This window comes from Rattus norvegicus, chromosome 3, assembly GCF_021556685.1.
Source record: "Rattus norvegicus strain SHRSP/BbbUtx chromosome 3, alternate assembly SHRSP_T2T, whole genome shotgun sequence".
NCBI classification, from domain to species: domain Eukaryota; kingdom Metazoa; phylum Chordata; class Mammalia; order Rodentia; family Muridae; genus Rattus; species Rattus norvegicus.
Window position 1 is genome coordinate 164033754 of NC_141536.1, and position 72089 is coordinate 164105842.

At 39.3% G+C, this 72089-nt stretch overlaps 1 long non-coding RNA gene across 2 annotated transcripts; it reads right to left on the reverse strand.

The window, feature by feature from the left end:
* Positions 1–17010: 17010 nt before the first annotated feature.
* On the reverse strand, positions 17011–37757 carry Zfp931l2 (zinc finger protein 931 like 2). 2 transcript variants are annotated; one of them, XR_015684074.1, is made up of 8 exons: positions 37710–37757; positions 30706–30832; positions 26698–26824; positions 26306–26366; positions 25143–25252; positions 18910–19024; positions 18247–18389; positions 17011–18020 (listed from the first exon to the last, which is right to left on the reverse strand). It is a non-coding gene; the product is annotated as a zinc finger protein 931 like 2 (long non-coding RNA). The 2 variants fall into 2 exon arrangements; XR_015684073.1 differs by lacking the exon at positions 30706–30832.
* Between the last annotated feature and the right edge of the window lie 34332 nt (positions 37758–72089).

Genomic DNA, 72089 nt, shown 5'->3' on the forward strand with positions numbered 1-72089 from the left:
TTGGAGAATAAAAACAAGTACAGGAATATAGCATCTGTGCATAAATAGTGAAATTTATAAAGTAATAATCAAAATTGACTTTATGCAAAGATAAATACAAGTGACTCTGAAAAACAGCAGGTCTTCTTCATAGAAGGAATGGCATTAATAAGATAGTTATTATCCTTGTCCCTGTGTGAAATGTTAACTACTGAGATCTATATCATGACACACCAAGGTGCAGATGGTGGCACGAGCTATACAATTTGGGGATGATTTAAGTTTGTAAACAAAGATTCCACATATCTCTATATTACGGGTCCTGAAATAGGAATTTATCATCCACTGTCTCAAGCTCATCTTCCAAAATTAAATACCCACAAATATACTTTTTTATTACATGTATTATTTGATATGTGATGTGAAATTACAAATTTTTCACCCTGCCTGAATCAGATACTTCTCCAGATTGGTGACTTCTACAATAGACTCCCTTCAACTTTGGTCGTTGATCTAGCTATTTCCCGCCCTTTTTCATCTGACAGTTAAGAGAGTACAGAATTCCTCTGGTTCTCATGTGAAGGTAGAAGAAATGGACAGTTCATTAAATGACTCAAATGAACAGGTATAAAACATCATTTAGCTTCATTCCTTTATCTCAAAAATTTAGGCATTTCCAGCAAAAGAATGCAAGGTCATTGCCCTGGGGAGCAACTGACCAAGATCAAGGCTACCTGAGTCTTAGGCTAGTCTGAGACTACATTGTCTGAGAATCATTTCTACAAAGAGCAGAAGATACAGCTCTCTCACAGTTAATATATCCCAGAAAGAAATCACTTCCCATACAATTAAAATCAACAAACAAAAGTCTTTTTAATGATACCATGGGCTCCATTCTGCGCAATGCTAAAAAAGGAGCTAGCCAAAACATTGTTTTGGATTCCACATATGCTGGAATGGATAATTTTCTATCCAGAAAAGTCCTCAGGTTGTTGAAATACAGTTTAAATAAGGACTGCAAGTGCTACCTAGGCAGCTAGCAGATTTATACAGCAAAGATCCCCAGAATCATTTCTTAAGTGCATGAGAGTCCTGAAATAGTAGTTTCTTTCCTGTTTTTGGGTCCTGATTTGGAGGTCCAGAGGATGAGAATGCTAGGAAAGGTAGAAGGTAGAATCTGCAGCAGCTGTGGTGGGTACATCATACACAAGCTGTGTCTTATACCAAGTAAGCTTCTAAAGAGTAGCGTCTTTTATACTATTTACAGGGGATAAGTAGAACCAAGTGGAAATTTCTATGAAGCAATCAGTAACGCTCATACAATGGTACAAACTCAGGAGCAGTCTAATAAAACAGTGCTGTATAAAGGGAACCCTAAGTATCCAAAACACGTCCCTAGCCAAGTCCATTGTTGACTTGGAACTGATAATCATATCCATATGGCAGACCAGGCCTCAATGTTGTTCGTGACCCTATAATCTCATCTTGAGAATTTTGTTAGGGTCCTGTTCTTTGAGACCATCATGGGTCTTATCGCTGATTGTGAACAAGATTTGTCCCCTTTTTTATGGTTTGGAGACAAATATCTGAACTATCCTGCTAAACAAACATATATACTACTATCCTAATCTTAAACGGGACTGCTTAGCATACTCTATACCTGTGAGGTGTTTATAAGCAGTCCTACCTCAGCTACATTCTACTTAGTGTCACTTATTATATCCTAAGCGTTGGTAAATCATTACATTCTCAGTTCTACTCATTTACTACACAGCTTATAATTAGAGTACTACACAACACACGAGATATTTCACAGCCTCCAAAAATCAACTCAAATGGACCTTATAACTAACTGTTAACTACGAAGGTCAGTCCTTTTAGAAGATAGTTTAAATCCCGAGGTTTCAGGATTGATATCCTGCCAAGAATATTTCTCAACACAAGCAGCCGCCATGAGGATTTCGGACAAATGCAAGTTCCATAATAAAGTAATTTAGTATCCACCCTGTGGTACAAGGAAAGACTGCCAGGGACCTCACAAGTGGCTGCATTAGTTCTGGCTGCCACTTTCCCTCCAGCCACTGGGAGGAACCATTACACATGAATCCTTTGCTAAGCAACTTGATCCTCCTGTTTGTGGACTTGATCTTGCACTTACCATGTCAGGCATTCTGAGCTCCTCTCACAGCACCCTGAAGAGTGACTCAGAAAGTACCACCCAGAAGCACTCAGAGGGGCTGAGTTCCCAAAGGAAGTTGCTGACCTTGTACCTGGAAGAGCCACCTCCTCCCCTGACTGCTAACTCCCTCTCGAGGTGCTGAGTGGCTAATGAATTTTGATTGACATTAGCCTTATCCTTAGGGTTCATGGAATTTAAAGAGACACAGCATAGTGGTTCCAGCCTAGGCCAATGTTTTGCAATACCTGCAGATCAGAATTTCAGCAGCACAACAGCTTTTCTTCCAATAGCTTACCTGTCTGTACTCCAGTCAATCTCCCTTGTTCCCTGTTCCTGGTTTTGTTCCCAGCAGTTAATCCATGCAAGCAGGAAGGAATGATTTGACCTCTATCTACACTTAGAAGAGTGAGACCCCAGACAGATATCTCAGACTGCAAATTGATTTAGGTCCACATGTACCCAGATAAACTACTGTTTGAGTAATAGAAGCTGTTGTGAGTTAGAAGCTGTGAGAAATTTTTATTCTGCTTGCCTATCAATGCCACTGGAGAATTCAATAATGCATGCAGTGTTGCAATGTCCTGATTGCTGTGACCCTACCAAGGGACATAAACACATTAGATGATGACAGAAGTGAGAAGGCAGGGGCATCTCCAGAAGGAATGAGAGGCTGTGGAAGGGCTTCTCTAGGATGTGCCAGAGACCTGGAATGGGGGATGCTCCATGGAATGAGTGAGTGTGATGGTAGCTGAGGCTCACTCCAAGGAGTGTGTGATATGGAGCCTGAAGTGACCACCTCCTCTAACCTGACAGGACTCCCAATGAAGGAATGATCATACTAACCCATCTACAAACCTTCCTGCCTACAGGAGGTGCAGGGACAAAGAAGGAGTGGGGTCTCAGAGAGTGGCCAACCAATGACTGGTCAAACTTCAGATGAATCCCATGGACAAGAACCAATCCCTGACTGTATTAATGATACTCTGCATCCTGACAGACAGGGGCCTAGCCTATCTGTCCTTTTAGAGTCTCCAGGCTGCAGCTGTACAAAATGGCTAAACACTGGAGGGAGCTCCAGAAGTTTGTGATATATTTTTAGCAGAAATTGAGGAATCTGGGGGTAATAAGAACTTCATACATAGACCAACAGAGTTAATTGACCTCTATTTTTAAGTGTTGTCAGAGAATTATCCATAATCCAAAAAGGATTCATGGACTTGACCTGTGCTACCCCCTGAAAACATGCATAGCATATGTGCAGCTTGGAGCTTTTTATTCAGGTAGGTTCCCCAACACCTGGAGCAGAGAGAGTCCCTGATTCTGTTGGCTCCCTGTGGGGTCTCTTCTAACTTCACTGCTTAGTTTCATGGACATGGTATTAATGAAAAATCATTTGCTATTTTACAAAATGTAAGAAAACAATATTTTACTAGTGTAATGTTTTAGCTAAATTTATTGGCAAATCTGTGCAATACGAAACGGCTATAATATACAAGGTAGTCAACCAGACTTTGAACACTATATAAAGAGGGCCCAGAAGGATCTACAATTGTGTCAGTCAGTCCCCACATATGATCCATGCCATGAAAACCCATATAACATTAAAAACACACACATGCATGTGCACACCCAAACACACAGACACACCAAACTGGAATACGCATACAATAAAGTATACTAAAATAAAGCTCACTTCTTTTATATAATCTAGAATCTCTAGATAATCTCCTTTGATGACATACTTGAAGATGAAGTACCAAGTCCTGTGTAATGGGAATCTGAAGTAGCATAGAACATCAAAAAAATATGTACCCATCCATAACAATCATGATAAACTGTAAGGTACACAGTTAGTTCCTGATTACTATATTTATAGACTTCTAAGGTATATATGAAAATGCTGTTTGGATACATATGAATTATTTAATCATTGTTACATTCTTTTAAAACATTTTAACTTTAACATTGTTAAAATATTTTGACAAAACAGGACAGATTGAAGTGTTTCTTCTATGTTATAACTTGTATTCTGTAGGCTGACACATAAAAATCAAGAGGCAAAAGGTTGCCTTGACTAATGACTGACATCCATTTTTAATTTTTATTACTTCTGTTGTCACATAACATGGGAACCTACACCCCTCTAAAGCCATGGGTAAATTAAATTGTTCTTTAAGTTGTTTTAGACACTGCTTTTTTTTTTACCATATCAACAGGAAATGCGGTAATACACGTCCAAAAGGTTTTATACCTGATTGAGAAATTTTATGTAATTGAAGAGAAATAATATTATAATTTTAAGAAAGTAGGAGGACGATCATATCTTACAGCTTCAAAAGATTATGAACACATCGTTTCTCTTGAGAACTAATCTTCTGTAACAGAATATCATAGACTCCCTTCAGTGTGCTTTTAGACTAATGAGATTAATTATACAGTGAACATTTTATTCTTGTATAAAGAATTCATAAAGTGCAAAATGCTACCACACTGACTATAACTATGGATTTATCTACAGGATGAATTTTCTGATGATTTTTGAGAATAATGCTGCATACAATGATTTACCAATTGCTTATTGATAGGAATCCAGTCCAGTAAGTGTCATGTATTTGTGGATAACTGTGTTGTAAAAAGTATTTTACTCATTAATTACATTGGCAGGGTTGCTCTCCAATGTGGTTATTTTCTTATTTATTGAAAAATTCCTGATAAACAAATATTGGGTGTAATGGTATTTGGTTAATACCTGCTTCTCCCTGGCAACAGCTGCCCAAGTTTACCAATCGGAACCAACTGAGGATAGACATTCTCAGTGTCTCAAATGCACGAATCTTGTGCAATTTGGGGACTGAATTAACACAAAGAGCATTAGAACCAATGCACATTTCTCTCATTTTGTCCATTTAAAAAGCCTTCTATTTCAGACATACATTGAACATTGTTGTAGTAGTTATATCTATAAGGTATGATATACACTAACCACATCCAGTTCATCAGTTTTGTCAATAGAGTTGGGACACTATTCTGGCACCTATCTTAGCTTAAAGAGTTTACAATTTTATGCCTGAATTTTGTTTTTGTATTAATTTGGATTTCCACGTGAAAACCATGCTTGCAAATCTACATAATCATACTTCAGTGTCTGTTCTACACTTTTCCAACTTATCCACTCATATGGATATTTTTGTTCCCTTTTTAAAGAAGTAGTGTAGCATCTCAACTTGGGTCATCCTTCTTCTTGAGTTTCATGTGGTTCATGGATTGCATCTTGGGTTATTTGAGCTTTGAGCCGAATATCCATTTATCATTGAGTGCATACGATATGTTTCTTTTTCTGTGATTGAGCTACCTCTTTCAGGATGCTGTATTTTAGTTCATTCCATTTGCCTATGAATTTCATGAAATCATTGTTTTAATAGCTGAGTAGTACTCCACTGTGTAGATGTACCTTATTTTCTGTTTACATTCCTCTGTTCAAGTGCATCTGGTTTCTTTCCAGCTTCTGGCTCTTATAAATAAGGCTGCTGTGAACATAGTGCAGCATGTGTTTTTGTTGTACGTTAGAGCACTGTTCAATATATGCCCAGGAGAGGTATAGCTCAGTCCTCAGGTAGTGCAATGTTCAATTTTCTGAGGAACCTACAGACTGATTTCCCGACAGGTTGTACCAGTTTGCAATCCTACGAACAATGGAGGAGTGTTTCTCTTTCTCCATTCCTTGCTAGTATCTGCTGTCATCTTGATTTTTATTTTATATTAGATATGCTGACTATTGTGTGGTGGAATCTCAGGGTTGTTTTGATTTGCATTTCCATCATGATTAAAGTTGATGACCATTTCTTTACGTTCTTCTCTGACATTCGATATTCCTAAGCTGTGAATTCATATCGAGCTCTGTACCGCTTTTTTAATAGGGTTAATTGGCTCTCTGGAGTCTAACTCCTTGAGTTCCTTGTATATTTTGGATATTAGCCCTCAATCTGCTATGTAGGATTGTAAAAGACCTTTTCCCAATCTGTTGCTTGATGATTTTGCTAATGATAGTGACTTTTAACTTACAGAACCATCGCAGATTTATGAGGTGCCATTTGTAAGTTCTTGATCTTTGAGCATAAGCCATTGGTTTTCTGTACAGGAAATCTCCCCAGTGCCAATGTGTACAAAAATCTTATCCACTTTTCTTCTATTAGTTTGAGTGTATCTGGTTTGATGTGAAAGTCCTTGATCTTTTTGGATTTAAGCTTTTTACAGGGTGATAAGTATAGATGGACTTGTATTCTTCTACATGGTGACCTCCAGATGAACCACCATCATTGTTTGAAAATGCTATCTTTTCTCCATAGGATGGTTTTAGCTCCTTTGGCAGAGATAAAGAGACCATAGGTGTGTTTCTTCATTCTGGGTCTTCGATTCTATTCCGCCAATTTATCTCCTTGTCTCTGGACCAATACCATACGGGTTCTATCACTATTGCTGTGTAATACTTCCTGAGGTCAGGAATGGTGATTTCCCAAGAAATTCTTTTATTGTTGAGAATAATTGCACCTATCCTGTTTTTTTTTTTTTGTTAATCCAAATGTATTTGCAAATTTCTCCATCTATCTCTATCTAGAATTGTTGGGAATTTTGTTCGGGATTGCATTTAATCTGTAGATTGCTTTTTGCAAAATGCCCTTTTTTAGTATGTTAATCCTGCCAATCGTCGGCATGAGAGGTCTTTCCATCTTGTGAGATCTTCTTCCATTTCTTTCTTCAGAGACTGAAGTTCTTGTCATACAGATCTTTCACTTGCTTGTTAAAAGTCACAACGAGGTGTTATTATTTGAGACTATTATGAAGGGGCTCATTTCTTAATTTCTTTCTCAGTATGTTTATCCTTTTAGTTGAGGAAGGCTACTGATCTGTTTGAGTTAATTTAATACCCAGCCACTTTGCTGAATTTTCTTATCTGGCTTAGTAGTTCTCTGGTGGAACTTTTGGGGTCACTTAAGTATACTATCATATGTGCAAATAGTGATATTTTAACACCTTCCTTTCCAATTTGTATTCATTTGAACTCCTTTTGTTTTCTGACTGCACTGGCTATGACTTTGAGAATTATACTGAATAAGTAGGGAGAGATTGGACAGCTTTGTATAGTCCCTGGGTTTAGTGTGATCATGTGGTTTTTATCTTTGAGTTTGTTTCTATAGTGGATTATGTTCACAGATTTCCATATTTTGAACCATTGCTGCATACCTGGGATGAAACCTACTTGATCATGGTGGATGATGGTTTTGATGTGTTCTTGGATTCGGGTTACAAGAATTGTATTGAGTAATTTTGCGTCATATTCATAAGGGAAATTGGTCTGAAGTTCTCTTTCTTTGTTGGGTCTTTGTGTGGTTTAAGTACAAGAGTAATAGTGGCCCATAGAAGTAATTTGGATGTGCTCGTCTGTTTCCATTTTGTGAAATAGTTTGGACAGTATTGTCCATTTCTACCAGATTTTCAAGTTTTTTTGAATGTAGGTTTTTGTAATAGGATGTGATGAATTTTTTGAATTTTCACATATTCTGTTTGTATGACTCCCTTTTCATTTCTTATTTTCAGAATTTGCACATGCTCTCTGTACCCTCTGGTTATTCTGGCTAAGGGTTTATCTATCCTGTTGGGGGGATTGCCAGACCCACAGAACTGAGGACACTCCTGAGAAATTGGTGGAGACTACTCTATGTCCATATCGCCAAACCAAGAGGAAAATGCCTAGTGCCACCAGTTCCCCCTTCACACAGGGACCTCGGAGCAATCACGGGTAAGACCCTTGAGGTTATTGCCCTTGTTGAGACCTGAAAGCCAGATGCCAGGACTGCCTACACCTCAATGTAGAGGTAAGACAAACTTTTCTACAACAAGTAATATGCCTGGTTGACTCAGGACACAGAAAGGCAGAACTCCTCTGGAACAGGGCACTTTTGGTTTCTGGCTGTGTCCGGAAATGATGTGATCCAATTCAACTGCTCCCTGCTCTCAAATGCTTTGGGGATAGAACTGACCACCCAGAAGTGCAGATAATCTTGAGATTGTAGGACACATTGCCACTTCTGACCACCTCTATCATATTTCTGGCCCACAAGGAAACTGCATAATGCCTCTGGACATAGGAATATAGAAGCAGTCAAGTGTGTGAACGCACAGGTCTGCATCTGGAACTGAACTGAACTGGTCAAAAAGCTCCACAAACACAAAACCCATGAGGTGTGGATACGGAGCTGGACCCTCAGAATTGTGGACACTCCTAAGAAATTAGAGGAGACTACTCTCTGCTGAAATCTCCGACATCACAGGAAAATGCCTAGTGCAATCTGTGTTCCTACACACAGGGACTAGGAAAATCAGCATCCAGACATATTCAGTTCCTGTCCTCTCAGGGCGTTGATAGCCAACCACTACAGATGCATTTAAGGAGACCCCTATAAAGAACCTTCAAACTACCTGTCAGTATTGTTCATGGTTGAAAGGCATAGCCAGAGTTACTAATAAGCTTGTACAACTCATTTGGGTCCCAGGACAGTAGTAGCTCCTCTACTGGGGGAATCACAGAGCGAATGACTCAAACATCTGAGTCCTCCAAGCTCTGCAGTTCCATCATAAGTACAGACAGAGCCCCAGTCCATGACGTTGGCATTTAATAGAATGTTCCAGTCTCCCAGAGCACTTGTGACCCTTTTCACTGGCACAGTGTGCATTCTTTGCATATTCAATTATACATGCACTGTATAAAATAAAAGACATCATTGCTCCTAGGCATGTTGGATTAGAGAGTTTATTATACACAAAAGAGAGAACACAGATAGATCATTGGGTTTCTGGGAGAACCAAGAAAATACATGACCTTGAAACTTGTGGAGAGTGGAAGGAGGGGATAACAAGTGCCAGACAAAGAGGTCAGAATAATAATTATGAATGAAAAAGACCAGTTATCAAATGGTTGGAAATGTAAGTGAGAGAATGGCATCCCTACTCTTGGACTAGAGGATGAGGTATGTTAGCAATATGCTGTGACAGTTAGGGACTGAGTTCTGACGAGAAAACCAGAAGGCCAGATTTGCTTTGTTTTGATCAATAGCTCCCTCCCCGCTACCCACTATTCCCAGGCTTTCAGACTTAACAACAGGAAGAAAGGAAAAGAAAGAAATGATTTAATTTTACTCTCAAACGTTACTTTTAAAATTTAAAACACACTGTATGGTCCAATATTTTTCAGGGAGTAAACTATGTACTAGAGCACACCAAGTATTGTATCTTTTCTCTTATATTCTTTATTTTCAAAAAGGAATAATACTTTTTCTGTTAGGTACACCCACACCAGTTTGTCTAGATCAATTTTTGAACTAGGGAAAACACAGAAATTTGGTTTCTATATTTCAGTTCAGTTCCTCATTCAGGTTCATCATTGGCCTGCTCTGTAGAATGCCCCAAGCTGGCCATTATGGAAATTTACTGATTTTCTAAAATGAATTTCTTGCCTACTCATGGTTAATGCCAACAACTACCAAAGCAGAAAGGCTTCACCTTCCTTCTTCCTCCTCTTTTTCTGGGCTGTGATTATACCTGCTTGAAAGTTGGTCAGTGAATTCAATTCTTACACAGCTTCCTCTTAATGCATACTCCCATCAATCCTAATATAGGGACATAGAACAACACTCATTCACATGATCTTTTTCTCTTACTGTTCAGACAGAGCCCAGCTTGAAAGGAATTGCATGACAGTCCTCTGACCACTGGTCAGCAGAGGCAGGATTATGGGTTCAAATAAATCGTGATTTTGATCTTAGGAAAGCCTGAGCTGATATTTTAAATCCTATTTAAATTGGAAAGACACATTGTAATGATTATACAAAGAATCTCCTCTTTCAAGTTTGTAAGTTGTGTACACAATTCTTATCACATATTCTCTGTCTTGTAAATCTGATCAAGGAATCCTGAATAAGTGAATGGGCAGAAACAGAGATCAGGGTGGGAATTCCACTAGGAAGGGTGAGGATAGGTGGGGAGCAGGTGTGCTGTGTGGAAAAATGAAATTGACGCATGAAAAGATGGTCAGAAGAGTCAAGTCAATAAATATAAATAAGTACCACAGGATAGAGTTTGGAAGTAGCCAGGTCAGCATCGAAGGTCAGCATAGGTCCTTTGATTGCTTAGCAGTCGAGGAGCACATTTATGTAAATCTAAGTTTTGTTGTGCAGGAACTGGGAACAAACTAAAGGTAAAGAAATAACTCTGCCAGATTACATTTATGTTACATTACATTTACATTTATGTTACAATTAATTCATGATCACATATATGTATGTATGTCTCTAGGGAAAACCTGTGCTTGTGAACATGACTGAGTGGATTTTCATGTGTTTGCACGTGTCTGCTCCCACAGAGGACATACAATCACAGGAGAAGCATGGGACTGGAATTACAGCAAAACCAATTTATAGGGATGGAACATTAATGTTTGGCAACAACATAAATTATTCTTAGCTCTAACTTTGCCCACTAGCCATTTTGTAATTCAAAATTATTTTTATGTTTCTTAATGAATGTGTGCTACATCAGTTGTCCCATTTATTCCTAGGACCATCATGTCCCAAAACTTTTCCCATCAATTTCTGATTACTTTTAACTATGTGTGAAAAAGTATGTTGACATACATGAATAAAGCATGATGAATCCATTTCAGTTGATGTGTGCATATGGTTTCAGGACTGACCAAACTGCATTGATTGCACTGAATGGCTACAGAGGGAAGTCAGGTTTTTCTGAGTCTAATTGTCCCAACTGCAGGAGAGTTCTACTCTTTACTAAGCAACAATTCATTTATTTATTGAGTGGTTCAAAAAAAATTCTCTGTGTAGCTCATGCCATGCAGATAACAAACCCAGCCTTTTATGGTACATATCAAGCCAGTCATTTACTCAAAGTTTCCTTGTGATTATCTTAAGAATGAGCATCCCATGACCACAGCCCCTTAATTTTTTAGTACACAACAAGGACATATTTTCTGTGAACATTGCAAAAGTACTTAACAGAGATCTGTCTCTGTTAAGCAGAGATGTTAAGAGAGATTTGTGGGAATGTCCTGAAATTACCATTTCAAAAACTCCTGGGTCCTGGGCTTAAATTGCTGTGTCCTACAAGGGAACCTGAAAATATTCTTTGTTAATTAGTGTCTTCTGAGAGTAACGTCTATCTTTTGAATTAATAATGCAAGGTATATTCTAACTCTCTCTCTCTTTCTCTTTCTCTTTCTCTCTCCATATATATATATATATATATATATATATAACATATCATTTATATATATTATATCTCTATATCTAGCTATTATCTATTTATCTATCTTTCTGTAATTAAGGTCTAACTTTATTCAGTTGGTAGGATGATTGCAAACTTAGGTTGTGGCCAGGCAAAGGGGGTTTTTCGTTGGGAATTTAAAAGAGATATTTCAAACAACCAGGAAGGTAAATTACTTTGTAAACTTATCTTTCACCATTTTTTATTGTCCAGTCCTTATCTCCCTCCTTTCTGCCCTCCAACAGTTCCTCATCTCATTCCTCCTACCCCGTCTCCAAGAGGATGTCTCCAAACAGACACATACACAATATCCCACAAGCTTGTCTCACTCCCATGGATATCAAGGCTCTCAAGGGTTTGGTGTGTCTTCTTTCACTGAGTCCAGACCATACAGTCTTTGTTGTACTTATGTTGGGAGTCCCAGGCCAGCCAGTAATCACAACTAAGGAATGCCAAAAGGCTGAGAAACACCTAAAGAAATGATCAACATCTTTAGTCATAAGGGAAATGCACATCAAAAGAACCCTGAGATTCCACCCCACACCAGTCAGAATGGCTAAGATATAAAACTCAGGTGACAGCAGAAGGTGGTGAAGATGTGGGGAAAGAGAAACATCCCTCCCTTGTTGGTGGGATTACAGACTGGTACAACCATTCATGAAATGAGTCTGCAGGTGACTCATAAAATTGGACATTGTACTACCTGAGGATCCAGCTATACCTCTCTTGGGCATACACACAAAAGATGCTCCAACATATAACAAAGACACATGCTCCACTATGTTCATAGCACCCTTATTTATAATAGCCAGAAACTGGAAAGAACCCAGATGCCCTTCAACAGAGGAATGGATACAGGAAATGTGGTACATTTACACAATGGAATGCTACGCTGCTATCAAAAACAATGACTCTATGGAATTCATAGGCAAATGGATGGCACTGAAAAATATCATCCTGAGTGAGGTAATTCAATCACAGAAAAACACAAATGTGTGCATTCATTGATAAGTGTATATTAGCTCAAATGCTCTAATTACCCTAGATGCACAGAACACATGAAACTCAAGAAGTATGACCAAAATATGAATGCTTCAGTCCTTCTTTTAAAGGGGAACAAGAATACGCTTGGGAGGGAATAGGAAGTCAAAGTTTAGAACAGAGGCTGAAGGATCGCCCATTCAGATCTTGACCCACATGTATCCCATATGTCCACAGCCACCAAACTTTTCAGATGGATGAAGCAAAGAAGTGCAGGCTGACAGGTACCGGATGTAGATGTCCTGAGAGACACAGCCAGAATATGGCAAATACATAGGTGAATGCCAGCTTCAAACCACTGAACTGAAAACGGGACCTGTCCCGCGCGACTTTTCGCCGGCAAGGAGCACGCGGACATTAGAAATCCTTACTGTAACCACTTTATTAATCTTAGAAGAGGAAAAGCCATGCCTTGCCAACTTGGGGGCGCTTATAAAACCCTCGTGCAGCGCACCCACACCTGATTGGTTGTTACCCATGATCTCATAAGGCACGCCCCGGAGTGGGCAAAGACCTGGCATGAAGGCACTCTTGCACATGTGCACAGTTAACTACCTGAAAAGGGGGGGCCGGCTGGCGCGGCGAAGGTTGGCGCCATCTTGTAATGGCGGAGTCTATCCTGACCTACCACGTGGGGCGCAGTGGAAGACAGCGCCATCTAGTGGTGGCGAACGTATTGTGGCCCTCTACATCTCACCCTTATAATTTATATAATTTTATAGCAGAAATGATCACCCTATCCCGTGCAATGAGGAAACCTCAGCGATGTGCAAGGGCTGATCAAAGGAACACTGAGTCTCTCTCAATCCCAGTGCAATGGATCCACAGATCCGTGGGGTGCAGGAGCAGAGAACTCAGATACAGAGAGTATCCCTCTCCTCCCAGTGCAATGGACCCACAGATCCATGGGGTGCAGGAGCAGGGAACTCAGATACAGAGTAAATCCTGAACAAGATAACCAAATTCCAGGTGAGGCCCTTTGTACAATGGCCACAAGTGCTTGAGTGATAACGGCCTTGTCACGTTACTGTTGAGATCTGAGTTTGTAAACCAACCATGGTATGAATACTGATCCACAGCATAGGGCTGCATCAAACAGAGCCACTCCCGATAAGTAGTGGGCACCTCATGTGGTCCTCCTCAGCTGTTACCACCAAGGATCGTAGTCAAGCTGCTCTTATAATAAAATTTAGAATTCCCAATTGTTAGTAACTACTCCAGAAAGTTCACCCACTGTACTTGTCTAACAATAGTTTGGGGGAGGATAACTCCAGACACTGCAGACACAATGTCTGCAGCAGTAATGGCTGCTACAATAGCAGCGAAAGTGTCCAGGTCTTTTCCAGGACAGTTCAGGATCAGTCATTCTTCTCTGGAACAACCAGCAGACAATGGAACCATTTCTGAGATCTGTATAACCAGGACAGAGTTCTCCAGTCACTGTAGCTTTATACAGGTGGCTTTCTGTGAAGCTACAGTCTGTAAAATGACAACACCAGTTACCAGTTAAGGCAGCAAGAGTCACCAGGGAAATGAAGGGACAGGGGTAACAGCTGGAGTCCAGTCTTCTCCAGGAAGCAGCAGTGTACAGAGTCTGAGCGTAGGCCACAGTGGGACGGGAACACACGCAGCGGTAACACTGACTGCAGCAACGGCAAAGTCTCTGTGATGACAAAGGATGAAGGGGAATCTTCTATCTTCCTCTCAGGGCAGAGGAATGACTCCAGGGACCCGAACCACGAGAGCTGAATCTTCATGCTCCCAGGATCAGCATGTCTCACCAGACACTCAGGCAGCTGGCACACTCCTGTAGCATCCTGTAGAAAAAACACAAACATTCCCTCTTCCCCATATAAAATATCTGGACAGGAACATGTCAATAAGTGGATCTCTCTATTTCACCTAGGCAGAAGTATGCCTAGTTGTAGGGTGCCATAAACTTTGGCATCCAAATTTTTAAAATTGAAATAAAAGTAGCATTATTTAGCATACAGGGATAACTCCCCCTTTTTATTTATTAAGATATAGTAAAGATATTATTTATTAAGGTAAGTCCTCAAGGATTAAGTTGAGGACACTGAACACTTGTATTTATAAATTGACTTGTATACCAAATTATTGTCTCCAGCATAATTGTATTGGATATATAAAGAATGAGATTTTTTCACTAATTGTTCTTATGTAAGGCCTATAATCTGTCTGGTAGATAGTTCTCCCTTGTTAAGGAGCCCAGGCAATCCAGTTTGAATTTTTAAATGTCCTATAAAGGAACAGTATTTAGTGCTCTTAACCACTAAGCCATTTTTCTAGCACCTCACAAACTTTATTTACCTAAACATAAGCATTAATTAGAAATGTCAAATCTTGTAAATATTGTCCAGATTCAGTCGTCCTAGAAATCTCTGAGCTGGCAGGGTGAGACTGGGAGTTGAAAGTAAACAAATGGAGTCTTCCTCTTTTCGTGAGGGTGTGTTATCAACTCTATTACCATTTTTAAAGAGCTGGGTCTATGGTTTTGTTTAGTTGTCTGAGCCAGAGCACTGAAGGGACAGTGAGTTGTCAGACATTTACACTGAAATCACTCACTGATTTCATGTAGAAAACTTGCCTCTAATAAAGCATTAAGTAATTGAAATCAATTGTAAACCACAAGCCACACATTGGCTATCAGTATATGAATAGAAAGCATGATTTTTTAACATATTAAAAACAGCGGATAAAGCATGGAATTTAATAATCTGTGTTGAAGAAATAGAAACTCAAGAGAATAAACAAGTGATCTAATCATATATGTAGCCTTTTCATTAGATGAACCACCTTTAAATGTACTAAGCGCATTTCCTATGGGTTGTACGCACAAATATGTAGGAAGTACAAAAGCATGTAAAGAGTAAAATTATCAATTTTGTCCGAAAAATTTGTATATGTAATAGGCCAAATATCAGTATTTAGTAGTAACCAATTAACTGTTGTTTGGAATAAGATATGTTTTACCAGGTTTCTATTTAAAATACTTCCATGACTCCAGTCCAGAACTCTGTACTAACACAGCTGAAGCTTTATCTCCAATGTGCATAACAAAGACCTAAGTCCTCTGGTAAGGTGAGGTACTTAGCCAATTAACATATCTTTAGAAGCTTAAAATTAGCTTTAAATATTCTTATCTGGAGTAGTGTAACAGCTACTCCCCAAATATTAAAGCTCATTTTGAGAGCAAAGGTTTGTAATAAAAATTTCCATGTACATTGAAAGATTTAAGTTCTAACTTCTTACACTGAAGAAGCAACAAAATTACCTAATATGAGTCTGTTAGCCATTCTTAATGATATCACTTTATGGGCTCTCTAAAACTATAAGCAAGCTCACGAAATGAAAACTCACAATTGTTATGACGAAAACAAATTGTATAAAATCAATCCTCTAAATCTGTCTTGAAATGGCAGTTGGAGTAAGGAAACTGGCTGTAATGCTCTCACAAGTTCTAAAACCTCATCAATCCTTATAAATCCTGTAACAATCTCTACCTGTTTGATTTTTCCTTAATTAAAAATAAGTTTGAGTTAGTCAATGTAACACTGGCAATCCTAAATCACAATCTTTAAGTTCTCCTTGTAACACCAGAACACAGCCATGAGGTCACCTGAATTCTGAGTATGTGACTAGGCAGCTGTTCTCTGGGCAGTGGAAATTAGCATTAGAATACAGATAACTTCAGGGCAAGCCACAACTTTGGAAAGCAAAACTCAACCTCCAACAAACAATCTAGTCTCCAAGGCACCCCAGGTCTATCTATTATGTTACAAAGTTTGACTGTCAATTCTTACATTTGGACTCACAATGGTGTGGTCTCCAATACCTCAACAAGGGACAATGTCCTAAATTCTTTTAGAAGCCTGGTTTCTAGGATAAGAGTTCCATAAAAATATTACCTAAATTTAGACCTGTCTGCCTAGGTTGGCCCATGTCACACGGTATCTAGAATGACTCCATCCAGATTACCAGCTTTATGTCAACTTTCTGTTACCAATATTATACCTTTTTAACCATATCCAATAACTTGAAAGCCAATAGTCCATAACCAAGGCAAGTAGAGCATATTTATACATATAAAACCAATGAGAAACAAAATTGAAGTGGCTACACCTATCTTTAATATATAGACCAAACATCATTTTTACCCTTTTACCTATGATTTTAAGAGAAGCACCTTGTCACCTGTTGAGTCAAGTAATAAGTCAAGGATTTTTTTAAGAGAAACAGCTATCAACTCTTGTATGAAGAAGCTGTTGGCGCTTTTAAGATCAGCTCGTGTAGACGCTTAGCTTCTGGTCAGCTTCTCCAGCTAATCTAGACACCTGGCTCCAGGCACAGGGCTTTAAAAACCTGATTGAAACTTTTTTATTCATTTGTTCCTTTTTGAAACGAGTTAAAACCAAGTCAAGGTGTGCACGACCGGCAGATAAAGTTTTTACCATTTTTTCTTTTGAACATGAAACATAAAACTTTTAGACAACGAGAAACAAAAACCACAGACATACACTGACAGACATGGGGACATCCTGGTGCACCAGAGACAAACAATAGACAAAGAGGGGAAAAAGCCAGATGGTGTTCACGGCGACTATCCACTCGAGTGGAGTTGATATGGGCGATGGATTGTCTCAATTCCTGGACTAGTCCACCAACGTGTTGAAACCCAATTTCTGTAAGATACTGAGAGATATTATCTGAACAGAACGACCGACATTCGCCAATGGTATGGAAGTGAAACACAGCCCTGAGTTTTTTACTCACAACCCAATTACATTAACTCTATCAGGCTGTGTACGGGCACTGAGATGTCCTTTTGTTTGATTCTCCTGAATAAATTTTCAGGCAGTCTGCCTCTATCAAATCTGATCAGTATGACTCTGTAAAGCTGTCGCGTCAGCGCCCGGACGCCGCGGCGTCCCCAGAGCCGGCGCGGGAGCTTAATTACACCTTACATAAGCACTAAGACAAAGTTTTTCTCCCAAAATACTATGTTCCTTTTACCTCCTCCCTTCTCACCCGGGGCATTCGTTCCCCAATTTTTCACCCCTGGCGGTGGTAAGACCGCAGGGGGGCCTGGTGCTTGAGATCGATCAGTTCATTGCAACTTTTCACTATCCTCTGTTTCTGACGATTTTCGCCCTTCCCCCAACACTCTCCGCTTTGCTGTTACAGCTGGGCAGTTCCCACGCGACCTCTGACGCCTTTTGGCGGTAGCTAGAAACTCAAAGGTCAATAGAAACAACTCGAGGGTTGCCAGAGCAACCATAGCGGCACCTGCCATGTCCGGCAGGGGACTGAGCTGGAGCAGATCAGGGCTAAACATTGTCTCTCAGAGTTCTTTTTACCTGCATTCCACAGCTTCTGGATTTCTTCCGTGAAACGGAGGCTTCCTCTTGGCACCGGCGATGATGTAGCTTTCTGTGTCCCGGATTCTCGGCACCAAATGTCCCGCGCGCGACTTTTCGCCGGCAAGGAGCACGGGGACATTAGAAATCCTTACTGTGACCACTTTATTCATCTTAGAAGAGGAAAAGCCACGCCGCACCAACATGGGGGCGCTTAAAAAACCCTCGTGCAGCGCACCCACACCTGATTGGTTGTTACCCATGATCTCATAAGGCACGCCCCGGAGTGGGCAAAGACCTGGCACGAAGGCACTCTTGCACATGCGCACAGTTAACTACCTGAAAAGGGGGGGCCGGCTGGCGCAGCGAAGGTTGGCGCCATCTTGTAATGGCGGAGTCTATCCTGACCTACCACGTGGGGCGCAGTGGAAGACAGCGCCATCTAGTGGTGGCGAACGTATTGCGGCCCTCTACAGGGACCCCTGTTGAAGGAATCAGAGAAAGGACTGAAAGAGCTTGAAGGGGCTTGAGACCCCATAGGAACAACAATGCCACCAACCAGAGCTTCCAGGGACTAAGCAACTACCCATAGACTATACATGGACTGATCCTGGGCTCCAACTGTATAGGTAGCAATGAATAGCCTATTAAGAGCACCAGAGGAACGGGAAGCCCTTGGTCCTGCCAAGACTGAATCCCCAGTGAACGGGATTGTTGAAAGGAGGGCGGTTATGTGAGGAGGATGGTGAGGGGAACACTCATATAGAAGGGGAGTTGAAGGGGTAGGTGGATGTTTGCCTGGAAACAAGGAAAAGTACTAACAATTGAAATGTAAATAAGAAATACCCAATTGTAAGTAAGAAAGACCCAAATGCTGGATCTAGAGGGAGTAAAAGACAACCATTTTATATTTTATAATATTACAACAACATAATTAGTTAAGGAAGAAAGAAAAAAATTAAAGACTTTTAAGAGTTTAATGCAAATGAAGGCACAACATACCTAAACTTATGGGACACAATGAAAGCAGAGTAAAGAGGAGAACTCAAAGTTCTTAGTTCCTCCAAAATCAAACTGGAGAGAGTACAGCAGCAGCTTGACAACACGCTTGCAATCTCTAGAACAAAAAGGAAAAAATACACCCAAGAGGATTAGACAGCACGGCATACTGAACTCAGTGCTCTAATCAACCAATAGAAACAAACAAACAAACAAACAAAAAAGAAAAACAAAATGAAAAATCAAACAAAACAAATACAAAGCAACAACAACAACAACAAAAACAAACTCTATGTAGAATGAACAAAACCAGAAGCTAGTTCTTTGAGAAAATATCCTAGGTAGAAAATCCCTTAGCCAGAGTCAGCGGAGGGAAGAGTGACAGTTTCGAAATTAATGAAATCAGAAATGAAAGGGAGACAAAACAACAGAAACAGAAAATATTAAATAATTATGAGATCCAATTCCATACACCTACACTAAACAAAACTTGAACATCAGGAGAAAGTGGACAATTTTCTATATAGATACTATTGGACCCAAAGGAATACCACCAAAGATCCATTCATACCCAAAGAGCACCAGAGCCGAGATTCGATGCAATCAGCAAGAGGTTTATTAATTCTGGGACATCGGGGTTCCTCAGCCTTCAAGCAGGAGAAGATGGCTAAGAACTCTGTTCTACAGATACATGCTACGTTTAAGCACAAGAACCAAAAAAAAAAAAAAAAAAAAAAAAAAAAAAAAAAAAAGGCACAGGAATGGGGATGGGTACATCGAGGCACACAAGGATTTTTTTTGGAGCCATAGTCAGATTGTCCATGCTTCCTGGACCAGTGCTCTGGATTTGGGTGGTGGAAAGTCTCTGCCAGTCCTGCTGGTCATGTGACTACCAAGAGGAGAGGATGTTACTAGGTAATAAAACCACAAATGGGTGGGGGAGGTATAACTGGTTGATTTCCCCGCAGGGTTGCACAAAAACACCTATCAAAGAGAACTCAAGATCAATTTTCCATAAGAATACCTATTACAAAATACTCAATAAATTTCTAGCAATCTAAATCGCAGAACACATCAAAATATTCACCCATCCCAATCAAGTAGGTTTCATCCAAGGAATGCAGGGATGGTAAAGTATATGTAATGCCATAAATGTAATTCACTGTATAAACAAACTCAAAGAAAAAAAAACCATGTTCAACTCGTTATATACTGTGATGGTTTGCATATTCTTGGCCCAGGGATTTGCACTATTAGAAGGGATGGCCTTGTTTAAGGTTGTGTGTCACTGTGTGATGGCCTTTGAGACCCTCCTCCTACCTACTTCTCAGATGATTAGTCTGTTCCTGGCTTCTGTTGGGTGAAGATGTAGAACTCAGATCATTCTGCACCGTGCCCCCCTGGATGCTGCCATGCTCCCTTCTTGATGATAATGGATTAAACCTCTATACTTGTAAGCCAGCCCCAATTAAATGTTGTGCTGCAAATCTTGCATTTACCATTGTGTGTGTTCACGGAAATAAAACCCTAAGTGAGTCAGAAACTGGTACCAGGGCCTGGGGTATTACTGTGATAGGTCTGTTCATCCTTTTCTTTGAAAGAATGTGTACTTTGAGACTTTTGATTTGGATAGCAATGTAATGCTTTAAATGGGACTTAATATGTTATCTTATTAGGAATGGGAAAATTGTAACTTAGAGTGATTTGAATTGTGCAGGATTGGCCCAAGAAGGTTGAAAGGGGAAGGATTTCAGTATGTGCTGTATAGACTGCTTATGTGGTATTTTGTTGTAGAATGTCACTACTTTATGCCTTGTCTGAAGAGTCTGCCTGAGGCTAAGGGGAAAACACTCAGATTAATTGTCTTGACAAAGGAAGTCTCAGAAATATCCATAATAGACTTTGTTTTTTGGTTAAGTCTCATGTAGAGCACTTTAATGAGAAAAGGGAAGTTGAGAGATGAAAAGTACAACATATGTGATTAGAATATTAAAGTTATCCAGTGAAATGGAGCTGAATCCTGGGTTCAAGGTTATTAAATTTAATAAAGGAAGTAATGATCTTGTGCCAAGATTCCACCAAACTAAATTAGCTCCAGCCATTTAGAAAAAACTTTTAATCCCAGGAGACAGGAATACATGTCTCTAAAAACATAAACTTGGTATTCTGTGGACTACCCGATCCAAGCGACATTCTCTTTAAGTTTCATTTTTAAAAAATCCTTGAAGTAGAAACAAATTGTTTAAATTTGTTTCTAAGGCTCATTGTTATTGTTAAAATAAAATATAGTAACAATAGCAACTTAGAAAAGAAAATATAATTTAAGATCACAGTTCCTGGCTATATCCAATTATTGGATGATGTCACAGGTTCAGGAGCTTGATACAAGAGTACACAGCTATCCAAAGACAAGAGAGAGATTGCTTAAATTATGTGGGCTAATGAACAGTTCTCTTTCTGAAATCTTTCACAACCAGGGCGCGTCCCTAGGAAATGGAAGCACTCACCTTAGTGAGTGTATTCACCTCAAGAAATACAATTATGACAATATCCCAAAGATATAGTCACATGCTAACCTGATTCAAATGATCCCTGCTTGAGACTTTCCTTCCTGTGATGCCAGATTGTGCCAAGTTGACAATTATAAGGATCCATCACATCCTCTTCATTTCTATGGTAGTTGAGACAAACTAACAAGTCTTCTGGGCTTTGAACAAACCAAAGCACTTGTGCATGATTGGGGGAATGTGAGAAGATCACACCCTATACAAAATGGGATGGTAGGGGTTGGGGATTTAGCTCAGTGTTAGAGCACTGGCCTAGCAAGCACAAGGCCCTGGGTTCAGTCCCCAGTTCTGAAAAAAATGAAAAAAGAAAAAACAAAAAAACAAAATGGTATGGTGACAGCCTTAGGGTAACCAATAAAAGAATTAACAAGGAAGCCCATAATTCCACTTACAGAAGAACTGAACACCAGGTTCACCAAACCCATATTTTCAAGACATGTGAGGTGAAACAGCCAGATTTCATTAGAGAATTGAAGAAGTAAGGAATGCAAGATTTATACAGAGAACATAGTATCAGTAAGCACATCTGCCATAATATGGATGAACATTCAAATCCCTCAGTTGTTTTTCTATTATTTGCAATAGGAAATGTCTACAGTGTGTAATACTCACAACGTAAGTTCGAACACTGTATAAAGAGGATGTAAAATTTTGTCTCTCAGTCTCAACATCTTACATGCCTTAATAACCCACATCACAGTAAAAACACACACACACACACACACACACACACAAACACACACAAAATATTTTATTAAAAATTCATCTTATTTCTTTTACATTATCTAGCATCTTTAGATAATCTCCTTGGATGACATTCTTGAAGTATTTGGTACCTGAAGAACCACAGAACATTAAAAAATATGTACATATCCACAACAATCAATGGTATGGATTTTCAAATGAAGGATACACACACACACACACACACACACACACACACACACACACACACACACACACACACACATACACACGCACATACAAACCAAGCCCACAAGGACACATGCACACACAGATCTGTATTTAATATGCATAAATCATCTCATTGCCTGGGCCACTCCCAAACTTGCACATTGCTAACATACCCCTCTGTGACAGTTCTGATTGATTGCTTAGTAAAATCTTTATCACATCTTTGCTACTCAAAACCGACTTGGGGCAACACCGCTGAGGCTCCTCCTCCCTGGCACTTACATGGAGGGTACTCTGTCTTTCTCAGCTCTCAAGCCTGCATCCAATTCGTTTCCTGGTTTGGTGATCCTCCTTGCTCTTGAATTCAAAAGTGATCCCTCTGTCGTTGCCTAGACATTGGCACCTTATAATTCCACCAATAAGAACATGCTGGGGATAGGGAGTCTCAGGTCTCAAATGCAGGATTCTCATGTAATTTGGGAACCAATTTAGCACTAGAGGACATTACAACCAATCCACACCAATTGGGAAGAAGCAACAAAGAAACAAGCCCGAGCCCCAAGAATACCCCACTTTTTTAGTCAACCTCCTTTAATCATCTGGTGAAACTAAGTTCACGTTCCGAAGCAGACAGGAGTTGTGGACTTCCCTTTGGTGGCCACCTTCCTTTACTCATCTTTTGTTTTTGAAAACATAATGACGGTCTCTAATAATGCCTCGGCTATTTATCTTGTGCTCCTCAAAACACAACACGAGTACTCTAATATCAAATAACAAACGAATATCATTGACTAAACTGTAACACCCACATCCTAAAACAGTTGACATTTAATCTACATAAGCATCTACCCCTTTGAGTTCATTTTCTGTCCATGATCCAGGAGCAGCATTATTACAATAAATCCCTGCCATTTTCATCACCTGTGTTTGAGTTGTGTTGTATTTGAGAGAACCCTATTGCACAAAGGCTTTTCCACATTGTTTACACTCATATCTTTACAGCATGATTATTTTCATGATGATAAAGACTTTAGAAATGTGCAAAGGCTTTAGCATATTCAATGCCTTCATAGCTTTTTTTTTTTTGCCCTGATGATGATATGTGAGAATTGAAAAGACCTCCCCATATTAAATCTATTCACATAGTTACTATCTGATACGGATCGTTTCATGTTGGTGAAATCTATAGAAATACATGATTGTTTTACCAGGCTAAATGCACTCACAAGGTTTTATTAAATACACTCAAAGCATTTTTCTAAATTATGATTTATTTTTTGCCTTTGAATATGACTGATATGCGAAGGTGTTACCACTTTGCTTACATTCATAGGGTGTCCCTCTTGTTTGTCTTCTTTTATGTATTTGAACGATGATTGCTCATTCAAACAGAGAGGCATAATAACACTGATTATATTATTGGGTTTCTATTGAGTATGTCTTCTTTTATTTACTTGCAAAGTACTATGATTTGCAAAAGGCGTGCCACATTTCTTACATTCATAGGGTTCCTATGCATGGTGAATTATGTTATGGGCTAGGAAATGACTGTTTTGGGAAAGATTTTACCACAGTAGTTACAGTCCAAGCATTTTTCTCTAGTACATATTCAGTTATACAATTGAAGATGCTTGGGATGTCTAAGGCTTAGGAACATTTAAGACATTCATTGGGTTTCTCTGCCGTGATTGTTTATGTATTTGGAGTTCACTGCTTTGTGAGAATGTTATAAAACCACACTGGATGCGTTCAAAAAAGTTTCTCTCCTGTATGTGTACTTTTAAGATTTTAGAGACCACTGCTTTGTGAAAAAGCTCTGGCACATTGGTTACAGTTAAAGGGTTTCATTCCTGCATGGTTTCTGTTGTCTTTGTAGATGACTCTTTTTGTGCAAAGGCTGTAGCATATTTGTTCCATTCACAGGGTTTCTCTCCAGTATGTCTTCGTTTTTATTCTTAGAGATTACTACTTCCTGCAAAGGCTTTCCCATATTGGTTACATTCATAGGGTTTCTCTCCTGTATGCATTCTTTTATATTTTTGGTGATCACCACTTTTTACAAAGGGTTTACAACATTGGTTAATTCATAAGGTTTTTCTCAATTATATGTTCTTTAATGTCTTTTGAGATTACTCCTTTGTGCAAAGGCTTTGCCACATTGGTTACGTTCATATGGTTTCTCTCCTGTATGTGTTCTTATATGGGTTTGGAGATTACTGCTTCCTGCAAAGGCTTTACAACATTGATTACATTCATAGGGTTTCTCTGCTCTGTGTGTTCTTTTATGATTTTGAAGAGTGCTGCTGTCTGTAAATGCTTTACAACATTGAGTACATTCATAAGGTTTCTCTCCTGTGTGTGTTCTTTTATGTTTTTAGAGAGTACTGCTGTCTGCCAAGGCTTTGCCACATTGGTTACATTCATAGGGTTTGTCTCCTGTATGAGTTCTTATATGTATTTGAAGATTATTTCTTCGTGCAAAGGCTTTGCAACATTGGTTACATTCATAGGGTTTGTCTCTTGTATGAGTTCTTATATGTATTTGGAGAGTACTGCTGCGTGCAAAGGCTTTACCACATTGATTACATTCACAGAGTTTCTCTCCTGCATGTGTTCCTTTATGATTTTGGAGAGCACTGCTTCTTACAAAGTCTTTACAACATTGGTTACATTCAGCAGGTTCTTCTCCATTATGTGTCCTTTTATGTCTTTTGAGATTATTACTGTGTACAAAAGCTTTACCACATAGGTTACCTTCATAGGGCTTCTCTCCATTATGCCTTTGGGTATGACTCTGAACTGCAAAGCCATTACCATACTGAATAAAATCAAAAGTCTGCTTTCCAGGAAAACTTCTTTCATACCTGCAAATACAATTGACACATGTAAATTTTTTCTCACATTGATTATATTCATGAATCTTTTTTTTTTTTCGGAGCTGGGGACTGAACTCAGGGCCTTGTGCTCACTAGGCAAGCGCTCTACCTATGAGCTAAATCCACAACCCCCTCATGAATCTTTTTATATCTATGAATTCATTTCAAATTTTGTTTAAGTGTAAGGAGCAAAATGATCTTAACATAATATCAGTCTGTTTATATTCAAAGGTGTTGCCTTAATGTCTTGAACGTTTGAAGACACATGGAATAGGAAGAGAATTGGTTACATGACTCATATTTATTCTATAATTTTTCTACTAAGATTGTTAACATATTTGAAGAAAACTCTATGAACTCAGAGCGTTTGTAGTCTGGCTGTGAACATAAATTTTGCTATCTTTGAGGAATACTACATTTGCAACATGAGCCAATACAAAGAGGAATATTTCTATAACCCTAATCTCATGATGTGATTCAGCACTTTGAATGTGTAAATGTCACCAATCATAGTCAAAAACTAAATATTTATCAACTTTTCCCACATTAAGAAACTCTCCTCAAAGTGGTATCTACTGTACATCTTCTAATTGTTCTGGAAAAGAGAGAGGTATGTTGCTTCTTTCAGTATCACTATGCTCTCCTGGCTTGCATTCATAGGGACATATGACATCCATAGCAAAAGAAGAATAATGCACTACATTCAACACATAACAAAATAAATTTCTATATTACATTTACAAAATTTCAATTTGTTTTCCTCAGAGAGATGTGGTACAGGGTTTAAGGTTTCTCCACAAAACCATTCTTGAATCACTAAAACTGTCCATATCATTAAATTTAGCCATGCTGTTACAGAATAAGGTTCACCACAATTTACTATGGACTATTTGCTTATTAAAAGGGTGTAGACATATAATGATGACCTAATCAATATTTGATGCAGTGTGTATTTTACCCAGTTGCTTTTCTTTAAAACTTGCTACACATATGAAACTTTCTTGGGAGGTATTATCTTATCATCTTTCCTGTGACAATTACCTTCCATGTCTTCTAGAACTTTTACAGTATTCTTCAGTAGTATTGTCTTCTCAAATGTAGCCTAAAAATAGTATCAGAGAAATTATGTTAAATTATTGGAATTAGGCAACATTTAAATTACTATCTGTAGTGAACTTTAGAACCATAACTGATTTACTCACTTCATTCTTCCTCATTTTTAAGTGAAATAAAAAAAAAATCAGGGTTAGGGATTTAGCTCAGTTGTAGAGCGCTTGTCTATCAAGCGCAAGGCCCTGGGTTCGGTCCCCAGCTCTCAAAAACAAACAAACAAACAAAAAACCAAACAAACAAACAAAAAAAACAGATCAAATATTAAACAAAACCAGCTGTGCCTATATTTTACAAAGTGAATGATAAATTCATTGAATTACCTATAGCGCTGAGATTCCTATCGGTCTCCAGCATTACACCGTGGTAAAGACTCTTCTGAGAAGGATTCAGCAATGCCCACTCTTCCTGAGTGAAGTTCACATGCACATCATCATTGGTCAGTACATCCTAAAAGATACAATACATGTGTACATGATACAGCATGATACCACCTTCCAGTCTCCATTTGTGCCCACAGCTGGAGCTGTCCCAAAGAACTGCATATTCAAAACTGGTCTTCAGGGGTGGTCTATCAGGAGCACTCTCACTGCTAACCCCACTTTCTCTCCACTGACTGTCCAAAGGGAGAAATACCTGGACCTCCCAAGGCCCAGGATCTATAGAGCAACCTGGGATGGTACTCTTATGGTCTGCATCTGGTCCCAGAGCTGAGCCTGTCCTATTGCTCTATAGACCAAAATCCTCACCACACGGAGGTGGTCTCTTAGGAGTGCTCTCATTGCCAATCACTCGGGGTGGAACACACAATTGCTCCACAGTTGTTAAAGGAGAGATAAGCTTGGAACAATCTTGGCAATGGAGTGGTGGGGAGGCCTGGGAGAGGACACACTTGATCTCTATCTGTGCCCAGTGCTAAGGGTGTGTCATAGCCCTCCAGACCCAAAACAAGGCCAGAGAGTACTGGTCTCCCAGGAGCATTCTCATTCCTAGGATCAGAGGCATATGAGTCTGCAGGAGGAACAAGCTATTGTCAGAAACAGCAAGATCAACTAACATTAGCAATAACTGGATGGCAGTAGGCAAGCATATGAAGCGAAGCATCAGAAATCAACACTAATTGTCATCATCACAACGCAGTTCTCTCACCACAACAAGCAATGGGTATATCAACATACCAGCAAAGCAAGATTTGGATTGAAAATCACATCTCATGGTCATGATAGAGGATTTTAAGCAGGACATAATTACCTCCTTTACAGCATTACAGAACACATGTAAATAAGTAGTTGCCTTAGGGAGGAAACAATAAAATCCCCTAAAGATTTACATTAAAAAACTACAAAAGAGTGGAAGAAACTAAACAGAGACATCTAGGATCTAAAATTGTTAATAGGAAAAATAAGGAAGCCACAAGGAGAGACAAACATGAAGATAGGAAACATAGGCAAAAGATCAGGAGTAATACGTAAGCATCACCAATAAAATATAAGGGTTTGAGAAAGAATCTCAGGGGCAGAAGACACCATAGAAAACATTGACACAACAGTTAAAGAGAATGCAAAAAAAAAAAAACCCAAAAAACTTCTTAGTCAAAACTTCCAGGAAATCCAGAACAGAACAATGTTGTGAGAAGAGCAAACTTAAGGTTAGTAGATATAGAGGATAATAAAGATGTCAAACTTAAAAAGCAAATATCTTCAAATTTTTTGTGAAGTAAACTTCCCTAACTTAATGAAAGAGATGCCCATGAACATAAAAGAAGCCCACAGATTCAAAATAGACTGGACGATAATAAAATTTCCTCGCATCACACACATTATTTAATGTCTGCTTCCTGCTATATGGATTATGTTACAAGATGTGGAATTTGTACTATTTACAGACCCAGCAGTATGAGCACATGAGAAATTTGCATCTCAGAAGCTCCTTTTGTAAGTAAGAATTGAATTTCTGTGAATCATTCCATTGGCTAGAGGTAATAGAAAGGTAAAAGGATTCAAATGAACTACTTCTGAAGGAACCCTATTACCCCTTTTCTACTAATTTCTAAACATGACAAAATTAGTCAAACAAAACTGAATGTAGCACATTCAGAAATTCAAGAACTCACAAAACGACATAGGAAAGATAGTTCATCACACAGACTTGTGGGCACTCCTGAGACTGCAAGGCAGGAGAGACTGCCAACTCTCCCTACCATTGCCCACATCCCTGGTCTAAGAGGAAACTGTATAGGGCCTCTGGGAACAGGAAGATAGGCACAATCAAGCTGCTGTAAACTGCAGTCCAGACTGTGTCCTGATCTGAAAACACCCGGTCAAGCAGCTCCCTGTGCCCAAATCCTGTGGGAGGGAGAGCTATAGCTTCAGAGGGGCAGACACACCTGGGAAACCGGAGGAGACTACTCTCTGCCCACATTTCTGACTCTAGAGGAATTTGCTTAGTTCCATCTGGTTGCCCTGTGCACAGAGATCCTGGAGGAGGAGTAGGAGGCCCTGTTGACTGATGCCCTCACTGAGAGTTCAAACACAGCCCCGAGGAACACTTCAGACCCAAGACTAGAGGTAAGAACAACTTTTCTGTTCCAAGGAACCTGCCTGGTGGACTCATGACACACGCCCACAGGAACAGCTGAAAGCCAGTTTACAGGAAAGACTACACTCCTCAAAGCAGAACACTCTGTTACCATCACTGGCTGAAAGAAAACAGGAAAACAGGACTCTTGACACACAGGCCTATAGGACGGGTCAAGTCTCTCTCAGAAATAGCAGAACAACTTAATACCAGAGACAACTGGATGTTGACAGGTAACTGAAGGAACCCAAACAAGAGGAATCAAGAATACATGGCATCATGGGAGCCCAATCCTCCCACCAAAGAAAACACTGGATATCCAAACACACCAGAAAAGCACGATCTAGATTTAAAATCACATTTGATCACGATGATGGAGGACTTCAAGAAAGACATAAAGAACTGCCTTAGAGAAATGCAGGAAAACACAAATAAACAAGTTGAAGCCCTTAGAGAGGAAAAACAAAAATCCATGAAAGAATTACAGGAAAACACAATCAAACAGGTGAAGGAATTGAAAATGGAAATAGAAAAAAAATGTAGAAAGCACAAAGGGATACAACCCTGGATATATAAAAAAAAGAAAGAGACAAGGAGCTGTAGATACAAGCATAAAACAGAAAACAAGAGAAAGAAGAGAGCATTTTAGGAGCAGAAGATTCCATAGAAATCATTGACAGAACAGTGAGAGATAATGTAAAAGGGAAAAAACTACTTGCCCAAAATATACTGGAAATCCAGCACACAATGAGAAGATCAAACCTATAGATAAAAGGTATAGAAGAGAGTGAAGACTCCCAGCTCAAAGAACCAAATATCTTGAACAAAATCACAGAAGAAAACTTCACTAACCTAAAGAAAGAGATGCCCATAAACATAAAAGAAGCCTACAGAACTCCAAACAGTTTGGACCAGAAAAGAATCTCCTCCTGTTACATTACAGTCATTAACACCAAATGCACAAAACAAAGAAAGAATATTAAAAGCTGTAAGGGAAACAGGTCAAGTAATGTAAAAAGGCAGACCTATCAGAATTACACCAGACTTCTACCAGAGACTATGAAACCCAGAAGATCCTGGAAAGATGTCATACAAACAATAACAGAACACAAGTGCCAGTCCAGGTTACTGTACCCAGCAAAACTCTCAATTAACATGGATGGAGAAACCAAGATATTACATGAGAAAATCAAATTCACACAATATCTTTTTACAAATCGAGCCATACAAAGGATAATAAATGGTAAAGCCCAACATAAAGGAGGCAAGCTACACCCTAGAAAAAGCAAGAAACTAATTGTCTTGCAACAGAAAAAAGAGAAGACAAGTACACGAACATAATCTCACATCCAAATATGAATATATCAGGAAGCAACAATCACTACTCCTTAATATCTCTCAACATCAATGGACTCAATTCCCCAATAAAAAGACACAGACTAAGAAACTGGATATGTAATGAGGATCCAGCACTTTGCTGCCTACAGGAAACACACCTCAGAAACAAAGACAGATACTACCTCAGTGTGAAAGTCTGGAAAACAACTTTCCAAGGAAATGGTCTGAAGAAGCAAGCTGAAGTAGCCATTCTAATATCGAATGAAATCAATTTTCAAGAAAAAGTCATCAAAAAAGGTAAGGAAGCACAAGGCCCTGGGTTTGTTACCTAGCTCCGAAAAAAAAATATATCAAGTATTAAACAAAACCAGCTGTGCCTATGTTTTGCAAAGTGAATGATAAATTCATTGAATTACCTAGAGTGCTGAGATTCCTACAGGTCTCCAGCATTACACATTGGTAGAGACTCTTCTGAGAAGGATTCAGCAATGCCCACTCTTCCTGAGTGAAGTTCACATGCACATCATGATAGGTCAGGACATCCTAAAAGATACAATACATGTGTACATGATACAGTATGATACCGCCTTCCAGTTTCCACTTGGTCTGCATCTGCTTCCAGAGCTGAGGCTGTCCTATTGCTTTCTAGACCAAAAACCTTACCACATTGAGATTTTCAATTTTCAAGCGAAAATCATCAAAAAAGATAAGGAAGGACACTTCATATTCACCAAAGGAAAAATCCCCCATGATGAACTCTCAGTCCTAAATATCTATGCTCCAAATACAAGGGCAGCTATATACATAAAAGAAACCTTACCAAAGCTGAAAGCACAACTTGCACCTCACACAAGAATATTAGGAGATTTCAATACCCCACTCTCACCAATGGATAGATCATGGAAAAAGAAATTAAACAGAGACATAGTAGACTAAAAGAAGTCATGAACCAAATCGACTTAAACAGACATTTATACAACATTCTATCCTAAACAAAAAGATATACCTCCTTCTCACCGCCTCATGCTACTTTCTCCAAAACTGACTGTATAATCAGGCACAAAACAGGCCTCAACAAATACAGAAAGGTAGAAATAATCCCACATGTCCTATTAGAACACCACAGCTAAAGCTGTTCTTCAATAACAACAGGGAAAGAACTCCCCATATACAGGGAAGTTGAACAAGGCTCTACTCAATGATAACCTGGTCAAGGAAGAAATAAAGAAAGAAATTATAGATTTCTTAGAATTTAATGAACATGAAGGTACAACATACCCAAACTTATATATAGGACACAATGAAAGCTGTGCTAAGAGAAAAACTCATAGCTCTGAGTGCCTGCAGAAAGAAAGAGGAGAGAGCATATGTCAGCAGCTTGACCGCACATCGAAAAGCTCTAGAAGAAAAAGAAGCAAATACACCCAGGAGGAGTAGAAGGCAGGAAATAATCAAACTCAGAGCTGAAATCAACAAAGTAGAAACAAAAAGGACTATACAAAGAAGCAACAGAACCAAAACCTGGTTCTTTGAGAAAATCAACAAGATAGATAAACCCATATCAAGACTAACCAGAGAAGAGAGAGAGTGTGTCCAAATTTACAAAATCAGAAACGAAAAGGGAGACATAACAACAGAATCAGAGGAAATTCAAAAAATCATCAGATCCTACTACAAAAGCCTATATTCAACAAAACTGGAAAATCTGGACAATTTCCTAGACAGATATCAGGAAACGAAGCTAAATCAGGAACCGATAAACCATTTAAACAACCCATTAACTGCTAAAGAATTAGAAGCAGTCATTAAAGTCTCCCAATGAAAAAAAAGCCCAGGTCCAGATGGGTTCAGTGCAGAATTCTATCAGACCTTCCTAGAAGACCTCATACCAATACTATCCAACTACTCCCCAAAATTGAAATAGACGAAGTGCTACCAAATTCCTTGTATGAAGGCACAATTACTCTTATACCTAAACCACACAAAGACAAAAAGGAAAGAGAACTTCAGACCGATTTCTGTTATGAATATTGACGCAAAAATACTCAATGAAATTCTGGCAAACAGAATCCAAGAGGACATGAAAACACTCATCCATCATGATCAAGTAGGCTTCATGCCAGATATCCACGGATGGTTTAATATACGGAAAACCATCAATGTAGTCCATTATATAAACAAACTTAAAGATAAAAATTACATGATCATTTTATCAGATGCTGAGAAAACAGTTGACAAAATTCGACAACCCTTCATGATAAAAGTCCAGGAAAGAAAAGGAATTTTAGGCAAGTATAGAAACATAGTGAAAGCTATAAAAAGCAAAGTGGTAGCTAACATTAAAGTAAATGGAGAGAAACTTGAAGCAATCCCACTAAAATCAGGGACTAGACAAGGCTGCCCACGCTGTTCCTACTTATTCAATATAGTTCTTGAAGTCCTAGCCAGAGCAATTAGACAGCGAAAGGAGATCAATGTGATACAGATTGGAAAGGAAGAAGTTAAAATGTCACTATTTGAGTGATCCCAAAGTTCCTCCAGAGAACTACTAAAACTGATAAACACCTCCAGCAAAATGGCTGGGTACAAAATTTACTCAAATAAATCAGAAGCCTTCCTCTACACAAAAGAGAAACAAGGTGAGAAAGAAATTAGGGAAAAAGACACCTTTCATAATAGTCCCAAATAATATAAGATGCCTCGATGTGACTTTAACCAAGCAGGTGAAAGATCTGTATGATAAGAACTTCAAACCTCTAAAGAAATTGAAGAAGATCTCAGAAGATGGAAAGATCTCCTATGCTCATGGATTGGCAGGATAAATATAGTAAACGTGGCCATTTTACCAAAAGCGATCTACAGATTCAATGCAATTCCCATCAAAATTCCAATGCAATTCTTCAGAGAGTTAGACATAACAATTTGTAAATTCATCTGGAATAAGAATAAACCCAGGACACCTAAAACTATCCTCAACAATAAAAGGACTTCTGGGGGAATCACTATCCCTGAACTCAAGCAGTATTACAGATCAGTAGTGATAAAAACTGTATGGTATTGGTAAAGAGACAGGCAGATAGACCAGTAGAATAGAACTGAAGACACAGAAAGGAGCCCCCACACCTTGGTCATTTGATTTTTGATAAGGGAGCCAAAACAATCCAATGGAAAAAAAGATAGCCTTTTCAGCACACAGTGCTGGTTCAACTGGAGGTCAGCCTGTAGAAGAATGCAGATTGATCCATTTTTCTCACCCTGTAGAAAACTTAAGTCCAAGTCCATCAAGGACCTCCACAGCAAGCCAGATACACTCAAACTAATAGAAGAAAAAGTGGGGAAGAGTCTCGAACACATGGGCACTGGAGGAAATTTCCTGAACAAAACACCAAAGGCTTATGCTCTTAGATCAAGAATTGACAAATGGGATCACATAAAACTGTAAAACTTCTGTAATGCAAAGGACACTGCTGTTAGGACAAAACAGCAATCAACAGATTGGGAAAAGATCTTTACCAATCCTCAATCCTACATTAACTCATGAAGTTAAACTGCAGGGAGACAAATAACCTATTAATAATGGGGTTCAGAGCTAAACAAAGAATTCACAGTTGAGGAATGGAGAATGGCTGAGAAGCACCTAAAGAAATGTTCAACAGCTTTAGTCATAAGGGAAATGCCAATCAAAACAACCTTAAAATTCCACCTTGAACCTGTCAGAATGGCTAAGATCAAAAACTCCAGAGACAGCAGATGTTGGCGAGGATTTGGGGAAAGAGGAACACTCCTCCATTGATGGTGGGACTGAAGACTGGTACAACCACTCTGGAAATCAGTCTGGAGGTATCTCAGAAAATTGGACACTGCACTACCTGAGGACCCAGACATACCTCTCTTGGGCATATACCCAAAAAAATGCCCTAACATATAACAAAGAAACATGCTCCACTATGTTCATAGCAACCTTATTTATATTAGTCAGAAGCTGGAAAGGGCCCAGATGCCCTTGAAGAGAAGAATGGATACAAAAATGTGGTCCATCTACACAATGGAATATTACTCAGCTATCAAAAACAATGACTTTATGAGATTCGTAGGCAAATGGATGGCACTGGAAAATATCACCCTGAGTGAGGTAACCCAATCACAGAAAAACACATGGTATGCACTCACTGATAAGTGGTTACTAGCCCAAATTCTCGAACTATCATAGACGCATAGAACACATGAAAATCAGAAGGATGATCAAAATGCATATTGTGCAGCCTTATCTGTGACAGCCAAGAATAATCATGACCTTAAAACTTGTTGAGACAGGAAGCAGGGAAGAGACAAGAGCCACACCAAGGAAGTGGTCAGAATGATAATGATAAAAGAGAAAGATCAGTTACCAAATATTTGGATTACATAAGGAATTGAATCTGGGAGAATTGCATCCTAACCCTTGGGGTAAAGGAGGAGGTATGCCAGCACTATTCTGTGACAGTTAGGGAGTGAGTTCTGATTAGAGAATCAGAAGGTCAGGTTTGCATTGACTTGATAAATAGGGCTCCCAAGCCATTTGTCCCAGGAATTCAGACTTAACACTATGGAAAAGAAGAACGAAATGAATTAATTATATTCTCAAATACTATTTGTCAAATTCAAAACACACTGTATGGTCCGATATTTTTCAAGGACTGATGTGTGAACTAGAGCACACCAAGTATTATATCTTTTCTCTAACATTTTGTATTTTCAAAGAGGAATAATAACTTTCCTGGTTAGGCACATCCACACTTTGTCTAGATCTTCTTTTTTTCGAACTAGTGGAAATACAGAAATTTAGTTCATACATTTAAGTTCAGTTTCGTTTTTAAGTTCACCTTTGCTCTGATCTGGAAAGCGCCCCAAGATGACCAGTCTGGAAATTTACTGATTGTCTAAAATCACTTGCCTACTCATGGTTAATGAGAACAAGTTCCAAAGCAGAAATGCCTCGCCTTCTTTATTCCTCCTCCTTTTTTGGGCTGTGATTATACCAGCTCCAAAGTTGTCAGAGAAGTACATTCTTAACAACACAGGTTCCCCATAATTTGTAGTTCTCAAATCCCTAAAACAAGGAGGTTAGACAACACTCATTCATGTGTTCTTTTTCTCCTTAATGACAAGATAAACAACAGCATGAAAAGAGTTTAGGACAGTGTTCTGACCACTGGTCAGTAGAGGCTTGATTAGGTATTCAAATCAATCATAACTGTATGACATCAAGAAAGCCTGAGCTACAACGATGTTGCTCGAAAAAGGAAGATATAAATTCCCTTTGGAAGAAAGAATGAAATTCTTAATTCTTGGGAAACAAGAACTGGAATATAGCATCTGTGGATAAATAATGAAAATTATAAAGCAATAATCAAAATTGACTTCATACAAAGGTGAACACAAGTGACTTTGAAAAACATAGAAGGAATGGCATTAATAAGATAGTTTTTATCCTTGTCCGTATGTGAAATGTTAACTGCTGAGATCTATATCATGACACACCAAGCTACAGACGGTGGCATCTGCTATACAATTTGGGGATGATTTAAGTTTGTAAACAAAGATTCCACATATCTGTATATTACAGGTCCTAAAATAGGAATTTATCATGCACTGTTTCAAGCTGATCTTCCAAAATTAAATATCCAGCAATCTACTTTTTTAATTACATGTATTATTTAGTATGTGATGTGAAATTACAAATTTTTCACCCTGCCTGAATCAGATACTTCTCCAGAACGGCGACTGCTATAGTAGACTCCCGTCAACTTTGGTCGTTGATCTAGCTATTTCCCGCCCTTTTTCATCTGACAGTTAACAGAGTACACAATTCCCCTGGTTCTCATGTGAAGGTAGAAGAAATGGACTGTTCATTATATGACTCAAATGAGCAAGTATAAAACACCATTTTGCTTCATTCCTTTAACTCAAGAATTTAGGCATTTCCAGCAAAAGAATGCAAGGTCTTGGGGAGCAATTGACCAAGATCAAGGCTACCTGAGTCTGAGGCTAGTCTAAGACTACATTGTCTGAGAATCATTTCTATAAAGAGCAGAAGATGCAGCTCTCTCAGAGGTAATATATACCAGAAAGAAATCACTTCCCATATAATTGAAATATCAACAAGCAAAGGTCTTTTTAATGATACCATGGGCTCCGTTATGTGCAATGCTAAAAGAGGAGCTAGCCAAAAAACAGTGTTTTGGATTCCACATATGCAGCGATGGATGATTTTCTATCCAGAAAAGGCCTCAGGTTGTTGAAATACAGTTTAAATAAGGACTGCAGGTCCTACCTAGGCAGCTAGCAGATTTACATAGCAAAGATCCACAGAATCAGTTCTTAAGTGCATGTGAGTCCTGAAAGAGTAGTTTCTTTTCCTGTTATTGAGTCCTGATTTGGAGGTCCAGAGGATGACAAAGCTAGGAAAGGTAGAAGGTAGAATGTTCAGCAGCTGTGGTGGTTAGATCATTCACAAGATGTGTCTTATACCAAGTAAGCTTCTGAAGAGTAGCGTCTTTTATAGGGAATAAGTAGGACCAAGTGGAAATTTTTATGAAGCAATCAGTAACTCTCATACAATGGTACAAACTAAGGAGAAGTCTAATAAAACAGTGCTGCACAAAGTGAACCCTAAGTATCCAAAACACGTCCTTAGCCAAGTCCATAGTTGACTTGGAACTGATAATCATATCCATATGGCAGACTAGGCCTCAATGTTCTTTGTGTCACCTTGAGCATGTTGTTAGGGTCCTGTTCTTTGATACCATCATGGGCCTTATCGCTGAGTGTAAACAAGATTTGTCCCCCTTTTTATGGTTTGTAGACAAATATCTGAAAAATCCTGCTAAACAAACATATATACTACTATCCTAATCTTAAAGAGGACTGCTTAGCATACTCCATACCTGTGAGGTGTTTACAAGCAGTTCTACCTCAGCTACATTCTACTTAGTGTCACTTATTATAGCCTAAGCGTTGGTAAATCATTACATTCTCAATTCTACTCATGTACTACACAGCTTATAATTAGAGTACTACACAACACACGAGATATTTAACAGTCTCCAAAATTCAATTCAAATGGACCTTGTAACTGTTAACTACGAATGTCAGAACTTTTAGAATATAGTTTAAAACCCGGCGTTTCAGGGTTGATATCCTGCCAAGTATATTTCTCAACACAAGAGGCCACCATAACGATTTCGGAGAAATGCAGGTTCCATAATAAAGTAAATCAGTATCCAACCTCTGGTAGAAGGAAAGACTGCCACGGACCTCACAAGTGGCTGCATTAGTTCTGGCTGCCACTTTCCCTGCAGCCACTGGGAGGAACCATTACACATGTATCCTTTGCTAAGCAGCTTCTCCTCCTGTTTGTGGACTTGATTTTGTCACTTACCATGTCGGGCGTTCTGACCTCCTCTCACAGCACCCAGAAGAGTGACTCAGCATGTATCACCAGGAAGCACTCAGAGAGGCTGAGTTCCCAAAGGAAGTTGCTGACCTTGTACCTTGAAGAGCCACCTCCTCAGCTGACTGCTAACTCCCTCTCGAGGTGCTGATTGGCTAGTGAATTTTGAGTGACATCAGCCTAATCCTTAGGGTTCGAGGGTTTTAAAGAGACACAGCATAGTGATTCCAGCCTAGGCCAATGTTTTGCAATACCTGCAGATCGCAGATCGGAATTTCAGCAGCACAACCGCTTTTCTTCCAATAGCTTACCTGTCTGTCCTCCAGTCAATCTCGCTTGTTCTCTTGTTCCTGGTTTTGTTCCCAGCAGTTAATCCATGCAAGTAGGAAGGAATGATTTGACCTCTATCTACACTTAGAAGAGTGAGACCCCAGACAGAAATCTCAGACTGCAAGTTGATTTAGGTCCACATGTACCCAGATAAACTACTGTTTGAGTAATAGAAGGTGTTCTGAGTTAGACGCTATGAGAAATTTTTATTCTGCTTGTCTATAAATGCAACTGGAGAATTCAAAAATGTATGCAGTGTTGCAAAGTTTCTCTGCCTCCCCAGTGTCCTGATTGCTGTGACACTACCAAGGGACACAAACACATTAGATGATGACAGAAGTGAGAAGGCAGGGGGCATCTCCAGAAGGAATGAGAGGCTGCGGAAGGGCTCCTCTAGGATGTGCCAGAGACCTGGAATGGGGGATGCTCCATGGAATGAGTGAGTGTGATGGTAGCTGAGGCTCACTCCAAGGAGTATGTGATATGGAGCCTGAAGTGACCACCTCCTGTAACCTGACAGGACTCCCAATGAAGGACTGATCATACTAACCCATCTACAAAACCTTCCTGTCTACAGGAGGTGCAGGGACAAAGAAGGAGTGGGGTCTGAGGGAGTGGAAAACCAATCACTGGTCCAACTTCAGATGAATCGCACGGACAAGAACCAATCCCTGACTGTATTAATGATACTCTGCATCCTGACAGACAGGGGCCTAGCCTATCTGTCCTTTTAGAGGCTCCAGGCTGCAGCTGTACAAAATGGATATACACCTGAGGGAGCTCCAGAAGTTTGTGATATATTTTTAGGAGAAATTGAGGAATCTGGGGGTAATAAGAACTTCATACATAGACCAACAGAGTTAATTGACCTCTATACTTAAGGGTTGTCAGAGAATTTTCCACAAACCAAAAAGCATTCATGGACTGGACCCGTGCTACCCTCTGAAAACATGCATAGCATATGTGCAGCTTGGAGCTTTTTATTCAGGTAGATTCCCCAACAACTATAACAGAGACAGTCGCTCAGTCTTTTGGCTGTCTGTGGCATCTGTTCTCCTAACATTGATGCTTATTCTCATGGAAATGGTAATAATGTAAAAACAATAGCTTTTATAAGTTTATGGCTATATAATATTTTGTTCAATATATTTAGGAACCCTTCCCATTTCTTTGCTTCTTGTTTAAAAGTAAGGCCTTTTCCAAATTACACCTTAAAATAGCTGCCAAGCTATAACTTATAAAATCACCATAACCAGACACCCAGATCCAAGTATCAGGATGATGACTGTTCACAAAATCTTCCTGCTGAAATGAGCTGATGAATTTCTTAATGGGGAGAGGAGGGGTAGGAAAATTATAATAAATTTGGATAGAATTAAGAAAGCTAGCTTTACTATTTGTTTTCCAGTCTCGGCATATCTTGGAGAATCGGGGTTTGGTTGACATTCTGGAATCTATCTGAAATGCTGATAAACTGAGTACAGTTTGCGTCAGCAGCAATTTCTGAAACTGTTCTGGAAGCCAGTCTCTGGAAAAGGCATCACAAAGCAGGTAGCTGGAATAGCAGGCCATTTCAGCCTCCCTGCAAATGATTCTTGTCCAAGCAGAACATTCTGCAATGTATGAATGTCACAAACAAGATTTTAGTACTTTTAAGATCTTTCCATGCATTGTGCAAGGCGCACAGATCAGCTAAGATGAAATTTTGCTCCTTGTTTGAAAAGTTGAAAGACAACTATCCTTTTCTGAGTAAATGTGATCAATAGTCAATTGTAATAAATCGTCAGTCATGCCACGTGTAGGATTTCACTATGAATCTTAACTGTTCCACAACCAACAACATGTCTAATTTTAGCTCAAATTTTGGATACAGACATTTTTATGTCTAGACCAGTTACAGGGCTGTTCCCATGTAAAACTATCAGCAAATCAAGTTGTCTGTACTGTTTGATTTCCTCAAACTTTTCTTTTCTGTATCCTAGAACTTAAGTGGGGTTTCCCCCATCTTATTGGATTCATAAAACCAGGAAGGGGTTCAAAACCTTTTCTTTTCTTCTAAGAACACAAATATAGAGGCTCTTTCCCATAATAGCATGTCGTTGGTCCAGTAACCCAAAATCTCAATGGTAAAGATTGATTCAATTAGCAGCCTCCTTTTTCTTCAGTCTTGATCCCTTTTGAACTCTTTTCCAAGGATTTTTAATATAACCACCAAACTTATAACCACATGTTTTGATAAAGAATTCAAAACAATCAAAACATCTAAGTAATTGTTATTAGTTTTTGAGACAGTGCTCCTGGTTCAGGGACAAAAAAAGGGAGTCCCTCCCTGTTTGTACATGAGAAAAAGGCCTAAGTTTATAGTATTTGTCTGGCATAAGGTTATTCTACCTATTCCCTGCTCTTCATGCACATTTTGAGATCAAAATATTCTATGTATTTATTTATGCCTACTTAAATTCTCCATTCTATGGAACTTAATATCTCTATCAGGATAGTTACCTGTATCTATAAATCTACATTTATATACCCTTCCACTTTATATAACTTGAATACACATCCTTTCCTATGGATTTACTTCAGATAAATTTCCTTCTACTTACTGTGTAAGCCTATTTGCAGACTCTTAATTTGTCACACCTGGCCAAGCAATTCCATCACTGCTGTGTAGCTATCGGTCAAACAATCCAAGTGCCTTCCCTGGCACAGACTTTCTCAGATTTTCTTTAAAGCACTTTTCATTCATTCTTCATTGTGTGTAGATTAATACCTCATTATTATTTGTTGAGATAGGATTTCTCTCTATCTCCCTGCCTTTGTGTCCTCTATTTCAGATCAAAGGCCTGGATTACTTTATTACAGATATAATTTAAACACATACAATTACCATTATATTTTTATCCTTAAAAGTAATTAAACTAATATCATCTATCTCTCTCCTTTGCTTATCGGATAATAGAAGGCAGGCAGCCTCTCCCACCGACCTCTCTCTCTGCCTTCTGGGCAACTATCTCTTAGTACCACATGGGCTTCCTGCACTTCTGAGCTTAAACATCCTGAGTCAGACAGAAATCTTTAAGAAGGGCCCGTGATAAACCCCACCCCTGCTACCCAGCTTGCCTGAGACGACTTGAGGAACTTTGCTGTGTCCCAGCTCATGCCACGAACCCCAGAATTATGCAAAAGTTCAAGCACACCTGTTGTTCTAGTGCTGAACCTGCACAGCTTGATGAACAACCATGTGGCTCCGGCAAAACCAGCAACTCTGCTAACAATCCAAGTTTTTCCACCTCCCAATCTCACACCATGGCCTGTGTTTTCCATTTTAGAATCTTCAATTAAGTTTTAGTACTGAAATCAAGCCTACAGTTGAGACATATTCCGTAGAGGTGGTTGGTTACTCAGCTCTACAAGTAGACACTACCTGCCAGAGTTCCTGGCTGTCCTGTCAAATGCTATGGATTCTCAAATGAAAGACAGAGAGACAGACAGACAAACAGACAGACAGACACACACACACAGAGGGAGAGAGATAGGGAGAGACAGAGACAGAGAGAGCACTCTGTATTTAATATGCATAAATCAGCTCAGTGGCTGAGCCAGTCCCTATCTTCTACATTGATAATTCCTCCCCTGAGATAGTTCTAACTTATTACTTACTAAAATCTATATCCCATCTTTGCTATTCAGAACCAACCTGAGGAGACACCACTGAGGCTACTCTTCCTTGGCACTTACATGAAGGGCAGTCTGTCTTTCTCAGCTCCCAAGCCTGCATCCAACTCCTTTCCTGGCTTGGTGATCCTCTTTTGTCCCCTTGCTCTTGAATCCAAATGTGATTACTCTGTCTCTGCCTAGACATTGGCCTCTGGCAATTTTATAAATTAGAACCAGCTGGGGATAGGGAATCTCAGCATCTCAAATGCAGGTTTCTCATGCAATTTGGGAACCAATTTATCACAAGAGTGCATTAAAACCAATCCACACCATTTGACAAGCAACAAACAAACAAACCAGCCCAAGCCCCAAGTATACCTTTATTTTTAACACCCTTCATTTAGTCATATGTGGAAACTTAGTTCTAGTTCCCAGGCACAGAGGTGTTGTAGAGTGCCCATTGGCAGACCACCTCCCCTTATTCAACATTTTGTTTTTGAAAACATAATGACTGTCTGTAACAATGCCCACTGCTGTTTATCTTGTGCTCCTCAAAACATAATGCATATTCCCTAACACCAAAGAACAAATGAATATCATTGATTAAACTGTAACACCCACATCCTAAAACAGTTGACACAGTAAACTACATAAGCACCTGCCCCTCAATCCTGGACAGTGGAAAATGTAGCTGAACTTGCACAAATGTTTCTGTTTCCTCTTAATTTTTTTTATTTGTTTAATCTTTTTTGTACAGTCCAGACTTATCGCCCTCCCTTGTCCATACTTTGACTGTTCCACAAGGCACACCTCCTCTCCCCATCTCCAAGAGGATGTCTCCATCTCTCCATCCCACTCTCAATGGTCCCAAGTCTCCTGAGGGTTAGTTGTATCTTCTCTGAATGCGTGCAGACCCAAGTGTCCTCTACTGCATGTGTTGTGGGAGTGGTCATATCATGTATATGCTGCCTGGTTGGTTGAGCAGTGTCTGAGACATCCCAGGGGTCCAGGTTAATTGACATGGCTGGTATTCCTATAGGATCACTCTTCAGTCTCTCCCAGGTTTTTCCTAATTTAACCACAGGCATCAGCAGTTTCTGCCCATTGGTTGGGTGTGAATGTCTTCATCTGACTCGTTCAGCTGCTTTTTGGGTCTTTCAGAAGACAGCCATGATAGACCGCTGTTTCTAAGTATACCATAGCATGAATAATAGTGTCAGACCTTGGTGCCTCCCACTGAGCTGGAACACAATTTGGACCTCCTTTTGCTTACGCTCTTCTCCATTTTTGTTCTTTCAGACAGGGAGAATTCTGGGTCAGAGGTTTTGATTGTGGGATGGCAGCTCTACAACACTCTGGCTCACAGTGGTTAGGCAGGTGTCTTACTTGTCACAGTTTAGACTCTGAGTTCATTTTCTGTCCATGATCCAGAAACAGATTTATTAAAACAAATTCCTGTCATTTTCATCACCTGCATTTAAGTTGTGTTGGAATTGAGAGGACTCCATTCCACAAAGATTTTACCACATTGTTTACACTCATATCTTTACAGTATGATTACTTTCATGATGATAAAGACTGTAGAAAAGTGCAAAAGATTCAACATGTTCAATGCCTTCATAGGGATTCTTTTATTTTTTTTGCTATGATGATGATGTGTGAAAATTGAAAAGACTTCACCATATTAAATGCACTCAAAAGAATTTCTCTATGCTAAGGTTTATTTTGTGCATTTGACTATGACTGACATGCGAAGGCTTTACCACATTACTTATAGTCACATGGTTTCTCACCTGTTTGTCTTCTTTTATGTATTTGAAAGATGATTGCAATGTACAAAGGCTTCATCCCATTGATTATATTCATAGGGTTTCTCTTGAGTGTGTCTTCTTTTACTTACTTGGAGAGTACTGTGACTTGCAAAATGTTTACCACATTTCTTATATTCATAGGGTTTCTAGGTAATCTGTATTATTTTATGTGCTAGGAAATGACTGTTTTGGGCAAAGGCTTTACCACCTTAGGTACAGTCAGCAGTTTTCTCTAGTATATATTCTTTTATGGATTTGAAGATGATTGTTATGTAAAAGGGCTAGAGAACATTGATGACAGTCATGAGGTTTCTCCATAGTATGTGATTGTTTATGTATTTGGAGGCCACTGCTTTGTGAAAATGGTAGAAAACCATATTGGTTTACATTCAAAAAGTCTCTCTCTTGTGTGTATACATTTAAGATTTTAGAGACCACTGCTTTGTGAAAAAGCTTTACCATATTGGGTACACTTAAAGGGTTTCTCTGTTATATGCTTTCTTTCATGTTTTTGCAGATGACACTTTTGCACAAAGGCTTTACCACATTGCTTACATTCGTAGGGTTTCTCTCCTGTGTGTGTTCTTTTATGATTTTGGAGAGTACAGCTTTGTGCAAAGGCTCTACCACATTTGTTACATTCATAGTGTTTCTCTCCTGTATGTGTTCTTATATGTCTTTGGAGATGACTGCTTTGTGCAAAGGCTTTGCAACATTGGTTACACTCGTAAGGTTTTTCTCCACTATGTGTTCTTTCATGGTTTTTGAGATGACTTTTTTTTGCAAAAGCTTTACCACATTGATTACATCCATACAGCTTCTCTCCATTATGCCTTTGGGTATGACTCTGACATTGCAAGGTTTTACCATATTGAATAAAATTAGAGGGTTGCTTTTCCATTAAACTTCTTTCATGTCTGCAAATACAATTGGTAAATGTAAATTTTCTCGCATTGTTTATGTTCCTGGGTTTTTTTATCTCTATGAATTCATTTCACATTTGGATTAATTGTAAAGTGCAAAGTGATCTTAACATAGTATCAGTTTGTTTACATTCAAAGGTGCTGCCTTTCATTATGGGTTTTCTTGAATGTTTAAGTCACGTGGAATAGAAGAGCTCTGATTACATGACTGAAATTTATCCTTTAATTTTTCTATAAGAGATTATTCACATATTTGAAGAGAAAACAATGAACACACAGCTTTTGCAGTGTGACTACAAACATAAATTTTCCTATTATGTGAGGAATTCTACATTTGAAACATGAACCAAGGCAAACATAAAAATTTCTATACTAGTAATCTCATAAAGATAATGTCTCCCAAAATGGTCAAAAACTAATGGTTTATAAACTTATACCATATTAAGACATTCTACTCAAAGTAGGATATACTGTCCATCTTCTAATTTTTCTGGAAAAGAGAGAGTTATGTTGCCTCTTTCAGTTTCTCTATGCTCTCATGGCTTGCATCTCTAGTGACATATGACATCCATATTAAAAGAAGAATAACAAGTGAAAGAGTTCCAAACTTCATTCACACAGTTTTTTTTCCTCATAGAGATGTGGTATAGGGAAAAGTTTTCTCCACAAAACCATTCGTGAATCTCATGAAATGTCCATCTCACTAAATTTAGCAGTGTTATTACAAGAATATGGTTAACAACAGATTTACTATGGATTCTTTACTAATTATAAGGTTTTAGGCATATACTTATGAACTACTCAATATGTTTCCCTTTTGCAATAGCTAAGAGGTGTGAGACTGAACCAAGTGAAAGTTCTACATTCTGGCTCTTCTGTGCTTGATTCAAATGGTGACATATCTGTTAAGATATAGTGTTTGTGTCTTCCTAATTAAGAAATGCCTTGCAAACACAAATTAGATACCTGACATCAGAGGACATAGTGTGTGAGATTTGGTAATCATTCATTACATAATGCAGTGAGTATTTTACACCGTTCCTTTTCTTAAAAACTTGCAGGACATATTACAAATCTTTGGGATGCATTTTCTTATCAGCATGCACATGAAAATTACCTTCCATGTCTTCTAAAACTTTTAAAATATTCTTCACTAGCATGGTCTTACCAAAAGTAGCCTAAAAAATGGTACCAGAGAAAGTATGGTACATTATTGGAAATTAGGCAACATATAAGTTACTACCTTAAGTGAACTTTAGAACCATGATTGATTTATTCACCCAATTCTTCCTCATCTTCAAGACAAATTACAAAAACAAATAACAATAACCAAAATCAGCTCTGCTTACATTTTACAAAGTGAATAATAACATTCCTTGCATTACCTATAGCAGTGAGATTCCTACAGGTCTCCAGCATCACATCTTGGTAGAGACTCTTCTGAGAAGGATCCAACAATGCCCACTCTTCCTGGGTGAAGTTCACATGCACATCATCATAGGTCAGTACATCCTGAAAGATCCAATACATGTGTACATATCCCAGCGTGATACCACCTTCCAGTTTCCATCTGTGCCCATAGGTGGGGCTGTCCCAAAGCCCTCCAGACCCAATACCTGCCTACAGAGGTGGTCTGTCAGGAAAATTCTCACTCCTAACCCATAGGTGAGATCCCACTTTTTCTCCACTCACTGTCCAAAGGGAGAAACACCAGGAGCGCACAGGGTATAGGAACTGCAGTGCACACTGGGATGGGGCTCTTCCACTCTCCAACTGCTCCCAGAGCTGGGGCTGTCCCATAGTTCTCCAGACTAAAAAACTGCCCACAGAGAGCTGGTTTCCTAGGACCACCCTCACTACTAAGCACACAGAGGGAAACCCAACTCCCATATCCCCTGCATTCTCTACAGATTGTCCAAAATATTACTTCTGAAACATGCAGGGCCCTGGAGCTGCAGGGCGCCTGGGAGAGGACCCATATGGTCTACATCTGCTTCCAGAGCAAAGATTATGTCATAGCTGTCCAGACCCAAAATAAACACAGAGAGCAATGGTCTCCCAGGAGAACTCTCATTCCTAAGATCACTAGCACAGGGGTCTGCAGGAGGATCAAGCTACAGTCAGAAACAGGAAGAACAAAAACATCAGAGTTAAACAGATGGCAAGTAGCAAGCCCAAGAACCTATGCAATAGAAAACAAGACTACCCGTCACCATCACAACACAGTTCTCCCACCACAACAAGTACTGGATATACCAAAATCCCAGAGAAAAAAGACTTGGATTTAAAATCACATCTCATTCTCATGATAGAGGATTTTAACAAGGACATAAATAACCCCCTTAAGCAATACAGAGCACATATAAACAAGTAATAGCCTTAAAGAGGATACACAAAAATCCCCTAAAGAGTTACAGAAAACACTTAGAAAGAGGTGAAGAAATAAAACAAAACCATCCAGGATCTAAAAATATAAAGAGGCACAATAACGAAACCACGAAGAGAGACAACCCTGAAGATAGAAAACCTACGAAAGAGATCAGGAGTCATAGACACAAGCATTGCCAACAAAATATAAGGGAGTGAAGTGAGAATCTCAGGGGCAGAAGATTCCATAGAAAATATTGACACAACAGTAGTAGAAAATGCAAAAAAATGCATAAAACTTCTAAGACAAAACATCCAGGAAATCCAGACCACAGAGAGAAGATTAAACATGAGGTTTACACTAAAAAAAGACAGCAAAAACTCCAAATGTAAAGGGACAGTAAATATCTTGAAAAACAGAACAACAGAACCAGAGCCTGACCCAAAGCCCATCTTAGTACCAGCAGATCACAGACTTGCTTCTCCTGGCCTGTCAATGGAGACACCCACAGTCACCATGGTAATTATAAAACACTCTTTTGCGTCATTCCTTTAACAGAAGAATTTAGGAATTTTCATCAAAAGAATGCAAGGTCATTGCCCTGGGAAGCAACTGACCAGGTTCCAGGCTACCTGAGTCTTTTGCTACTGTAAGGCTAGCTTGTCTTAGAATCATTTCTATAAAGAGGAGATGATGCGAAACCCGCGGATCCTGGCCCGCAGCAGCTCTCTACTACCAAACCCCGTGGGAGAGAGACCTCACCGCCTGGTCAGGTGGGCACTCCTGAGCCTGCAGAGCGGAAGAGACCACCAACACTGCCCACCCCTGCTCACATCCCTGGCACAAGAGGAAACTGTATAAGGCCTCTGGGTTCCCGTAGAGGAGGGCCCAGGAGCAGCAGGTCCACTGCGTCTGAGACACCTCCAGAACCTGAAGGGACCTACCGGATAAACAGTTCTCTGCACCCAAATCCCGTGGGAGGGAGAGCTAAACCTCCAGAGAGGCAGACACGACTGGGAAACCAGAAGAGAAGGCACTCTGCACACATCTCTGACGCCAGAGGAAAACACCAAACGCCATCTGGAACCCTGGTGCACTGAAGCTCCCGGAAAGGGTGGCGCAGATCTTCCTGGTTGCTGCCACCTCGGAGAGCGCATAAGCAACACCCCACGAGCAAACTTGAACCTCAGAACCACAGTTAAGACCAACATTTCTACTGCAAGTGACCTGCCTGGTGAACTCAACACACAGGCCCACAGGAACAGCTGAAGACCTGTAGATAGGAAAAACTACACGGCCGAAAGCAGAACACTCTGTCCCCATAACTGGCTGAAAGAAAACAGGAAAACAGGTCTACAGCACTCCTGACACACAGGCTTATAGGACAGTCTAGTCACTGTCAGAAATAGCAGAACAAAGTAACACTAGAGATAATCTGATGGTGAGAGGCAAGCGCAGGAACCCAAGCAACAGAAACCAAGACTACATGGCATCATCGGAGCCGAATTCTTCCACCAAAGCACACACGGAATATCCAAACACACCAGAAAAGCAAGATCTAGTTTCAAAATCATATTTGATCATGATGCTGGAGGACTTCAAGAAAGACGTGAAGAACTCCCTTAGAGAAACACAGGAAAACATTAATAAACAAGTAGAAGCCTACAGAGAGGAATCGCAAAAATCCCTGAAAGAATTCCAGGAAAACATAAATAAACAAGTAGAAGCCCATAGAGAGGAGTCACCAAAATCCCTGAAAGAATTCCAGGAAAACACAATCAAACAGTTGAAGGAATTAAAAATGGAAATAGAAGCAATCAGGAAAGAACACATGGAAACAGCCCTGGATATAGAAAACCAAAAGAAGAGACAAGGAGCTGTAGATACACGCTTTACCAACAGAATACAAGAGATGGAAGAGAGAATCTCAGGAGCAGAAGATTCCATAGAAATCATTGACCCAACTGTCAAAGATAGTGAAAAGTGGAAAAAGCTACTGGTTAAAACATACAGGAAATCCAGGACTCAATGAGAAGATCAAACCTAAGGATAATAGGTATAGAAGAGAGTGAAGACTCCCAGCTCAAAGGACCAGTAAATATCTTCAACAAAATCATAGAAGAAAACTTCCCTAACCTAAAAAAAGAGATACCCATAGGCATATAAGAAGCCTACAGAACTCCAAATAGATTAGACCAGAAAAGAAACACCTACATCACATAATAGTCAAAACACCAAACGCACAAAATAAAGAAAGAATATTGCTAGAAGCCTGTTCTTTGATATCAGCATGGGTCTTATCTCTGTGTGTAAACTAGATTTGTCCCCTTTATTATTATTTGAAGACAAATGTCTGGACAATCCTGGTAAACAAACATATATACTACTATCCTAATCTTAAACAGGATTGCTTAGCATACTCCATACCTGTGAGGTGTTTATATCTAGTCCACCTCAGCTACATTCTACTTACTGTCACTTATTATAGCCTAAACGTGGATAAATCATTACATCATCAATTCCACTCATGTACCTCACAGCTTATTATTGAAGTGGTACCCAATACACGAGAGGTCTTTTACAGCCTCCACAAAATCACTAAAAATGGACCCTATTCCTACCTGGTAACTACTAAGGTCTCAATTTGTAGAGGATGGTATAAAACTCGGGATTTCAGGGTTGATATCCTGCCAAGTATATTTCTCAACACAAGCCACAGCCATAAGAATTTGGGACAATTGCAGGTCACATAATAAAGTCATTCAGAAGCCACAGTCAGGGGCAAGGAGAAACTGTCAAGGACCTCACAAGTGGCTGCATTAGGTCTCGCTGCCGCTTACCATCCAGCCACTGCGAAGGCCGATTACACATGTATTCTTTCCTAAGCAGCTTGCTCCTCTTGTCTGTGAAGATGACCTTGCACTTACCATGTCTGGAGTTCTGAGCCTCCCTGAGACACCCTCACAGCACCCTGAAGAGTCACTCAGAGCACACCACTCAGAAACACTCAAACGGGCTGAGTTATGGAAAGGAAGTTGCAGGCCTTCCAGGAAGAGCCTCTTCCTTGCCTGACTGGGCAAGTCGCTCGGAGGTGCTGATTGGCTAATGAACTTTGAGTGACATCAGTTTAACCCGTAGGATTAGAGGATACTAAAGGGACACAGCCTAATGGTTCCAGCCTGGGCCAATATTTTGTCACACCTGCAGATCTCAAGTTCAGCAGTACAATCGCTTCTCTTCAAATAGCTTACCTGTCTGTCCTCGAGTCAATGGCATAATGTTAGACTCAAGATTCCTGCTGAGACTTGGAACTGTGCGGAGTTGGGATGCGAGTTTTTGACCTGGAGACCTGTCTTGGGAACTAGATAGGAACAGATGAAGACCAGAAGTGTCCCATCCCAGGTTGCTCTACATTTCCTGTGCCTTGTGTCCTCCTGGTGGTTCTCTCTTTGGACAGTCAGTGGAGAGAAAGTGGGGTCTCACCTTGGGCTTAGAAGTGAGAGCGCTCCTGACAGAACCTCTACAGGCACCTTTTGGATTGGAGGGCTTTGGGATAGACCCAGCTCTGGGCACTGATGGAGACTGGAAGGTGGTATCATGCTTTGTTATGGACACACATATTGGATGTTTTAGGATGTACTGACCTATGATGATGTGCCTGTAAACTTCACTGAGGAAGAGTGGGCATTGCCCAATCCTTTGCCAAAGAATCTCTACAAAGGTGTGATGTTGGAGACCTATAGAAATCTAATATCTGTATGTAATACAATGAATTTATTTTTCACTTTTTAAAATGTAGGCATAGCTGGTTTGTTTATTGTTATTTGTTTTTGTAACTTCAGTTGAAAATGAGGATGAACGACGTGAATAAATCAGTCATGGTTCTAAAGTTCAGGAAAGGTAGTAAATTAAATGTTGCCTGATTTCCAATCATGTAACATACTTTCTCTGGTACCATATTTTAGGCTCCATTTGGGAAGACTATAGTACTGAAGTATATTTTAAAAGTTCTAGAACACATGGAAGGTAATTGTCATGTGTAAGCTGATAAGAAAGTGCCTCCAAAGAAAGTTTAATATGTCCTGCAAGTTTTAACATAAATCAAGAGGGTAAAATATGGACTGCTTTATGTTATGGATGATTACTAACTCTCCCAAACCGTGATCACAGATGTCAGGTATCTAATTTGTGTTTACAAGGCATTGCTTAATTAGGAAAGCACAGAAACAATGCCCAACAAATATATCACCATTTGAATCAAATACAGCAGAACCAGACTGTAGAACTTTCACTTGGTTCAATCTCACACCTCTTAGCTATTGCAAAAGGGAAACCCATCAATTAGGTCATAAATATATTTATACAACCTTGCAATGAGCAAGTAATATGTAGGAAATCTGTTGTTAACCATATACTTAGTGTAATAACACTGTTAAATTTGGTGAGATGGAGTGTTTATGAGATTCAAGAAAGGTTTTGTGGAGAAACCTTAAACCCTGAACCACATGTCTATGAGGAAAAAAATCAAAACTGTGTGAATGAAAGTGGGACTCTTTCACTTGTCATTTTTCTTTTAATATTGATGTCCTATGTCATGATGGATACAAGTCACGTGAGCACAGGGAATACTGAAAGAAGCAACATACCTCTTTCTTTTCCAGAACAATTAGAAGATATTCTGTACACCCCACATTGAGTAGAGTTTCTTAATGTGGTATAAGTTTATAAATTATTAGTTTTTGACCATTATTAGGGACATTTAGAAATGCAATGTGCTGATTTTTTATGAGATCTAGGGTTATAGACATTTTTCTGCTTACATTGGTTCCTGATCCAAATGTAGTATTCCTCACATGATAGCAAACTTTATCCTTGCACTCAGACTACAAGACACATGAGTTAATTTTTTTCTCTTCATACATGTGAATGATCTCTTAGAGGAAAAAATATGGGATAAAGGTGAGTCCTGTAATCAATGCTCTTCCTATTCCATGTGTCATCAAACATTCAAGACAACCCATAATGAAAGGGAACACCTTTGAATGTAAACAAACTGATACTATGTTTAGATCATACTGCTCTTTACAGTTAAACCAAATTTGAAATAAAATCAAAGAGATAAAAAGACTCATGAACATAATCAATGTGAGAAAAATTTACATGTGCCCATTGTATTTGCGGGCATGAAATAAATTTTACTGGAAAGCAACCCTCTGATTTTATTCAATATGGTAAACTTTTTGCATTTCAGAGTCATTCTCAAAGGTATAATGGAGAGAAGCCCTATGAATGTAGCTAGTGTGGTAAAGCTTTTGCACAGAGGAGTAGTCTCAAAACACATAAAAGGATACATAATGGAGAAAAACCTTCTGAATGTAACCAATGCTGTAAAGATTTTGTAAGAAGCAGTGCTCCCAAAATCATAAAAGAAGGCATACAGGAGAGAAACTCTATGAATGTAATCAATTTGGTAACGCTTTTTCACAAAGCAGTGGTCTCTTAAATCTTAAAAGTACACATACGAGAGAGAAACTTTGTGAATGTAACCAATGTAGTTTTAAACCATTTTCACAAAGCAGTGGCCTCCAAATCCATAAACAAACACATTTATGAGAGAAACACTATGAACTTCATCAATGTTCTGAAGCTTTGTTACATCACAATCATATTCAAATCTATAAAAGAATATGTACTAGAGAGAAATGCTGTGACTCTAACTAATGTGGTAAAGGATTTGCCCAAAACAGTCATCTCCTAGTACATGAAATAATACATACTGTATAGAAACACGATGAATATAAGGAATGTGCGAGTCACAGTACTCTCCAAGTAAATGAAAGAAGACACACATGAGAGAAACTCTACAATTATTATAAATGGGATAAACCCTTTGTACATTGCAAACATCATCAAATAGATAAAAGAAGACATAATAGTTGAGAGATCCTATGAATGTAAGCAATGTGCTAAAGCCTTCGCATGTCATTTATATTCAAAAGCATGGAAATATAATGTAAAGAAAACCTGTGGGCGCACTTAATATGGCAAATCCTTCACACATTTCTATACTCTTCATCATGAAACAGTCCATACTGAAGAGATTCTCTATGAATATTGTTAATATGTTTAAGCACTTTCAAACTTCTGAAATCTTTTTCATCATGAAAGAGAAATCTTTGGGAAAGATGTCAAAAGAGGTCAAGGCTGAAGAGAAAGGAGGTACTAATTCAATCAATCCACACCATTGATGATTTTGGATTACTGGACCAAGTACATGCTATTATGGGGGAGAGACTCTATATTTGTTTATAAAAGAAAAGGAAAAGCTTTGGACCCCTTCCAGGGTAATATGGATCAGATATGACAGGGGAAGACACCCTTAAGAACTTGGCTACAGAAAGTAAAGTTTGAGAAAATCAAACAGGACAGGAAATTTGATTTGCTGATTCCTTCACATGGCAACAGCCATATAACTGATCTAGACATAAAAATGCCTCTATCCAAAACTTCAGCTAAAATTAGACAATACTTAAGATTCAGAGTGCAATCCTTCGTATGGTGTCAATGAAGATTTAACAAAATTGGTTATTGATCAAATTAACTTAAAAAAGGATAGTTGTCTTTCATCTGGTCAAACAAGGAGCAAAATTTCACCTTAGCTGATCTGTTCACCTTGCACAGTGTATAGAAAGATCTTAATAGTACTAAAATCTTGGTTGTACCATTCCTATATTGCAGAGTGTTCTGATCTGATAAGAATTATTTGCAGCGAAGCTGAGATGACCTGCTGTTTGAGCTACCTGCCTCCGGCTGCTGTCTCCAGAGACTTGCTTCCAGAAAAGTTTCAGAAATTGCTACTGAATGAAAATGGAAGTTCATCCATCCTTTCAGACAGATTCTGGAACTTCAGTCAAACCGTGAGACTTCTCTAATGCACAGACTGGAAAACAAATGTCAAATCTAGCTATCTTAATTCTAACCAATTTTTTCTAATGTTCCTCCCCCTTCCCAACCCTTTAAAAAATTCATTTTCTCAATTCAGCATTAAGACATTGTGGAGAATCATCATCCTGTGATTTTATAAGTTATAGCTAGGATGGTATTTTAAGGGATAATTTGGAAATGGGCTTAATTTTAAACAGGGAGGAAATATATGGGTTGTGTAACTAAATTTATTGAACAAAACATTGTACAGCCATAAATTTACATTAGTGGGTATCTTTGTATTTGTTTCAAATTTGAGTTATAATTTCTTACATTGGTACAGAATTTATATATTTATACAGATTTAAGGTTTTCATTGGTATAAATATATATGGGTACTTAATTTGAAATTAATATTATGGGCTGGAGAGATGGCTCAGCGGTTAAGAGCACCTGACTGCTCTTCCAGAGGTCATGAGTTCAATTCCCAGCAACCACATGGTGGCTCACAACCATCTGTAAAGAGATCCGATGCCCTCTGAAGACAACTACAGTGTATTTATATATAATAAATGAATAAATAAATCTTTTAAAAAAAGAAATTAATATTGTTACTCTTAGGTAGGCATTGTACCTATGCAATTCGTTTAAGAACCAAAGCCTCTGATCCAATTCTTCTGCACATGCTATTACAGAATCTTTAAAATCATCACATTTTCATTATGTTATTTATGGGCCAGATAGTAAACTCATGGTTATGTCACATTCTGATTTAATTATAATAAATAGTATTCAATATTATTCAAATAGAAATAGCTGCAAGTAGATAAGGTTTAGCAATTCAGATATACTTTATTGATTGTCTTGAAAATCAGAAATACACAGAATCTGGCATTTGTTATCATTTCATTATTATTTGAATTTTGACAAATAAACATACTAGCTCATGACAATACTCCCATCATGGTTCAAAGAACATATTGAACATCATAACCTCTATATGGAGTTGCTCCAGTTTTGACAAGATAGCCACTTGGCAAGAATTGCACTAATTCATCTACAGGCAAAATATACTGTCCAGGAAGAGACACAAGTTGCAGAATATGTAACTATAAGGTATGATGTATACTAACAACACACAGTCCATCAACTTTGTCTGTATAGGAACATTATTCTGCCATCTATCCTAGCTTAAAAAGTTTACAATTCCTTACCTGAATTATGTTTTTATTTTAACAATATTAATGTTTAAATGTTTAAACAGAAAGTAAAAATGTCATGAAATACTTCATATGTTTAGATATGGCATTTGAATTTCTGATATTTCCAAGACTTTTTATCATAGAGGGGTGTTGAAGTTTGTGAAATGCTCTCTAAGTATCTGACTTAGTTAGAATTTTTTTTGCTGTGAAGAGACAACATGATAAAGGCAAGTTTTATGACTTTTAATTGGATAACATTTTTTTTTGGTTCTTTTTTTCGGGGCTGGGGACCGAACCCAGGGCCTTGCGCTTGCTAGGCAAGCGCTCTACCACTGAGCTAAATCCCCAGCCCCTGGATAACATTTAATTGGGGGCTGGTTTACATGTACAGAGGTTCAATCCCTTATCATCAAGGCAAGAGCATGACAGCATCCAGGCAGGCATGGTGCAGGAGAAGCTGAGTTCTACATCTTCACTGGAAGTAAGCTGGGAACAGACTCAACATCTTAGGAGGAGGTATGGGGAGGTTCTCTAAGCACACTTCATACTGACACACTTCCTCCAACAAAGCCACAGCATCTAATACTGCCACTTCCTGGACCCAGCATATGCAAACCATCACATTCCACTCCCAGGCCTCCATAGGCTTATTTAAACACACAAGGCTATGGAGACCACGTAAATATAGTATAATAAAAAGATACATTTAGTCCAACTTTCAAAGTCCCCATAGTATATAGTGGTATCAACAATGTTAAAAGTACAAAGTTCAGTCTCTTCTGAGGTCCATCCAATCACTTAACTGTACTCCTTAAATTAAGACAAACGGCCAGCTGGGCAAAGTTCAAACTCTGCCATCTCAATGTCTGAAGACAAAGCAATCTTTGGTTCTTCAACTCCTTTTTTTTTCTTTTTTCTATTTTTTTTCCTATTTTTCGGAGCTGGGGACTGAACCCAGGGCCTTGCGCTTGCTAGGCAAGCGCTCTACCACTGAGCTAAATCCCCAACCCTTCAACTCCTTTTTTATATTTTTTGACAGCAACAAACATTTTTCTCCTGAGTTGGTTCTTCTCCCTATTAGCAGCTTTCTTCAGTAGATATCCTGTGGCTCTGTTATCTTTAAACTCTTTGGGTCTCCACAGTAGTTTCAATGTTACAACTTGTTTCAATGTCTTGGATCTACACATGATCCTCCATAGGGCTGGCATCATTTTCCAGCTCTGTCCTCTGCAGCACTCAGGTTGATCCACTTCACTGACTCAGCTGTTCTTGGTGATCCTTTCATAGTACTGGCATCTCCAATACACTGGGTTCTTCCATTGCAACTAGGCTTCACCGGTAGCTTTATATGGTCTCTCTTCGTTGTGTCAAGCCTCAACTTCTTGGCATGACCCCGTCTGTCCTGGATTGTCAATTGCAACTGAGGGTTTACCTTCACCAATGGCCTTACATGGCCCCTCATAGTGGCCATCCTCAGCTGCCCTACAAGATGCCTTCATACCTTCAAAACGAGTAGCACCTGGGTGACTTTTACACATTACCAAGAACAGCTGCAGGATGTGGTACAAACTTGGCTATCTCTGGAACAAACCTTCTTTGTATTCTCAGAAAACATTTGACAGAAAATCTCACCTCAGTGATGCTGATGGCTTTCTTAGCTCCAGCGAAATAGCATCAATTGTCCCAGTATTCTCATTCTCCTCTTGAATATAAAGCTAGAGACACAGAGCCGAAGCTGCTGAGTTCTGCTTCTTGCAGGAACTGGAACGTGGCCCCCATGTTCTATTACATTATCACTAACTTACTCTTCTCTATCTTTTCTAACTTATTCACTCCCTAAAATTGACTGTGCTGGATCTTGATCTGTATATTGACCTTGCTTTTACAGAACTGCCTGCCTGTCTCATGGGATTAAAGGTTTGTTTTAAGTTGAATGGAGCTAATTCAGTTGGGTGGGATGTTTCCCCAAGATCTTTACTTTCTTATTTCAATTTAATATACTTGAGCACAGGATTCATCTCCATTTCACTTCCGGGTGTCCCTTTAATACTCAAACCAAATATTTTGAACTTTGCTTGGTTCCAAAATTTTTCCCTGACTTTAGTTCTGAGGAATTGTCTGTCTTTATCACTGCAGTATGCTCTCTGTACGCAGCAAAATCCTGGGTCCTGTTTATGTATCCAGTCTGATACTCTATGTGTTTTCATTAGGGAATTGAGTGGATTGATGTTGATGTATATTAGGGAGCAATGATAGATGTTTCCTACTATTTTCATTGATAGAGGTGGAATTTAGTTGGTATGGCTATCTTCTTTTGGGTTAGCTGAAAGAAGATTAATTTCTTGCTTTGTCAAGGGCGTCCTTTCCCTACATGTGTTGAAGTTTTCCATCTATTATCATTTGTAGGGCTGGATTTGTGGGAAAGTAATGTGCAAAATTTGTTCTGTAAGTCAAAGTATATTGTCATTAGGAAAAAATGGCAGTCAACTGATGGGGGAAAGTTCTTTGACAATCATATTTACAATAGAGGGCTAGTATCCAATATATACAAAGAACTAAAGAAGTTCATCTCCAAAGAATCAAGTAACCCTATTAATAATGGGTTACAGAGCTAAACACATAATTTTCAACTGAGGAGTATTGACTGGCAGAAAAAGAGTTAGAGAAAGGACTGAAGGAGCTGAAAGGATTTGCAACCCAATAAGAACAACAATACAAACTAACCAGAGATCCCCGTAACTAAAGCACCATACAAAGAGTACACAAGGACAGACTCATGGCTCCAGCTGCCTAAGTAACAGAGGATGGCCTTGTTGGGCACAAATGGGAGAAGCCCTTGCTCCTGAGAAGGATGGACTCTTCAGGATTCTGGAATATCAAGGCTGGGAGGCGGGAAAAGGTAAGTGGTTGGGTGGGGAAGCACCCTCATAGAAGAAGGGACAAAGGGGAATAGATAGAGTGTGTATGAACAGAAAACTGGTAAAGGGCATAACATTTGAAATGTAAATATATTCAATATCTCACATTAGTAACAATGTCTGAGATCAAAATCTCAGGTGACAACAGATGGTGGCAATGATATGGAGAAAGAGGAACATTCCTCTATTGTTGGTAGGATTATAAACTGGGACAACCACTCTGGACATCAGTCTGGAAGTTCCTCAGAATATTGGACATAGAACTGCCTGAGGAAACAGCTGTACCACTCTTGCACATAACACCAAAAATGCTTCAAAATATAAGGACACATGTTCCACTGTATTCCTAGCAACCTTATTTATAATAGACAGAAGCTGGAAGGAACCCAGATGTCCTTCAACAGATGAATGGATACAGAAAATGTGGTAAATTGACAACTGGAGTACTACTCAGCTATTAAAAATAATAACTTCCTGAAATTCTTAGGCAAATTGATGTAACTAGAACATATTATTCTGAGTGAGGTAACCTAGTCATAAAAGAATGCACAGGGTATGTACTCATTGATGAGTGGATATTTGGCAAGAAGAAGTTCAAATACCCACAATACAACTCTCAGACTATAAGAAACCCAAGAAGGAAGAAGATCACACCAAAGTATGGATACCACAGTCCTACTCAATAGCAGGAAGAGATTATTTTCTGGGAAGTAGAGGGACAGAGGGATCTGGGAGTTGGGAGAAAAAAAAATTGGGCCAGTTCAGACTTCGGAGAAAATGAGGGAGAAGCTGGAGTGTCAGGAATTGGAAAGTAGGTATGTAGAAGTAGGGGAGGGGGAACTCAGCATTGCCACCAGAAAGTCCCAGATGCCAAGGACCTAAGAGGTTCCTAGGATATAACAGGGAGGATATTAGCCGAAATAACTGTAGAAGTGGAACTAGATCCTGTAGACAACATATCTAGTGGTTATGTTATGATCTCCAGTTAAGGGATGGGGCCATCCTCCCACCTCAAAATAGTAATACAGAACTTCTCATGTTAAAAGGAAATGCAGGAACAAAGAGTGGAACATAAACAGAAGGAAAGACCATCAAGAGACTGCCCACTTTGGAATCCATCCCATCTGCTGAAACCAAATTCAGACACTGTTGCTGATGCCAAATGTGCTTACTGACAGGAGCCCAGAACAAATGCCCCCTGAGAGGCCCTGCAAGGTTCAGATGAATAATGATATACATGGACACAGTGAAATATTGGACTGAGTGCAATAATGGTGAAGTCAGGGCAAGGACTTAAGGATGTGAAGTGGTTTTCAACATCATAAGAGGAACAAAAATATCAAACAACCCGACCACCGAAACCATCCAGAAACTAAACCACTAACAAACGAATATACAGGGGATCCCCATGGCTTCAGCTAGAATGTACCCTTGGTCCTGTGGAGGCTTGATGACCCAGGATAGGGGAACATTCGGCCACTGATGCAGAAGGGTTTGGGAACACCTTAAGAGAGGGGTTGGGGTAGGAGAAGGGTGATAGGGGACTTGTGGAGGGAAAACTGTGAAGGGAATAGCATTTGAAATGTAAATAAGTAAAATAATCAATAATAAATTGATCTTCTGGGGTAATCACCACCCTTGGCCTCAAGATATACTGCAGAGCAATATTAATAAAAACAGCATGGTATAGGCAGATTGAAGATTGTACTAAAATTGAAGACAGAGAAATCAAACCACATAATTATGAACACTTGAGTTTGACAAAGGAGCCAAAATATACAATGGAACAAAGAAAGCATCTTCCATAAATGGTGCTACTGTAACTGGCAGTCAATATATAGAAAAATTAAAATAAATCTGTATCTGTCACGTTGCACAAAGCTCATGTCCAAGTGGATCAAGGACCTCGACATAAACCAGATATACTTAATGTAATAGAAGAGAAAGTGGGAAAGTTCCTTGAACTCATCGGCACAGTGTGGAGCATGTAGATTTGCTAAAAAAAACAAAAAAAAAAAAAACAAAAAAAAAAAACTCCAATAGCTCAGGATCTAAGTTCAAAAATAGATAAATGAGACTTATGAAATGGAAAACCATCTGAAAGGCACAGGATAGCCTAGAGACATGGAAAAAAATCTTCACTAACCCCACATTAAAGAGAGGGCTAACATCTAAAACATATAAAGAACTCAGAAGCTAACCATCAAAAAAAAAATCAAATAGAAAAATTCACCTAAACAGAAAATTCAGAGATATCTCGAATGGCTGAGAAGTAATGGTCAATGTACTTTTTTGGTCAAGGACATGAAAAGCAAAAAGAGCCTGAGATACCACCTTACACCAATTAGAATGGTTAACAGCAAAAACTCAGGAGACAGCAAAGGTTGGTGAGAATGTAGAGAAAAGTGGAACACTTCTCCAGTGCTGGTGGGATTGCAAACAGGCACAACCACTCTGGAAAACAATTTGTACATTCCTCAGAAAGTTGGAAAGAGATGTATTATAAGACCCAGCTCTACTACCCCTGGGCATATACCCAAAATGTGTCCCACCATGACACAAGGGCATGTGTGTCACTATATTCATAATGGCCATAATAGTTTTAGGCAGAAGCTGGAAACAACTCAGGTCTCCCACAAGGGATGAAAGGATCCAGAAAATATGGTTCATTTACACAATGGAATACTATTCAGCTATTAAGAACCAGGACATCATGAGTTTTGCAGCAAATGGATGGCACTACAACATGTCATCCTGAGTGAGGTATCTCAGACCAAAAAGGGCATGCATAGTATGCACTCACTAAGAAGTGTACATTAGCCAGATAGTGTACAGAAAAACCTGGAAGCAATCCATAGAACTCAAGAAGGTTAAGGAGCCCAAGAGCCCAAGTGAGGATGCTTCAAAATCACTATGGAAAGAGAAGAATGCAGAGGGCAGGAGTTTGGAGGGAAGTGGGTCGGAGATGGAAGGGGTTGGGGCAGAGGAAAATAGGAACATGGTCATCCATTGGGTGACCAGGAGTGAAGCCCCAAGGGCCAGCATAGTGAAGAGTTTCGGGGGGTCTTTGGGGGACCATGAAGTAACACTGTAGACTTGGTGTAGGTGAGAGAATCTGAAGACTCAAAAGAGGTAGATCATAGATAAAATGCCCAACAGTGGAGAGAGTGAACTTGTTTTATCCATCTCCAGCAAAAAGAAAGGGAGGGCATCAAGTGGAGGGATGTGGTGGACATACCCAGAGTCAAACACCTGGACTTGGAATTCTTCCTGTCTAAAGGAACTGCAGAGACAAAAATAGAGAAGAGCCTGCCTGAGGGAAAGGAGGTCCAGTGATATACCCAATTTGGGATCCAGAACAAGGGGAGGTTCTAAGTCCTGACATTATTACTGATGCTATGGTGTGCTCACAGACAGGAGCCTACCATGGCTACCCTATGAGAGGCCCAGCAAACAGCTGATTGAAACAGAAACAAATATTACTCTCAATCAATGTATGATATTGGGGACCACTGTGTTTAAATTAAGATAAGTCTTGAATGTATTGAGGGAGAGTGTGAAGTCATAGGAAGACTAGGAGTTTCCACAAACCTGGAACCCTAAGTGCTCTCATGCTGTAAACCAGCAACGAGGCAGCATACACTGGCTGCTCTGAGGCTCCCAACATATATACAGCAAAGGACTGCCTGGTCTGGCCTCAGTGAAAGAAGATACACCTAAATCTTGAGAAACTTGATGTCCTTGGGAATGGGGCAGTCTGGTAGGATGTTGTGTATGTGTGTGTTTGGGGACATCTTTTGGAGATGGTTTAGGATGAATGTGATGAGGAAATGTTGGAGGGCAAAAATGGATGGGGATAAGGTCTGGATTATAAAAAATGATTAAAAATGATTTAAAAAGTAATTTGCCTTCCTGATTGTTTGAAACAGCTCTTTTAAGTAGATATAGTTAAATGATTAAAAATGATTTAAAAAGTAATTTGCCTTCCTGATTGTTTGAAACAGCTCTTTTAAGTAGTTATAGTCTATATCTTTCATTCTTTATCTCAAATGAAACCAGTTAATGTCTGAAGACAGTAATCAAAAAACAGAATTTTCATTTTCCCTTGTAGGACACAGCAAGGTTAAGCCCAGGTGTTTTTCAAATGGTAATTTCAAGACATTTCCTCCCAGCTCTCTAAGCATCTGTGCTTAACAGAGGCAGATCTAAAGTACTTTTGCAATGTTAAAAGAAAATACATTCCTGTTGTCTACTAAAAATTAAGTGACTGTGGTAATGGGATGCTCATTCTTAAGATAATCAATAGGAAACTTTGAGTAAATGACTTGATTGATATGTAAAATAAAAGACTGGGTTTATGATCTGTAGGAGATGAGTTATCTAGAGAATTTTTTTTTTTTTAATAGCAAAAGAGAATGGCTTGGAGAAGGGTTCCAAGCAGAACATAGAGAGCTTTCTAAAGATATCCAGAGAAGGTAGATCATATAAAATGAGAACAGAACGGAATGAAAGCAGACTAGAAAAGTTTTCCAGCTGAACAGAGTTTGCCCTACTGTACTGATGATTTGACTGCCAGCCTTTATTTTTGCTACTCCCAGACATCCCTTCCCTCACTCAGAACACTCCTTCTAGCCCAGGCATGGATCTTAGCAACAGAGGTATTTTTTTATATCACTGTTACATCTATATAAAAAAGCATACATATGTAAAAGCATACATTTATGTAAATGTCCAAGTCAATGCCAGGTACCATCTTATACCCAACTATTTTGATTTTTGGTTCTTATGGAAATGTAGTTAAAGTCCATGAGTGCTAGGATACGAAATGTGTTTGAACAGTGCTCTTAATAACTGAATAATCCCTGCATGTTCACTAATCCACTTTAAATAAAGAAAGGAGAATACTTTGCAAAAGATATTAGAGATACAAGGAACAGGTTTAAGGAAAGCAGAAAGAAGATAGTGAAGTTTGTAAAAAAGAAGATATGTGTGCAGAAGGTGACAGAGTTGGAAGAGTGGGAGTACCTAAGACCTTATGGTTAAGACAATTTCATCACAATCTCAATTTGCTGAGCAAAGGCCTATTAGTTTTGTTGTTTTCCTTGATAAATGTTGGTTGTATTTGGTCTGTTCTCCCTTTCTTTTCTTATGCTCTGATCTTTCGGGGAAGGATCATTTGTTTTGAGACATCATAGGTAGTAAATGTAACAGTCTGTCTGAAGGATATGGTACAGTCTGGTCAAATTAAAATGTTGTTTTCACTTTTGAAGAAAATGTGGTAGTTAAATGAGAATGGCTCCCATAGACTCATATGTTCAAATACCAATTTTCTGGTGTAACTGTTTAGGAAGGAGGAGACGTGTGGCCTTTTTGGAAGTGGTGTGTCACATGAGTGTATTTTCAGGCTTTAACATCTTCTGACCATGCACATTTTTATAGCCATCTCTTGTCTGAGGATCAAACTCTGAGCTCTCGGGCCTGCCTGGCGCTATGTGTTTACTTTGCCATTATTGAACGCTTTGGAAATGCAAACCCATTTTGATGCCTTTTAAAGGTAAAGGTTTTAAAGTTGCCCCCCGCCCCCCGCTAGACACAAAGTTTAGAGCAGAAAAAAACAAAAAAACAAAAAACAGGTTAGGCCCCAGAATTCTGTTCCAAGAAACCTCTCCTAGGGATATAAAATGGGTAATTACATTGGCCAGCTCAACAGCTTTCTCCCAGAAACTAGCTGACCATAAATCTTAGAGAACAATCTTGAGAAGCAGGAAGCAGCTTCTCCTAGGAAACAATCTTGAAAAACAGAGAGTTCTTTCTTGTGATTTTTCACTGGTATTCTCCGCACTTTCCAATGACGCCATCCCTGCACCCTCGGGTTGTGGTTTCTCCCTTTAAATACCTCTTCTCCCAGCCTCTCGGGGTTGAACTCCACTGCCCCCGTGTGGGATATGAGTCTCAACCCCAGTGCACTGGTTGCTATCGATAAACCTCACGTGATTACAACAAGGACGGTCTTGTGTGAGTTCTTGGGGGGTTGCATCATCCCGAGACTTGAGTGAGGGTCTCCCCACTCTGGGGGTCTTTCACCTTCAATTACAGTTTTCTTCATCCATGCTGTGTTTTATGATATCAATAGAAAGGTCAATAAATATACAGAAGTGGTCTGTGGAAGATCAGAACACAGAAAATCTTCCCTTCAAAAGATGGACACTAGGGAGGAATATTTTTCAAATTTTATCTCTAGAGTAGCTATGTGTAAAAATATAAAAAATAAAAAGCTGTCTTTTATCCTGCTGTAGATCCGGCACCCTAGTGCCCCAAGGTATCTACTAGATATCTTAGTCTCGACCAACAAAGCCTCTCACCTGCTTTGCTCATCCCATATCACACTGCCGAAGGCCTCTCTCTGAGCTTGGCAGCAATCTCTCTACCTATGTAATTCCCAAGACAGGTTTCCATGCCAGAAAGTCATATCATATCCCAATGCCTCAGCGGCCCACATCTCTCCGCAGGAATCTTGAGTTTAACATTCTGCCAGCTGATTGACTGGAGGACAGAGAGGTAACTTATTTGAAGAGAAGCTCTTATGCAGCTGAGATCTGAAGGTATGGCAAAAGATTGGCCCAGGCTGGAACCACTATGCTGTGTCTCTTTAGTATACTCTAACCCTACGGGTTAGGCTGATGTCACTCAAAATTCATTAGCCAATCAGCACCTCCGAAGGCCTTGCCAGTCAGGCGAGGAGGTGGCTCTTCCTGGTATAAGGCCGGCAACTTCCTTTCTAAACTCAGCCGGTTTGAGTGTTTCTAAGTGGTGTGTTCTGAGTGACTCTTCAGCATGCTATGAGGGGAGCTCAGGGAAGCTGAGAACTCCAGACATGGTAAGTGCAAGGTCATCTTCACAACAAGAGGAGCAAGCTGCTTAGCAAAGGATACATGTGTAATCAGCCTTCCCAGTGGCTGGATGGTAAGCGGCAGCGAGACCTAATGCAGCCACATGTGAGGTCCTTGACAGTTTCTCCTTGCCCCTGACTGTGACTTCTGAATTACTTTATTATGTGACCTGCAGTTGTCCCAAATTCTTATGGCTGTGGCTTGTGTTGAGAAATATACTTGGCAGGATATCAACCCTGAAATCCCGGATTTTATACTATCTTCCAAAAGTTCTGACCTTAGTAGTTACCAATTAGTTATACGGTCCATTTGAGTTGAGTTTTGGAGGCTGTAAAAGTATATCGTGTGTTGTTTAGCATTCCAATAATAAGCGGTGTAGTACATGATTAGAAATGATGATGTAAGGATTTACCAACGTTTAGGCTATAGTAAGTGACACTAAGTAGAATGTGGCTGAAGTAGGACTGCTTATAAACACCTCACAGTCTCTAAGTATGTCCTGTATGCTAAGCAGTCCTGTTTAAGATTAGGATAGTAGTATATATGTTTGTTTAGCAGGATTGTCCAGATATTTGTCTCCAAACCATAAAAAGGGGACAAATCTGGTTTACAGGGAGCCATTAGGCCCATGCTGATGTCAAAGAACAGGCCCCTAACAAAATGCTCCAGTTTAGATTATAGGGTTACAACCATCATTAAGGCCTGGTCTGCCTTTTGGATCACGTTTTGTTCTTGAGAAAAGGATAGTTTTCACTCAAGGGCAGGTGTATACCTGGTGAGAGCCCTTTGAAAAGGAAGCACAGTGTTGTCTTGAGGGGTGGCCCAATCAAGCAAGCCTTGAACTTAAGGTATGGAGAATTGCATGGCTCCTTCTTAAACTCCAGACCCTTATCAGCCTAGGGTCTCACATTGGGAGCTTTAACTAAGGCCCTGATGTGCTGAAAACAAAATTGTGCTCATTTGTAAAATAAGAGTTAAGTTTGGACAAAGTGGTAAAGGTCAGTGGCCAGGAACTTAAGGGAAGGGTTGTTTTCTATCCTAAGATCCCAACTCTTTCTACCACATAGGGATATGGTTATCCGTTCCAAGTCAACTGTGGGCTTGGCCAGTAATGTTTTCAGATAGTTAGTGTTCCCTTTGTGCAGCACTGTTTTATTAGACTTCCCCTGAGTTTGTACCATTGTATGATAGTTATTGCTGACTTCATAGAAGTCTCCATGTCCTATCACTTGTCCCCTCTGAATAGTATAAAAAGACGCTACTCTTAAACTTATTTGGTATAAGACACAGCTTGTGCATGATCTACCCACCACAGCTGCTGCAGATTCTGCCTTCTACCTTTTCTAGCTTTGTCATCCTCTGGGACCTCCAAATCAGGACCCCATCACTAGAGAAGAAACTACTATTTCAAGACTCTGATGCACTTAAGAAATGATTCTGGGGATCTTTGCTGTGTAAATCTGCTAGCTGCCTAAGTAGGACTTGCAGTCCTTATTTAAACTGTATTTAAACAACCCGAGGCCTTTTCTGGATAGAAAATTATCCATCCCAGCATATGTGGAATCTAAAACACTGTTTTTGGATGGCTCCTCTTTGAGAATTACACAGAACTGAACCCATGCTACCATTAAAGAAATTTGTTCATAGTTAATATTTGAAATGTAGGTAGAGTGCTTTCTTTCTGGGACTTATTAATTCTTGGGGAGCTGCATCATCTCCTCTTTATAGAAATGATTCTAAGACAAGCTAGCCTTACAGTAGCCTAAGACTCAGGTAATCCTGATCCTGGTCAGTTGCTTCCCAGGGCAATGACCTTATATTCTTTTGATGAAAATTCTTAAATTCTTGACTTAAAGGAATGAAGGAAAAGAGTGTTTTATAATTACCATGGTGACTGATGGGTGTCTCCATTGCCAAGCCAAGAGAAGCAAGTCTGGTGAGCTATCAAACTGTGATCTGCTGGTACTGAGATGGACTGTGGGTCAGACTCTGGTTCAGTTGTTCCTTGTGGTGATTATAGGAGAGACTCTTGATCTTTGATCATTCCTCAGTGTGGATTCACATGGGTGGAAGAGGCTCTGTAGCCCTGGGAGTGGAAAGGTGTGCTACTTAAACTTCGCTATCCAGTATATACACACAGGCATTGTTTTGCTTTTTGTTTTCTGTAGGACAAATTGGAAAAGTGAAGGTTTGATTTCTAGAATTTCAGAATGTTTTACATTCAGTTTTGTGTGGGTAATTTTTATAAATAGTTTAGAAATTAGTAGAAAAGTGGTAATAGGAACCATCCTTCAGAAATAATTGATTAGAATCCTGTTACCTTTCTGTTATCTCCAGCCAATGGAATGATTCATAGAAATTCAATTCTTGGTTACAAAAGGAGCTTCTGAGATGCAGAAGTTTCTCATGTGCTCATACTGCTGGGTCTATAAATAGTACAAATCCCACATCTTGTAACATAATCCATATAGCAGGAAGCACACATTAAATTACTAATCAACACTGTTTTGTGTATGGGCTTCATTGGGGCTATTTTTGCCTAAAATCCCTCTGGTTCATGAAGAACAACAGATCCATAGCACACCAACATTTGTGATTACTGACTTTTACAGACAGAGCTCTACACTGTGGGGCATCTCTATTGGAAGACAAATCAGTAGTAGCTGACGGGTCAGAAATAGAGCAATTTAGAGGTCACTTCAAGTTATTTTTATAGGAGTCATGATATCAGTTTTATCTTATTTGTAAACAAGCCCAGGTAGCATTCTCAAATTCATATTTTTCAGATGGAGTCCCCTTAGTTATTTTGAAGAAAACTTGAAAAAGGTAGAGGAAGCTTTCCCTTATATTGTGTTGGAGAGCTTTGGGCAACAATGAGAAATGGTTCTAGGGTAACAGTGGGCTGGGTCTTTGGACAGACTGCTTAGTCTTCTGGAAGACTGGCCTGTCCTTTGAGTAGGTGGTGTCTGCCCACAGTTGGGGGCTCTGAGACAGAAATCGAGCAGAATGGAAGGAAACATGGAAATCTTCTTTTGCATCTACAGGAGGCATGGGCATATTAGTGGAAGCTAAATTCCTAGGGGCAACCTTGAGTATTTGGTATCATTGTACAGAAAGTGAAGAAGGGAAGCACCCTATAGGGTGCTTACAACGTCTTAAGACTAAGGCATCAGGAACCCAGATATCATTTATTTGCTTGTACATTTACTTAAGTTTTTGCTGTTCAACTGTAAAAGATTGTTTGCTTGTTAATAAAAATTAATATGTGGGGGAGTAGGTCAGTCAGTAATTATTCATTTTGAAGGACACATTTACCCTGTCTTTGGTATCATGCTGTTTTTCTTTTTACTTCCTTTCTTTTCGTTGACTTATTTTTTTCAATTGAAAATATTTTTCTTTACATTTCAAATGTTTTTGTCTTTCCCAGTTTCCCCATCTATAAACCCCCTATCCCAGCTCCTCTTCCCCTTTTTAATGAGCGTGTTTCCCCCAATCCACCTACCCCTTTCCACATCACAGCCTTGACATTCCCCTACACTGAGGTATCCGGCCTTGTCAGGAAGAAAGTCTTCTCTTCCCATTGGTGCCCAACAAGAACATTTCTGTATACATGGAGCTGGAGCCATGGGTCTGTCCATGTGTACTCTTTGGGTGGGGGTTTATTTTCTTATTTTAATTGGACATTTTATGTATTTACATTTCAAATATTATCCCCTTTACCTCCCTCTGCCATCTGCCCTCATGCCTCCCTCCCCCTGTTTCTATGCGGATGCTCCCAGTACAAACCCACACACCCCCACCTCAACACCCTGGCATTCCCCTACACTGGGAGCCAGCCTTCACAGGACCAAGGGCTTCTCCTCTAATTGACACCAGACAGTGCTGTCCTCTGCTACATATGCAGCTATAGCAATGGGTCCCTCCATGCGTATTCTTTGGTTGCTGGTTTAGTCCCTGGGAACTCTTGAGTACTTTGGTTGCTCCATGTCTTTCTTCTTCCTATGGGGTTGCAAACTCCTTCAGCTCCTTCAAATCTTTCTCTAACTCCGCCACTGGAGTCCCTGTGCTCAATCCGATGGTTAGCTGTAATAATCCTCATCTGTATCAGTAAGGCTATGGCAGAGCCTCTCAGGAGACATCCATATCAGGCTCCTGTCAGCAAGCATTGTTTGGAATCAGCAATAATGACTGGGTTTGGTGGCTGCACATGGGATGGATTGGCAGGTTGGACAATCTGGATAACCTTTTCTTCAGTCCCTGCTCCAATTTTTGTCCCTGTATATCTTCCCGTGTGTACTTTTTCTTCTGTCTAAGAACTGAAGAATCCACATTTTGGTCTTCCTTCTTAGTGAACTTCATATGGTCTGTGAATTGTTTCCTGAGTATTCCCAGGTTTGGGGCTGATTTCCATTTATCAGTGAATGCATACTAGATATGTTCTTTTGTAAGTAGGTTACCTCACTCAGGATATTTTCTAGTTCCATCCATTTGCCTAAGAAATTTATGAAGTCATTTTTTTTCTCTTTTTTTTTCGGAGCTGGGGACCGAACCCAGGGCCTTGTGCTTGCTAGGCAAGCGCTTTACCACTGAGCTAAATCCCCAACCCCATGAAGTCATTTTTTAATACCTGAGTAGTATTACATTGCATAAATGTACCACATTTTCTGTATTCATTCCTCTGTTGAGGGACATCTGGCTACTTTCCATGTTCTGTGTATTATTAAAAAAGGATGCTATGGGGCTGGAGAGATGGCTCAGTGGTTAAGAGCACTGTCTGCTCTTCCAGAGGTCCTGAGTTCAATTCCCAGCAATCACATGGTGGCTCACAACCATCTGTAATCAGGTCTGGTGCCCTCTTCTGGCCTGCAGGCATACATGCAGGGCAGCAAGCTGTATGATGTATACATAATAAATAAATAAATAAAGTTTAAAAAAAAAAAGGATGCTATGAACATAGTATGACATGTGTCCTTGTTATATGTTGGAGCATCTTTTGGGTGTATATGTAGGAGTGGTATTCCTGGGTCCTCAGTACTATGTCCAATTTTCTGAGGAACCCCAGGACTGATTTCCAGAATGGTTGTACCAGTTTGCCATTGCACCAAAAATGGAAGAGTGTTAATATTTCTCCACATCCTCTCCAGGATCTGTTGTCACTCGTGTTTTTGATCTTAGCCATTCTGACTGGTATGATGTGAAATCTCAGGGTTGTTTTGATTTGCATTTCCCTGATAACTAAGGATGGTGTACGTTTCTTCAGGTGCTTCTCGCAACTTGGTATTCCTGACTTGAGAATTTTTTTTAGCTCCCTACCCCATTTTTTAATATGATGGTTTGATTCAACTTTTTACGTTATTTTTATATATTAGATATTATCCCTCTATCAGATGTAGGATTGTTAATAAGATCTTTTCCCAATCTGATGTTTGCTGTTTTGTCCTATTGACAGTGGTTTTTGGCTTAAAGAAGGTTGGCAATTTAATAAGGTCCCATTTATCAATTATTGATCTTGGAGCATAAGCCATTGGTGTTCTGTTCAGGAAATTTTGCACTGTTCCTTTGTTTTCAAGGCTCTCCCCATCTTTCTCTTCTATTAGTTTCAGTGTATCTGGTTTTGTGTGGAAGTCTTTGATCCGCTTGGAAATGAGCTTTGTACGAGGAGATAAGAATGTTTCAATTTGCATTCTTCTACATGCTGACTTCCAGTTGAACCAGTACCATTTTTTTAAAATGCTGTCTTTTTTTTTTTTTTTCTTTCCATTCGACTGTTTTAGCACCTTTGTTAAAGATCAAGTGACCAAAGGAGTGTGGCTTCATTTCTGGGTCTTCAATTCTGTTCCATTGATCCACTGGCCTCTTTCTGTACCAAGAACATCCAGTTTTTAAAGCAATTTTTCTGTAGTACAGCTTGAGATAAGCGATGATGATTACCTCAGAAATTCTTTTATTGTTGAGAATAGTTTTTGCTATCCTAGGTTTCTTGTTATTTTAAATGTGTTTGAAAATTCATGTTTCTAAGTTTATGAAGAATTGTGTTGGAATTTTGATGAGGATTGCATTGAATCTGTATATTACTTAGGTTAGAAGACCGTTTTTAATGTGTTAATCTTGCCAGTTCATGAGAATGGGAGATCCTTTCATCTGAGATTTTCTTCAAATATTTTCTTCAGAAACTTGAAGTTCTTGTCATACAGATCTTTCACTTGCTTGGTTAGAATCACACAGGAATTTTATATTATTTGTGATTATAGTAAAGGATATTATTGCATTGATGTTCCTGAGGGAAATTGTTCTGAAGTTCTTTCTTTGTAGGGTCTTTCTGTGGTTGTTTGGCTTCAAAGAGCAAATTAGATAGTGTTCCTTCTGTTTCTATTTTGTGGAATACTTTGTAGCATATTGTTATTAGACCATCTTTGAAGGTCTGATTGAATTCTGCACCAAACCTATCTTGTCATGGCCTTTTATTGGTTGGGAGACTTTTAATTTCTGCTGCTATATCTGTAGGGGTTATGGGACTGTTTGGATGGTTTATCTGATCCTGATTTAACTTTGGTACCTGCTATCTGAAAATTGTCCATTTGCTCCAGATTTTTCAGTTTTATTGAGTATAGGCTTTTGAATTAAGATCTCATGGTTTGTTGTTGTTGTTGTTTTTTGTTGTTGATTCTTTTTATAGTTTTGTTTGCTTGTTTCTTCTTGGTTGATTTCAGCCCTGAGTTTGATTATTTCCCACAACGTACTCCTCTTGTGTGTATTTGCTTGTTTTTGTTCTGAAGCTTTCAGGTGTGCTGTCAAGCTGCTAGGGTATAATCTCTCCATTTTCTTTCTGGAGGCATCAGATCTATGAGTTTTACTCTTAGCACTGCTTTCATTATAGCCCATAAATTCGGGTATGTTGTGCCTTCGTTTTCATTAAATTCTAAAAGTGTTTTTAATTCCTTTTTTTTTTTTAAATTAGTGACCCAGTTGTCATTGAGAGAGCTTTGTTCATCTTCCATGAGTATGTTGCCTTTCTGGATTTTTTTTATTTTTGGTTGTTATTGAAGACCAGCATAACCTGTGGAAATCTAATATGATCCATGGAATTATTTCATTATTCTTGTATCTGTTAAGGCCCTTTTTTGTGACTGATTATAAGGTCAATTTTGGAGAAGGTACCATGATGTGAGGGGAATAAGGTATATTCTCTTGTTTTAGGATGAATTGTTCTATAGATATCTGTTAAATACATTTGGTGCAAGACATCTGTTAGTTTCACGGTGTCTCTCTTTGATGAAAATGGGTGTTGAAATCTCCCAATAAAATTGTGTGAGGTACAATGTATGATTTGAGCTTCAGGAAAGTT